General features: G+C 41.8%; 1 protein-coding gene and 3 long non-coding RNA genes across 5 annotated transcripts; 2 read left to right on the top strand and 2 right to left on the bottom strand.

Moving 5' to 3' along the window:
- The first annotated feature begins 5,222 nt into the window (after positions 1-5,222).
- LOC311254111 lies at positions 5,223-11,139 on the top strand. Its single transcript, XR_014622202.1, has 6 exons — positions 5,223-5,320; positions 5,437-5,510; positions 6,201-6,404; positions 9,100-9,292; positions 9,485-9,692; positions 9,816-11,139. It is a non-coding gene; the product is annotated as an uncharacterized lncRNA (long non-coding RNA).
- A 5,429-nt stretch (positions 11,140-16,568) lies between these two features.
- On the top strand, positions 16,569-17,395 carry LOC311254112. Its single transcript, XR_014622203.1, has 3 exons — positions 16,569-16,734; positions 16,834-16,922; positions 17,190-17,395. It is a non-coding gene; the product is annotated as an uncharacterized lncRNA (long non-coding RNA).
- A 45-nt stretch (positions 17,396-17,440) lies between these two features.
- On the bottom strand, positions 17,441-37,633 carry LOC311254113 (uncharacterized protein). Of its 2 annotated transcripts, none has more exons than XM_084384517.1 (5): positions 37,412-37,633; positions 21,639-21,772; positions 21,295-21,442; positions 19,242-19,509; positions 17,441-18,753 (listed from the first exon to the last, which is right to left on the bottom strand). In XM_084384517.1, the coding sequence occupies exons 1-5, from the start codon at positions 37,447-37,449 to the stop codon at positions 18,556-18,558; spliced, it is 786 nt and encodes a 261-aa protein (XP_084240643.1). In that variant the 5' UTR covers positions 37,450-37,633; the 3' UTR covers positions 17,441-18,555. The 2 variants fall into 2 exon arrangements, with proteins under 2 accessions (XP_084240643.1, XP_084240642.1); XM_084384516.1 differs by lacking the exon at positions 37,412-37,633 and adding an exon at positions 23,484-23,921.
- A 1,612-nt stretch (positions 37,634-39,245) lies between these two features.
- LOC311254114 lies at positions 39,246-56,077 on the bottom strand. Its single transcript, XR_014622204.1, has 4 exons — positions 54,695-56,077; positions 51,869-52,073; positions 40,592-40,614; positions 39,246-39,903 (listed from the first exon to the last, which is right to left on the bottom strand). It is a non-coding gene; the product is annotated as an uncharacterized lncRNA (long non-coding RNA).
- Between the last annotated feature and the right edge of the window lie 720 nt (positions 56,078-56,797).

Raw genomic sequence — 56,797 nt, 5'->3', positions numbered from 1 at the left:
AAATGAACATGTGGAAGAAGGCAGAGGTGGTGGTCACCTCCACCTCCACCACGTCTGACAGAGGCAGAGGAGCTGGTCCTGAGTCAGGTCGACTGGGTGGCCAGAGGCTGAGGGCGTCACTCACCCCCAGGACCCAAGAGGCAGACACTCACTTTTATCTACAGATAGCACTTGAAGTTATTTAATATTATCCTAAATGCGGCAGAAAATTAGAAACATGTACTTTGAAATTGCGTTGTTGGAGGCAATGCAGGCTGATGGGTTTTGTAGCTATCTGTGGGAAAAAAAGAAGCCAAATGAAATGTGAATGATTCCTCTTTTTCTGACTGCTGGAAGGTGATTGATTAACCTGCAAAGTGATAAAAATGAAGAGGTCAAGATCTGAGAGCACGTCAGCTAGACGTCTGAGAGCACGTCAGCTAGAATATCAGACGTGTAGTCTGATATTCCATGTGCAGCCAGACTGAGAATATTGTTCAGATAAATGACGGACTGATGAGGAGTGGTACCGTTCGGCTCAGGGAATGGGAGCTAATCTAAACGAATCTAAATAATCCCCCTGTTGTAAAACTATGTGAATTATTTCTGCTTCAACATGATGCTGTTGAGAAGAAAAGAAAAGGGCCCTGTCAGACAGCTCCGTAAGACTCAGGGTTTCTTTAAGTAAACCTGCTAGAGAGCACATTAGGTTCCCAGAGTCAGTTACCATGGTGACTGACACAGAGTTTAAGATACCTCTCATTTACGTAAAAAAAACAAAACCCCAGAGTTTCAGGGTTCACTTACGTTTTGACCTGCTTTCTGGAAACTGAGAAATTTTATCAGTATGGTATACCAATACTGCTACCAGTAAATAGTCCAACATGTATTTAGTAATTACTGGTGGTCAGTTTCCGTGTGATCTAGCTGCTATAGAAATCACAGAAGCTTTTAAATAGACTACATGTAACTCAAAACAATGGTCATGAGTAATAGGTGGATATTTTGATGTACTTTACCTTCTGGTAGAGATCATGCCATTAGCGCTGCCTCGGGGCTGGTCTGTTGCGTTCTCCAGCAGGCCAAACCCCAGAGCTGGTAAATGTCCTCAGTCTCACCATCCACTCCCCCTCTCACATTGCCTTGTGGCTCTTTGGTTTAGTGCTCATCTGAGGACAACATAGAAATAATAACAGTGGTTATAACTATGAATCACAGCATAAACATAGTGTGCTGAACAAGTGTGTAAGTCCTTGAAATTACAGCCTCTGTCCAATTACCACATTTACAGGCAATTTGTTTTATTAATGCTACACAGCATTTTATCTTTATATTACAAAGATGTGCTCACGTGTACTGTGCAATTTTCCAACCATGGTCATATCTAGCAGTAAGAGGTGTATATCATGTATACATTTATTTATTTTGATTTTATTTATCAATCAATTAATCAATCTTTTCCTCTACTTTTACGATTCTTGAGCTGCTATTACAAGTTACTGGTGTAGGAACAATAGAGGTCACGTTATTTTGACGTTTTTGCATTCAGATACTGTACTGACATGACTATACTGTATCTGACTGCAGACATGAATAGCTGTCATACATAAGCTTCAGGTTGGCTGATAAGGTCCGTTATTTCTTGGAAGTAGTTTAAATTAAAGTCATAAACTAAGCAGCTAGACGACCGGTTATGTACAGTAGGCTAAGACCGTAGTGGCAGAGCGCAGGGGAGTACGTTTTCCTCCTGGGCTGAAGCCGGTTAGCTTCAGGGCTAACACGCTTCACTTCACTTTGCTGTCAGACAGTAGTTGGTAAAACAATAGGAGAGACATTACGTGGTCTGGAGAAGCTTGTGCGTTTATTTGGCCACATACTGAACTGTACATGCACGGCTAACCTCTTCCTCTGCTCTGCTAATGTCTGCTCCAACCTCACCTGCCGCTCGCTTCACTACACACACACAGACCCTACGCGCACACGCACTGCTCTACCCCTTAAAGAAATCACACCACGCTTCATCATGTAATATTACACTGTGTTACTGAAGCACATACACACAGGCGTAACGCTGCCGCTACCAAGAGCAGTAATAATAGGTTAACTTACAGTTACAGTAGCTGTAAGACTGACGTTAGCTAACATTAACGTTGGTTATCTGGCTACGATGACTGAAGTTGCTGAAACACATCATGACTCGCCAACGAAATCATAAAATTAGCCGGTGTGATGAATGGAAATATAGAATGTATGACCATTCAATCAGAAATTAAAAACATTGAATGTACTTACTGTGAATCAGAAGTAGGCTTGGGCTTGCTTCGCCTCGCGACGGAGACTTAGCTGGTCAATGTCATTCAACAGCAACGTTGACCAGAATGAAGCGCCGTGAATCGTGGAGCTCAAAGAGGCTGAGCTGAGCGCAATGCGCTGATTGGATGGCAAAGATGCAAACGTTGCTATTTGAATTAGGCGCCTTTCTTTCCAGGGCCTGTACTATAGACTGTATATCAAATGTGAAATAAATGCATATATATATATAAATTACAACCCGTTTCATTTTGCGACTTCCTACAAATTGCTGTATCATAACTGGGAATGAAATGAAAACAAATGTACTATCACATACATGTAATATAAGTGTATTGCTAAGTAATAACTCCTTTCATAAGTACACTAAATAACTACTGCTAGAACTTATTTAATATACTGAATAATGAAGAAAAACGGCTTAAAACAAACTCAACTTCATTTGCACTTTTTTAAGTGTACCTAAATTCACTTCCAATTAAGTTATTGTCTAATGATATAGCTAGTTTGGATGGCATTAACTTGGCCTCCAGCACCACCGTCAGGAATCTGGGAGTTATCTTTGATCAAGAGATGTCCTTCAACTTCCCACATAAAACAAATTTCAAGGTCTGCATTTTTTCATCTACGTAAAATTGCAAAAATCAGGCCCATCCTGTCTCAAAATGACGCAGAAAAGCTAGTCCATGCATTTGTTACTTCCAGGCTGGACTATTGTAATTCTCTATTATCAGGCTGCCCTCACAAGTCTCTAAAGAGTCTCCAGCTGGTCCAGAATGCTGCAGCACATGTACTGACAGGAACTAAGAAAAGAGATCATATTACTCCTGTATTGGCCTCTCTGCACTGGCTCCCTGTAAAATCAAGAATAGAGTTTAAAATCCTTCTCCTCACTTACAAAGCTGTTAATGGTCAGGCACCATCATATCTCCAGGAGCTCATACTACCCTATTACCCAACTAGAGCATTACGCTCCCAGAACGCAGGATTACTTGTAGTTCCTAAAGTCTCCAAAAGCAGAATGGGAGCCAGAGCCTTCAGTTATCAAGCTCCTCTTCTGTGGAACCATCTTCCTGTTTTGGTCCGGGAGGCGGACACCCTCTCTAGAGTAGACTTAAGACCTTCCTTTTTGATATAGCTTATAGTTAGGGCTTGCCCAGGCCTGTCTTGGACCAGCTCTTAGTTATGCTGCTATAGGCCCAGTCCGGGGGACAAATGATACACTGAGCTTCTCTCTCCTCCTCTCCTCTCCATCTGTATACATTATGCCTGTATACATGCCCCATCTCTGCATGTCACTGACTTCACTTCTTCTCCAGAGTTGTGCTTTCTAGTCCTACAGGCTCTCATGGATCCTGGCCGTGCCCGGGTCGTGGATTGTGGATGCGCCTACTGCCATGGCCCTGCCTGACACCCACCACTACTGTTGCTAATATTAGCCATATCTCTGTTACATACGCTTCACTACTATTATTGTAATGCATTACTACATTTTATCCTTACCGTTAACCACTACTACTGTTATTACTAGTGGTCACATTTCCATTATGTGCATTTCATTATTATTGCTGTAATACTTCTTTATGTACTTTCATTCCTGTCAACCATCTATTATAATTGTATACATTGTGGTCTCGTTGATCTGCTCTGTACATGCGACATCTATTGCACGTCTGTCCGTCCTGGGAGAGGGATCCCTCCCCTGTGGCTCTTCCTGAGGTTTCTTCCGCATATTTTTTCCCTGTTAAAAGGGTATTTTTTGGGGGCAAGTTTTTCCTCACTCGAATCGAGAGTTGAAGGACAGAGGGTGTCGTCTCTGTACAGAGTGAAACTAAGTGCACTTTAATGAAGTATCCTAACAGTATATTACAAATGACTCAAATAAGCATACTTATCTTATGAATACTATTCGACTAATGTAAGTACTTTGAAATAAAGTATACTTTGTAAAAGTATATTTTAGAACAATTTAAAACAGACTTACAGTCTTTTCATAAGTGTACCTAAATTCACTTCCAAAGAAGTGCAAATTAAGTGCACTTTAATAAAGTATATTAACCGTATATTACAAATGACTCAAAAATAAGTCCACTTTTAATAAGAATATTAATCTTCTACTATAAGTGCTTTGAAACAAAGTATACTTTTTAAAAGTACACCTTAGAACAATTTACAATAGACTTACAATAAAGTACACTTCAAATAAGTAAAATAAAGTACAACTTTAATTACTAAGGCACCTGCCCCTTTGCTCCTTGATGCCCAAAGTGCCCTTTTGTCTCGGTACTATTTTTTTTTTTTTTTTGCGTGTGTGTGTTTTTGTGAAGGCCTGTCAGTAGCCCTTAAAGAATAATAAATAGCAAATAATAATAATAATTTATGCAGCCTAAATGAAATGACCTGGCTCCCCTGGGTAACATCATCCACCAAGACGTGCCCCGACGTGCCCCCCGCTGCAGCGAGAGACGGGCTCGGCCCAAAATCCGACAGATCGCACGTTACAGCAACAATATTGCATTTGCGCTATGAAACAGGAGTAGTGACGGTCTGGCCATAGGGGGATGAGGGCAAATGCCAAAACGACCGAGGTGACTGCGACTGCTGCGTGAAGATGCAGTCCTGCTGATTATGGAGGACTAAACATGACTTAAGTATAAATAAATGAATGCATAAATAAATAAATGTGTAAATAAATTAATTAATAAATAAATGCTGAACTAAATGAATAAATAAATAAATGCTGAAATAAAAGAATAAATCAAAGAATAAATAAATGCTTTATATTTATTTATACATTTCTGTTCACCTACATTTATTTATTTCTGTATTTCTGTGTCCATATGTTAACGAGGTAGGAGGTCCTAACCTCAGTCAACAGCATGATTGGTCAAATTGGAGAGCCAGACAAAAGCAAACGATTCCCGATCCCAAGCCTTCCTCCCTGTGAAGTTGTAAACCAGCTCGAAAATGGCCTCGACCAGGAGGCCACTGGCAGACCTGCTTTGGGATGTGGCTGACCAGCTTGAAAATTGTGAGTTTCTTCTGTTTAGGCCTGTAACAAGTATAGGTAAACAGCAGTTGTTGAGTTTAATAATAATTGAGCTTGGTACCCATATGATTTTCACTGCTTTGTTATTTTCTGTACAGCACCGAGGACCCCAACGAGCCAAGTTCACCACCTCCGCCGTCACATAGCATGACACCCAGACACCCAGTGGACGGTAGGTGTCTACAGGGAACAGTTTTTGATTCTAACTCCCATCTGTGGACAAAACTACTATCGCCCGTGATGTGTGATTTTTTTTCAGTGGCGCTGTGCATTAGCTTTAACAGATCACATTGCTATAGTGTGCGATGCTAACATCAACATTAGCCAACAGTAATGGGCGATACAAACGATATGCAATATAAACGATACAAAATTGGCCTACAATAGAGATTTTAATTCTATTGCACTATCGCAATAATGCATGTTGATGACGCAATCCACCCGCGAAATGTAGAGCCGCGGCTGCAACGCATCATCGTCATCTTGAGTAAACATGGCTGAAAGGGAAACGGAGGAGCTGGTGAAAAAGACCGTTGCGACATCCATTATTTGGACGTGGTTCGGATTTAAGCTGTCCGACAAGCAGCAGCAAACTATACTCTGTAGAGTGTGTGGAGCAATTCAGCCGAATTCAGCACAGAGCAGACAGGAAGTCAGACACGAAAGAACAACATGACATCCGGTTAATTTTCAAATAAAACACTCAGTGTTGATGCCAGCACAAAAATCTAAAAAGAGAGTCAAATACAAGCTTTTCTTCTAAGGTGATAGGCCATATCGCCCATCCCTACCAACATATTTCCCCTGCAATCTCTTTATATTATTTTCTAACATTGAGCATGTCCTCTTCACTTGATCCTAGCCGAGGTTTCAAGACTGTTTGGGCCATACATGGGAGGGACAAGGACAGCAAGACGGCGATCCGTTGCTGGGCCCACCCAACTTTATTCCTACACACATTCATTCTGCTGTCTTGTGGACAAAAACGCGGACTTGGTCCCCAACCGAAACGCCAAAGACAGACTTGCTGCAGCAGGTTTAGGGGAAAAACGTCTTACATTTCAAGGTATGTCATACATCTAAAGTCTATGATTGACACACATTTGTCCTGTCAGTGTATTTCTAATACCCAGCAAACATTTTGACGTCTATTTGACGTCTAATCAACGTCGGTCAGGCAGGCAGTTTTTCTGACGTCGGTCTCATGACCGACATCATTTCGATGGCTCTTAGACGGCATCAATTCACGTCGTTTCAACGTCGTTTCGACAGCATATCAACCTTTGTCAAAATACACATGTAATGTATTGCATTTAAAAATATGTTTACCTAAATCGAGTTTCAACTAGTGCCTACATAACTGGCATTACCACATCCATACATTCTATGACAAGCACAGCTCTTGTGCTGTATACATGTGCAATTCTCAATGCTCTAATCTGCAACTATTTAAATTAACTTATCCATTTCAGCAAAAAAAATCCTTAAAATGCAAAGAGGTCAAAAAGTCCAATAGACAACACCAGCAAATTTCACATTTGCCAACTTAAAATATCACAGGAATGGTGAACCTGGTTAAAACTTTCATAGTAAATAAACTCACCTGTGATAAAGTTAAAAATACTCGAATAATGTTCACCCATACTGTAAAATACAAGTAGTACATGGACAAATCTCAGGTAAAAAAAAACAAAAAACGAACATGTTTATTGGAACAAATGTTTTATTGACTTCCTTTTTATTGCAGTCCTGTGGGGGTCTGCCCCTTGCCCCCGCTTCTTGCTTGGGCATGTTTAAGTTGGTTCTGAATCACACTCTATTTATGCATCTGTGGCCTTTGGACTCCATCTCTTCACAGCAGCTGGAGAGAGGGCATAAGAAAAAAATAAAAAAATTTACAGAGCGCCTATTCAGATGTTAAATGCACTTTATAGATGGCAAGAACAAATTGTTTTGGGAGTTGAAAGAGTAATGAAAGAACCACTTCTTAGAGCCACTCAGTAGCCTGAATCTGATGGTTCCTAATAAAGCCAGTAGGCATTAACAATCTGTGCTATGGTAGCCCAGCTTAGCCCAGGATAGCCACATGCACATGAAGCCCATTCAGTAATTTCAATTATGTCAATCTTAGTTTCTTACACTTGATGACATGGAACATCTTTGTGGCTTTAAAAGGCACAACACAGAGAGGCAACACTAAGCATAATTTCTCTTTCATGCAGGTGCCTGGCTGTTCACACAGGGAGCACAATAGCACATTAGAGGTTTTCTTTTAAAGGACAATTCCATTTCGGAATACATTTACTCTAAAAGAATGAATTTGAAGATATTCCTCACTGTTGCTGCTGTTATGCATTAGCTCCTCTGTCCAAGCATCATCACAACAGCGTAAAACAGTGGCGGACGGCTCTGAGGCTGTATCCAAATATTCATATTCATTCAAGCCCCCCCATTCAAGTGTGTGTGTGTGTGTGTGTGTGTGTATCTCACCTGGTGTGCGTCTCACAATAAACCTGTGAAGTGAGGTAAATTGGACAAATAGTTATCAAAACAGGCCTATGCGAGGGACAGAGACACACAAATAGATTACTTTTATATGTAGAGAGATAGTGATTCATCTGAGCATGTCAATGGCATTATGGGGCTGTAGCCACACTATCAGTGAACACTTGTTTCAAATTTGAAGAAGATGGCACAAAGTATGACCATTCTACACCTACGCTGTGATTGACAGATAACCAGCCACAGTATCTGTCACGTCTCTACAATAAGCTGGCGCCCTCTGCCGTTGCGGTCGTGTAGCGACACCAGACAACTATCAGCATGTGTCTACCATAGACATATATAAATAGACGCCGCATCGACTGTGGAGCGACGTGCCTACAGGGCGGCCATCTTGGCCCAGGGGTGTGCCCAGGTCGAAGGCCAGGGCACACCCCTGAATGAGACGCCAGTTCATCCAGGGCCCTCTGATGGCAGAGGCTGCCTTGCATCTTGCAAGGTGCCAACTGCACATCAGGAGCGGTTCAGCATCTTGCTCAAGGATGCTTCAGCATGTAGCTCAGTTCCGCCCAGGGGAGCCGGGGTTCGAACCAGCAACCTTCTGGTGGCTGGTCACCTGCTCTACCCACTGAGCTACAGTCGCCCCCAGTGAAATAACTAATCTGAGACAAAATTTTGGTCTAAATGCGGTGTTATGAATCTATAAACTATCTCTGTAAAAAAAAAAAAAAACTACCAGAAACCGTTAAAGAAGCAGCGTCCCTAGCAACTCCCCTTTACACAGAAAAAACAGACTGCAGTGATCGGTCTAATATAGCTAATACAGTATATTGATCATCATTAGCTCTATGTGCAAGGCAATTTTATTTGTATAGCCCGTCTTTACAAACAGTTTGTCTCAAAGGGCTTTACATGGCATCATAACAACATCCTCTGCCCTTAGACCCTCACATCCACTGAGGAAAAACTCCATGGAAAAAAAATCAAGCAACAGAGGAGGGATCCCTCACCGAGGACGGGCAGACGTGCAATAGATGTTGTTACAGACAAGAAAACAGTTTATAACACAGAATGTTGGATACATGGAAATGTTAACAAGAACTGATGAAGGCAGCTTCTGGTGGGAGGAAAGGCAGGGAGAGCTGGCCAGCTTAATGGGAGGACTGGGTGGCAGACTGGTTCATGGGAAGGGATTACATGGAATTATTTTTTGTTGTAGACAATTCTTCATCTCTCGCTACTTTTCTCATATTTTTAAGGTTTCCCAAAGACAGTAGTTTAAAGAGACAATGGGAACTGGCAGTGAAACGGGAAGGTTTTGTGGCAACTGAGAGGTCCTTGCTCTGCAGTGAGCGCTTCCAGCCAGATGACTTTGACAGAACAGGACAAATTGTTCGGCTGAGACATGGAGTCAAACCATCTGTGTTTAACTTCCCATCTCATTTACAAAAGGTATATGTGCCATTTGGCTAATGAATTCATTAATTTCTATGATTCATATGTCCATGTAAGCATTCCATAGCTACTTAATACCACACTTTTCTAAACTTTTTTTCTGGCTGCATGTTTAGGAATAAAGTACAGTCCACTTTCCGATGCTAAAAACTTTTTAAAAAATGTTGTATTATGTTTCTTAAATTTTAGCAAGTACCATCAAGGACAACAAAAGCTTCAAGGAAAGCAGAAGAAATCCTGCCAGTGGAGTTGCCTCAGCATTTCCATGAGCGCGAGAAGAGAAATAGCAAGCTCCGGGAGCTAAGGGCGAAGAAAAATGTACACACTCTTCTCGAGGATCTGAGGGAGAAAAACCTCATACATGAAGAGCTGAAAGACAAGCTTGAATGCTACTCAGGTAAAATGGAAATACTAATTTGAATATTTTATATAGGTATTTTTTGTTTATAGTCTGTGTTAAACTCTCTTCCTTTTTATTTAAAGGGGTCTTACTAATAAGTTTATGCTTACTGAATTTCAGATCTTCGGGTAGACCTCTTGGCAAAGAAGGGCCATGAGTACACCAGAGAGCAGAGGGAGTTTGCCCTGACGCTACAACTTCATGGTCCAAAGGCATATAGTTTCCTGAGAGAGTCTCAACATCTTCCTCTCCCACATCCCCATACATTGCAAAGGTTTTCTCCATGTTGCCTGATTGTTAAATATATTGTGAGGGACCGAGCTGGCAGGAAAATTCTGAAAAATGGGTGTTCTATACCCAAAATAAGTACATTTGAAAATATTTTATTTCAAAAAACATATAACAACCAATACAAACAACCCATACAAAGAAATTAAGAATTGACTGTACAAAAGTAACTAAATGTGAGCGCTACAAATAGAACTTAGTTACTGCCAAAATGTTAAATAAAGTGTGTACATTGTATAAAACAAGACTAGTGTGTGGTATTTATTCATAATGTGCTCAAAAAATGTAAATGTAATCTAAACAAGACAGTAAAAATTACTGATTTAAAAAGCTCACATCACATCACACACTGTGTTCTGATACATTTTGAGCTTTCAGATATTGATTGATTGATTGAGATTGAGAAACATACATCGACACAAATGCTGCCAAAGGGATAAAAACACAAAAAAGCTGACAGCTTATTTCCATTGTGGTCCCTTTAGTGTGTGTGTGAGTGTGTGTGTCCGTGCGTGTCTGTGAGTGCATATGCATGATGTCTATGAGGGGAATGTGTGGGGAGAATGCTAGTTTCTGTTTATTTTGTTTTTTTCTGAATGGGTTAGGGTGGTCAAATTACTACATTTTATTTTTCAAAGGTGGCTGACTTTCAGTGGATGCAAAGCCTGGCCTCAACAAAATGATGTTGGAGATGCTAGGAGGAAGGTGCACAGAAGACCAAGCTAAATATGGATTGGTGACACTGATTTTGGATGCCATGGCTATTAAAAAGCATGTGCACTACAATCCACAAACTCAAAAAATGTCAGGGTTTGTGGATTTGGGGGATGGATTAAACGAGACCGATGTTGCCTCTGAGGCTCTCGTTCTTATGGTGGTAGGCATTCTAGGGCACTGGAAAGCTCCAGTTGGCTACTATTTTACCAAGACTCTCTCACCAGAAACACAGAAGGTCTTGGTTGTCCATGCCATAGAGGAACTTCATGCTCATGGTTTGAGAGTGATCTGCGTGACGATGGACGGGCATGCAACCAACCTCAGCATGTGCAACCAACTTGGTTGTGACCTTAAAGCAAACCCTCTTGAGCCCCTGAAGACCTTTTCCCCCCATCCAGTGACTGGTGAGAGAGTGTTTGTTACAATGGATGCCTGTCACATGCTGAAACTGGCACGTAACATGCTACAGGTAAGTGCTATCTATCTATCTATCTATCTATCTATCTATCTATCTCTAACATGCTACAGGTAAGTGCTGATTGTTGTTCTAGGCTTATTTGCTTTTTTATTCTATTTTATTGTTGTGTGTTTTATTTACATAGTTATGACTGCATGTGATGATGCATTACATTTTCCTGTCTGTACTTTGGTGAGCTCAGCTGTGACTAATAAAGATTCTAATTCTGATTTTGATTTTGAAGGCTTACAGCCCAGTTAAGAACACCACAGGCCTGATCAGCTGGAGATACATCATCCATCTCAACGATGTTCAAACCAAAGACGGACTGCATGCTGCAAATAAAGTCACTCAAAAGCATGTCCACTTTGAAAACCAAAAAATGAAGGTGTCCCTGGCTGCCCAGACATTGAGTCTGTCTGTTGCAGTGGCTCTCCGCACGCTGAGGGACCTGGGCTACTCGCAGTTCAGAGACTGTGAAGCGACAGCGGAATTCATTGAGGTAAAATGATTAGGGATGTGCATAGGGCCATAGATGGAGTAGAGTCAAGTTCCAAATACTTGCATGTTTACATACTGAAATGAATTGTTTTTTTGTTTTTTTTAATATATAAGTATTCATTTGATATGATACGTGTTGAAACACTGTTATGGAGATGGTTTTAGATGCTTAAAGTTAATGCAGATATTTGTTTTTAGATGATTGACATGCTCTTTGATGTCATGAACAGCCACAATCCCCGCGCGAAAGGATTTAAAGCTCCCCTTGGGGCTTTGAATTGGGAGGAGAGAGTGGTGTTCTTGATGAGAGCAAGGGAGTTTCTGATCAAATTGTCAATTAAAGATGGCACATCGCTTCACAAATCTAAGAGGTCTTTTAAAAATAGTGACTATACAATGGTATGTATGATACATGTTAACATCATGCAGGTGTCAGGTATTGCAAGTTCTTGTTTCAAGCTGTCCCTGTTCTGGTTTAATAATGTTCCTATTGTTGGTTCAGCTTCCTAAAAGAAGATAAGATATCTATCTATCTATCTATCTATCTATCTATCTATCTGTCTGTCTGTCTGTCTGTCTGTCTGTCTATCTATCCCTGTCACCCTTTGCTGTTTCACATCTGATGGATTTGCTGGCAAAATCAATTTACCTCTTTACAAAATTCCTAGGTGCTTCTTCAAGGTGTCTTTGTCTCAATACAATTAGGGAAATAAAACATTTTCTTTTGAAGATACTTGTCTGTCATCGGGTTTGTGATCAACATTGACACCCTCATGCTCATGATTCCTGAGCTGCTCCAAGTCCAGCGGTATGTCTGCACCTACCGGTTCAGCCAAGATCACTTGGAGCTTCTCTTTAATTCGATCAGAGCATCAGGTAAAGTTCACATTTTAAAGCCTTTAAAAAACAAACAGAAAATATCTTTGGTGTAATTGTAGTGTGTGTGTGTTGTTGTTTTTTCCTTTAGGGGGCTGGAACAACAATCCCTCTGCCGGCCAGTTCCAGGGCATCTTCCGGCGTCTGATGGTCTGGTGTGGTGTCTCACCAAGTGGGCTAGGCCACGTGGCAGCACAGGATGACACAGTGTCACTGCAGAAGAACTCCCTCCCCCGTTTGTTAACTTTGCAGCCCTTGTGTGTGACCACAGCTACCTGCCCACGCGCTTTGGTGGGCTTGTAGACAATGCTCTAGTCTACATTGCAGGGTTTGTTGTTCGGCAGGTTCTAAAAAGGCTCTCTTGCCATGTGTGCCGTGCCAGCCTGGTGGCAGATGCCGTACCCTCTTCACATGATGAGAGCTACCACCTACTTGTGCTCAAAAATAATGGCGGGCTCATGATTCCCTAAGAGGGCACAGTCAAAGTAGTGAGAGCAGCAGAGCGGGTGATTCGCCAGGTCCACTCAGAGCAAGCTCCCAAGGTGTCAGTGGTCATGCATGTGGTCCGTGAGGAGATTGGTACGGATGATGTATTTTTGCTCGGGGAACACACTGAAGACACACAATTTGGCATTGACAACCACCATTCTGACCTACTGAAACTAGTGGTGTCTGTGTTCCTCAAAATTAGGCTGCACCACATTGCAAAACTTACATCACTCAAATACCAGAGTGGCAGCACAAGAAAGAAACTGTGCAAAACAGTTCTCTTTCAGGGGTTTTAGCTCCAATTCATGACAGGTTGTAAATACTCTTATAAATAGTTTGTTTGGAGGGGTGTGTTAATGTTCTTGTTCTTTCCTTGAATATTTTCTAAGTTTTACTACTTAACCCTCTGATAATTCAAAGTGCCTGTTTAGTTTGAATATTTGGAATCAATCAAATCACTTTATTCATAGAGATGATAAAACTGATCAGGGGGTGGTGGTAGTTTAGGAGCTGGACAGCCACGAGGAACAAAGTTTTCCTCTGTGTCCTGCAGCATGCAACAAAGTCTGAATCCTCAGGGGAGCCACTCAAAAAAATGGAACAGAACGTGATGAGTCCTGTAAGCTCCTGCAAGCTGTTCTGACGGTCTGCTTTTCACAAAGGGTAGACAGCAGATCCTATGTCTTCAATAATAATAATAATGATGATGATAGTGATGTAATTATAATAATAACAACAATAATATAATATTAATATTAAATAATAACAATAACAACAATAATAATAATAATAATAATAATAGCAATAATATAATAATATAATGATTGGAATAACAATAATAAAAATAACAGTAGTAATATTAATATAAAATAATAATAATAATAATAATAATAAGAATAAGAAGAAGAAGAAGAAGAAGAAGAAGAAGAAGAAGAAGAAGAAGAAGAAGAAGATACTCAAATGTAATAGCCTTCAAGCAATAAAGACCTGAACACACCTGAACGTTTTTTGGGTTATTTTTGTTCTATTTATGTGTGTCTGTCTGTCTGTCTATCTGGTCTGATGTTTGACAAACAAACCCCGTGAAAATAGCTTGACAAATGAGCGATTTATGATCATTTTTATTGTGTAGACACATCATTTCTCCATAGACGTAATGCACTGTAGGAGCGAGTGGTCCTGTTCCAAGATGGCCACCCTGTAGGCACGTCGCTCTAGTGGGCGGCAGCAGTCAATGCGGCGTCTATGTATATATGTCTATGGTGTCAACGGTTAGACCCCGGTTATAAGACGATTTCTGGCCACATATCAATGTCCGTGGACCAGATGGTGGTCCGTCCCGTTTTTGGTGCATGTCAAGCGACACCTATAGGCCTGGCATATGAACTACAAACATTTCAGCCCACATTGCCAATATGATACTACAATATTTTCTTAAATTCACGAACATATTTCCATTATTTCGAATAGTTTTTAACATTCGTGCGTTGATATGTAGTTGAAACAACGTCTAAATGACGTTGGTCATTTCAGCCCCTCAGATAGACGTCAAATCAACCTGCCTGCCCGACGTTAATCAGACGTCCCGACATGATTGGATATCTGCATCTAGACACAGCAGTAGGCTAGATAGAGGAAATCATTCTTGACAGTGTTTTTTCAGTTAAATATGTTTTCTTTGAGATCGTATTCCCCCTAATGTTATCATGTCGAAAAAAAGTCGAATTAAAGTCACGTCGTGACGCGACGTCGATTGGACGTCTTTATCTAGACGCAGGTCGAGAAAACATTTTCTGGCAGTGTTTATTCAGTTAAACCGCTCTAAAATGCATATTTAAATTAGGTCATATTTGCCATGATATTATTTTTTGATGTTGAAAAACAGTCGAATTAAAGTCACGACGTGACGCGACGTTGACTGGACGTCTTCATCTAGACGCAGGTCGAGAAAATGTTTGCTGGGTAGTGTAGCCTATATGAATTTGGGATTCAAATTGAATTAATTCGAATTGAGATTGCCTGCCTCTTCCTCGTCCGGCATTTTGTCTTTCAGAGGCTGTAGAGGGCTCAATTTTAAAGCTAGCATGAGGATATTGTTATGTCATGAAATTAGAAAATCTAAGGAATCCGTTGGTATCAGCCATGACATGCTTGTCAAAAACTTGTCTTAATAATGCTCCAAATGCTAAAGGTTTTTTTTTTAAAAATAAGTAATTTCTAGACCTGTTATTTTATTATTATCTTCTCTTTTCAGGTAGCCATACAGATGCAAACGAATTTAAAGAATTTCTGTATAAAGCCTATCCAAAACTCAGACTAGGGGGTGGATTTGAGTTGCTCAAAATCTCTGGAACAACACGCAGTCGCCACCTGATCCGCATCCCCTGTCCCAATGAGGGTTATCATGTAAGACACCTGAAAGATCCCCAAACCCAGATTGGTCATGTCACTCTTTTCATACGACCACTCCAAAGGAACCTGAATCTGGACCCTGTAAGTTCCTCACTTTTTGACTGGTGTTCCCATTTTAAAAATGCAGACTGTGAATGACAGTCACATAGTTATTGCTTTTGATGATTTTTAAAATGATCTTGTTTATAGGACAGTCGACCAGACTGCAGTAATGAGCTAATTGGACCACCTCAGAAATGTGTCGGGTGTGGAGAGGAATTCCCTTTTTCACGCATAAAAGCTCATAGTGATGAATGCATGAGGTATGCTCTACAGAACTAAAATATCACATTTGTAAATCATGCTGCATGTGTAGTCAGCCATAAGGTGTAAAGCATTTTGAGTGAGTGTGTGTGTGTGTGTGTGTGTGTGTGTGTGTGTGTGTGTGTGTTAAACAATTGTAACTATACATGTCTAAGTGCAGGGCAGACATGACAGATCCGCACATCTAATGTTTCATTATTGTGGGCCCAAATATTAGTTATTTTGATGCCAACAATCCCTCTGAAAAGCCATATTGTTCATACATTGTTGTGCATCCAAATGTGGAGGATATAGATCCTGGATATTGGTCTTGAGGGAAAGTCTTAGAGTTTGAATGGAATTGATTGATTATATATATATGGCCATCCTTTTCTACTTTTAAACTTTAGTTTTACTAGATTGCAGTGTTTTTGTGAGTGTGTTATGCAATATAAAATATACTAGCCAAACTAACAAAAATTACCTCTTTTTACTCAAGACCATCACAGAGCAGTGGTGAGGTAGAGGTTGAGGTTTCCACAGAAAGTGCCAACTCCTCCTGAAGTGAAGGTAGATTTGTCAGCATGTTGACGAGGCCACAGGTGAGGGAGACATCAAGGGCCAACAACTCAAACTACTCGGTGCCACCTCAGGGTTGTGTGCCTGCTCCTGAGATGGTTGATCTAGATCCCACTGAAGAGAGAGGCTTCCCTGGTTTGTTACGTTATTAAATATTACATAATTTATTTCAATAACTTGTTGCACTCTGTATATTAATTGATCCAGTATTAATTTGAGCATTTGAACAACTACTTTTAGATTGGCAAATTGCACCAAATCCTACAGAGTCAGCAAAGAGATTCAAAGAAGCCATTTTAAGTCAGCACGCAACTGGAAAATTTTTAAGTCTTACCATGGATCTTCGAGACAGTGCAGTGGACAGGGAAAGGGCACTCCTTTCTTTTTATAAGATGGCTTATGTTGAGTGGGCTTGCCCCTTGACATGCACACTTAAGGGTAAATTGCTTACACATACAAAACTAAAGATAAAAAATATATATATTTTTTACAGTTTTCATTTAACTGATGTCTGTACCGTGTGTTCTGCTTTTTCAGGAGATCCAGCAATTGGTGATGGTGTGACTCGCCATTTCTTTGCAACCATCATGTCAAAAATGTTCAGTATGGGTTTGAGATAAATTTTGGTAAGTAAATATTCACTTTGGTGTTTGGTTGGTACCAGTTCCAGACTGAAAACAGATCTGTCTTCCCAGACCTTTACGTATACCCAGAGAATACTAACCTTTTTCGTAAATGTGAATGTCGCAACTGTGTACCTTTAGGTTTCTACAGGATCAACCAGAATATTCAGTGGCTGATTGATATTTCCTTAACTAATTCTGTATGATAGTTAAATATCTATGTCCTTTACATTACTGTCTATATGCTTTGCTTTTCTCTTTGTATTCAAGTGCCAGGGGGAACTCTTCTTTTTGAGGGGAACAAGATCATCGGATTCACTCCACTTCCCATCTGCTTTTGGAGAGTGACTTCTTTGTTGTTGCTGGTCGAATGATCGGTCATTCATTTCTACATGATGGGCCATGCTTTGGTGGACTGAGCCCAGCTATCCTGCATGTGCTCTTTGGTGGATCCCCAGAAGAAGCCACAATCGATATTAAGGACTGTGCTGACCTTGATATTCGTGAGAAAATCAAGTTGGTACGATTTTTCAAGTATGATTTTATTGATACAAATTGGGGCTAGGACGATAGAAATGTGGGACAGTGGCTTAAAAGGACACCCCCTATATATTTGTTTATTTGTTTTGACATGGACTGTTTGGTAATTGTTGTGGCTCAAAGGACAAGAGTAAGGCATTGTAATTCCAGAGTTTCACCACAAGAGGGAGTTTGTGGTTTAGGGTCGCTCTTTGTCAGGGCAGGTCAATACATGCATTGTGTTGTTCAGATGAAGCTCAGAGAGCAGTGCACGATTTACAATGCTGCATCACGTTTATGTTTGCAGGAGGAAATAAAAAAAACATACAACTCCAAACACACTGTGGATCATTCAAGTGTGCTACAAAAATAATAGATGATGTCAGGGAAAAAAATAAATATATTTTTGTAATTAATTCATTCAATTTAAATACTGATAATTCAACTTGATCAACTTTATAGATACTCCCACTGTACAAAAGTGAAGCCTAAATATTACAGATATGAGCGCCGCCATCTTGTCAATTTGGAGCCAGTCTGTGCACACAAAAACGTTGTAATATTCCTCCATACTGCTCGTCCGCTGCAATCCAAGTGTCCTGAAGTGGCGACATCCAGAGTTTACTCGAAACGACGGCATAGGCTATAAAAGTGTACTAACGTGTACGACGTTGTTGTGTAGTTTTATGGACCTTTTCTCTCGGGCGCCTTTTGCAGCCGTTACATCCATGTTTACTGCCGGAGGGTACCAGCGCCGTGCTCCAACTGGACTTTGAGGAATAAAAAACTACACCGGATTTGTAATCAGCATGTGGGTGAGTCGATAATGACTGAATTTCGTTTTAAGGGTGAACTATTCCTTTAAACTTAATGGTTAAAAAAAATTGCTTATTGCAAAAAGTGTTTGTTTGCAGTCATATTGTACAATGTAAGTTTTGACATCTGGTATAAAATAAAAATGCTGTCATTACCATTCTTTTTACTTAAAAAAAAACCAAAACATTTTAGACACTTGAAACAAAGATGTTTTTGGCAAATAAGAATGCGATTCAACACAAATATCAGAACTGCTAAACCACAATACCGGCTTCTTTATCAGAACTTGAGCAATATGGATTTACTGGAGCATTTCTGACAATAAGCTCACACTTTGTACATACGCATCCATCACATTGGACAGAGGGACATCAGGGTCTGGTAGACTTGCAACTTCCTGGTCAGTCAGTGAGCGCTGCAGCTGAACTTCAGGGACCACAACACCAGGCTGACGGTGACCACTCGGTCCAGTCCAGTCAACTCCAAACTCCATGTCAACCTGCAATTGCAAGAGCTGAGGTTAAGGGTCAATCAAAATCAAAGTCTTAAAGATTTTTATGGTAAATATGTCTACAGGACTGTAAGCCATATTCATTCATTTTACAGAACCTAGTTTAAAATATCACTTGTTTATCATCTGGGATTCTGTATATGCCCCAAAAACAGCTATGGCATCAGAAAGAGCTTGACTACGATTTCCAAGAGCCAATACATTAATTTTGAGAGCTAATATGTATTATTTTCTCTCTAAATCACTGCTCCTTGTTTGACCACAACATTGTAGCAATACCTTATTGTGTTGAAAGTGCCAATGATAGGCAATATAAATCCATCACATTTAGTTCCTGAACAACAAGCCACGATTAGTTACATTTTGCTACTGATACATGCACTTTATAATGGACATAAAGTGGAGATAATGTTGACAATATCCCATGTAGGAAATTAAAAGTTAAAGTAAAACAGAATTACTGAATAAATTCAAACCTGTATGGGGCCCTGCTGCGCCTCATGCTCATGGCGAGTCCACAGTTGCAGCGGTGAGTGGTTGCCCTCAGTGCGTAGTCTGTGGCAGTTCCAGCCACGCTGGAAAAACTGAAGGTGCTTCTGTATGTGGGGCAGGAAGCACCAGTGCAGAGCATAGAGATGCATTTCATTGTCAGGAATGAGATGGCCTTCTCTCTCAAGGTTGGTAAAGATGGTGTAGAAGAGATCAAGAACTCCCACATAAACGTCTCTCCAGAGCCTTTCAATTCTGATGGGTATAAAGGAAAAACTGTTTATTCTACCTACAATGAACAAAGACACAACATACAGGAAAATACCTTTACCCAATACTTTTACCTACTGTTGGTGTATGACAACACTCCCATCAATGATAAGCACAGTAAATTAGAACTGAATTAAATAGGTAATAAGTGATGTATTCAATATTCAGTCTAAATAACAGTTAATGACAAAGTTTAATTTTAATCTCTTAAAAGGACAAGTTGATTTTTTTTTTAAGTTTGTCTTCAAACAATGCTCACATGCCCACATGTATGATGAAAGAGTTTTTGGTCGCTGTAGTTGTTCCTCTGTCCATCTATACTGGCTGTGGAAAATCTAATGCTAACCATTCTATTGTAAGTGATGGGTCGCCTTGTTCTGTGACTGCTGAAGCCTCATATTAGCTTCAGAATGAAGTTCAGCTGAACTACAGAATGAGGACTGTAGATTTGTCATCACTTACATTGGAATCACACTAGAATAGTAATCTTCTCCTGGTCAGTATAGATTACAGAGAGACAATAGGAGAACAACTCTTTCAATATTTACACTAACGTTAATGTTGAAAAGCTCATAATCTGCTGCCACAAAGCTTGATTGTATTAAGATAGACTTGAGGAGACAGGTTAAGTCAGTTTATATGGCCATCTTTTACAAAGTGTTATTTTGATAAATGTCTGAATGGAAGATTATGTTACCTTTGGTTATGGACACTCCTGCCAGCAATGTGTGAATTCCTGTTCAGTCCTCTATTAATCACCATGTAGCGTGCAACATCAACATTTTCCCCGCCTTTATCTGACCTCACATGTGATGGCACACCATAGACACCGACAGCTTCCAGAAAGCTTTATTGGACCGTTGCTGCACGATTGTTGGTGGCGGCACTCAAGTATACAATCAAACGACTAAAGCCGTCAATACCACCATGCACAACAATATGCCATCTGAAATAGATACGTATGAGAACAGACTAAGATCAATACCACTACCTGTATCATGCATCTCTTTATGTGCAAGTTTAGGCCAGATTTACACAGAGCATACTGTATAAGCCTATTTGAACAGAACTTCTCTATCTGAAATCTTTAACACACAAGCATAAATAAAAATCCTGATATACTTCTAGGTCAACATTTCTTTGTATTTATTTCCAGCTCACAAAATTTACACCCACACATGGCAAAGTGAATTTATACAAGGTTCTGGTGAGTATTTAGATTAAAAATAGCCTTTGAGGCCAGCTGCATGTTGTAGAGCTTTTAGTCTTTGGTCACTGACATTTTCTGTTTTTAGCACTGTACTCCATCATATTAGATTTCAAAGAAGACAATGGCTGAGGTTAAACTGTTGAGTGCAACTTTAATTTGGGAATATTGACATCAATACTGGGTGCACAGTGTGGGAGTCGTAGCCATTTTAGCCCCTGTCAGATTACAATTTCTACATTGTACAATCTACAATGGAGTACTGTGAAAAGTTAAAAGAACCAACCAGCGTAACTCTTAATTTTGGTGCTGGCAGAAGTCAGTAAAACTGATTTGCATGCACAAGAACATTGATGAATTAAATAATTTGATCCATCCACCATTGATAAATCCTAGTCTGGCTTTCAGTGACACTGGTAGGTTAATTAAAATAGATAGATGGACTTTTGTAACTGCTCTGGATATACACTAAACTGGGTAGTAAGTATCTTACATTAGTACAATCTACAATAAAGTGGATGCTTGAGATGTTTTTTTTTTGAGATGGAATGTTTTTTTGATACCTTATCAGTTTGTGATTTCCATCGATGTGCCATAAACTGTTCGGTGCTCTAACAGAATACTTCCTATGCCTTCTTGGGTTCAGCTGAAGGGTGCGCATCAAAACTCCACCAGGATCCACTCGCCGCATGGATTCCTGGACACGCTGTCCTATAATAGGCAAAACAATGCACAGATATGGTGTACTGAAAAAAAAAAAAGCATTCCCCAATCTGGCAGTGAATTCACAAAGACTAGCACTAAATAAAGCAGTTTCCTCACATTGTGAGTAAATCAGCAAGTAGGCCAAATCCCAACATAAAATAACCCCCGAACAAATGAATGGGTAATAAATACAATTCCTTACTTTGTATGCGTATGCCTTGTGCATTCAGGTGCCCAACCATCATTTTGTATCCAGACATGGGATGCTGCTGCAGAATTTGGGTCACAGTTTCATCCAGACTGTTGTCCTCTATTGGAGTTAATAGATTGTGGACTCTGATCATCAAAAATGAAATGAAATGAAAGAAAAAAGTCACAAGAGGCAAAAAAGTAATGTCACCTATCTCACAGAGCAACAGACTCCTTGTGATCATTGTTTTGTTTGTACTGTCGTTAGCTGCAGTGAAAGGTTTAGATTATTTTAAATCGATGTCACCTAAAACAAACCTCATTCCTGTTTAGTCTAAACTCAGCTGCTGTGTCCTGTAGAAATAACCTAAATACCTATCAGTTTATTAATTTTATTTATAATTTAAGTTAAAATCTTTCATATTGTATGAGTTTATAAATGCAACACTATCATGTATCAAACTAATGCAATTGTGCTGAAATGTCACATCTGACTCTGTTCACTTTTCCTCCAGAAATAGGGTTACAGATTATCCGACAAACTGAAGATGTTAATTAATGGCACCCATGTACAGTATCAACAAATGCAGCAGCACAAATCCACTACCTGTAAGGAGTACATATGATAAACTAAGTGTAGCGACTAATTGTCCAATTTAAAAGGCCGCTAAGAAACTCAGTGGGGTCTTGTCTGCGACACGCTCGAATAAATCCATTCTTGACTCAAAGTGACTTTTTTAAAGTGTTTATTGACACAAAAAATGATATAAGTATATGGAAACAAAACGATACGTTATGGAAATAAAACGAAACGGTCAACAGAAAATATCGAGCCCCACTCACCCTCTTTGTCTAACCAGAACCGCCGTGCAACTGAAACAGGTAAAATGCCGTGAATCTACACCCAGGTGTTAATTGCCGGAAATAATAGTAACCAAAGAGCATGTGCAGGATAAACAATTAATAATACAGGCCAAACCCATTTTGGCTCCTACACTAAGTTTGTCAGTAATATAAGCATGTTAGTCACCAGTCCATCTGTCATTGAAAACCAAAGCATATAGGCCTATATCATCAAGTATTGTTAGACCGACTCCCAGTGCATATTAATGTAAATTAATATCAGTAACGTTAGTTAATTTTTAGTTAACTTAAACTCAGATTACAGAGCAGTGCAAGGAGACATTATTGTAGGGATAAATGTTCTATAATACTGTAACGGACTGGGTTGATAAAGTGATGTGTAGGTCACTGTGTGATACTGTGTGTTAAACCAAGGTTTGTTGAGGCAGTTACTGAGTTTTCCTTAATGTCAGTGAACGTGTTCCACGTTTAGAAACTGTGAAGCCTGTCAGTCATTTTCAGCTACCTATGACAGGGAGTGTGTGAGATAGCTTGTCTGTGATTGGCTGAGAGTGAGAGAGGTCAGGGTTGTTTGAGAGGTCTGCGGGTGAATGCAGGAAGGAGCGATGTTAGCGTGTATGTGCACTTTTGAGGCAGCGAGTTTTATTGTTTTGGCGTTGGCTACGGCCCACAGTAGCCTGTGTTCAAGTGATAAATAAAGGAAAAGAAAACCCATCTGAACGTGTCGTAGCTTCTCATTTAGGGACGCTACAATATCATGAACAATTTATACTAAAAGCTTAGACTAACACGCATTTTATGCTCAACTGGCACCTAATGTTAGACTATATAAGATAAACACAGTATATTTCCCAGTGGTATTTGGAGATAAGGTGAGCAACTTTACCATCAATAAACACTAGCTAGTTAAATATCTCTGTGAATTTGCACACATATATTGCCACCTTTAAAAGAAGCTAAACGGGAAACCAGACAAAAAGACAATCCGGAGTACCTTATTCCGTACTGTGCCATCCTCCGACGAATTGTTCTCTCGCACACTCCGAACACCTGTGCTATTTCCTTAGCGGTGTGCCCCCAGAGAAGGTGTGCTTCGATTAAAGTGGGGGGTATATTGTACGACGGACGTCCAAGGGTCCCTTCCTCTGTCTCTGACAGGATGTAAAGTTGGCGGGCGACTTCTTCCAGACCGTCTAACACTGATAGCTCAGTTTGCACATCCATACCGGCGTTGAGCTGAGCCAAGTCATCCATCAATCTATCCAGACGAAACTGAACATAGTCGTTGGTTGCATGGTTCGCTAATGATCGCAATTCATTCGCAATTGCTCGTACAAAAACTGCCATAACTAAATCAGAACTGCAGCTAAGGGTTAGCTGAGCGGGCGGGCTGGTAGCCAACAACATCAGCGCTGCTAGTAAGGCAGAAGTAGTCGACCCGCATCGAGCACACTCCTGTAACCAATCATGCTGCTGACTGAGGTTAGGACCTCCTACCTCATTAACATATGGACACAGAAATACAGAAATAAATAAATGTAGGTGTACAGATATGTAGAAATAAATATAAAGCATTTATTTATTTATTCTTTTATTTATTTATTTATTGATACATTTATTTCAGCATTTATTTATTTATTTATTCATTTATTTCAGCATTTATTTATTTATTTATTCATTTATTTATTTATGCATATATTTATTTATTCCTGCATTTATTTATTTATGTATTTATTTCAACATTTATGTATACATTTCTTCATGCATTTATTTATTTATTTATACTTAAGTCACGTTTAGTCCTCCACAGCTGATGTGATAAAGCTAAAAGTCGGTTGGGGCCAGCTTTTTTACCGCAGACAACTCTTAAAACGGTAGACACGACGCAGCATTATGGCTGATGTAGGCCTATAGCTCACCTGATAGAGTAGCTCCCTCAGCAAGTAAATTCATCCTCAGCATAGGTAGTACCTTACTGTAAGTTAATGTCTTTTCTTTTCTCATCATCATGATGATTACTGCTAATATGTATATATATATATATATATATATAGTTTTTATGCCTTTTTTTTTCTTGAGCATCTGCCCCTCCAAAGGTCTCTGCACGGGCCTGACATGGACCATACAGGGACCGTTTTCAAGGATTTTTCTTTGTCAGGAATAGTTGAATTTGGATAAATATCATGGCAATTATGGTGAAAACTCACTTCTGTCAACTTTGAGCATTTCAGAGCGAGAGACGTGTGTTTTTGAACTGTGAAGTAGACTATGTTGTATTTCAATGAATAAAGGTTTTTCAAACAAGTTTCCTAGCCTGGACATGCTAAATTTGGATCTATTTTAAGGCAAGGATGGTTTCACGTGTCCTTTAATTCATTTATGGTGGAAACTTACTCATGTCAATTTAGAGCGTTTCAGAGTGAGAGAAGCGTCTTTTTGCACTGTGCAGTATTTCTTTTGTGTATATCTACTGTGATGTGTATTTCTACTGTGTATTTCTATTGTATGCTTTGAATTTACTATCTTTTTCTACTGTGTGCTGGGTTTTCTACTGTGTATTTCCACAGTGTTGTGTGTATTTCTACTGTTTTATGTGTATTTCTACTTTGTGCTCTGTATTTCTGTGTATTTCTACTTTGTGCTCTGTATTGCTACTGTGTATTTCTACTGTGTATTCCGACTGTGTGCTGTGTATTTCTACTGTATATTTCCACTGTGTGATGTTTATTTCCACTGTGTATTTCTACTGTGTTTTTCTGCTGTGTGCTATGCACAGCTATTGTGTATTTCTACTGTGTAATGTGTATTTCTACAATGTATTTCTACTGTGATGTGTATTTCCATTTTGATGTGTATTTCTACTGTGTATTTCGATTGTGTGCTATGTATTTCTAGTGTATTTGCACTGTGTGCTGTTTATTTCTACTGTGTATTTCTATTGTGATGTGTATTTCTACTGTGTATTTCTATTGTTGGCTCTGTATTTCTACTGTGTATTTCTCTTGTCTGCTCTGTATTTCTACTGTGTATTTCGACTGTGTGCTATGTATTTCTAGTGTATTTGTACTGTGTGCGGTGTATTTCTGCTGTGTATTTCTATTGTGATGTGTTTTTCTACTGTGTATTTCGACTGTTTGCTATGTATTTCTTGTGTATCTGTATTGTGTGCCGTGTATTTCTAATGTGTGTTTCTATTGTGATGTGTATTTCTACTGTGTATTTCTACTGTATATTTCTACTGTGTATTTCTATTGTTGTGTATTTCTACTGTGATGTGTATTTATACTGTGTATTTCGACTGTGTGCTATGTGTTTCTAGTGTATTTGTACTGTGTGCTGTGTATTTCTACTGTGTATTTCTATTGTGATATGTATTTCTACTGTATATTTCCACTGTGTGATGTTTATTCCTACTGTGTATTTCTACTGTTTTTTTCTGCTGTGTGCTATGCACAGCTATTGTGTATTTCTACAATGTATTTCTACTGTGATGTGTATTTCCATTGTGATGTGTATTTCTACTGTGTATTTCAACTGTGTGCTATGTATTTCTAGTGTATTTGCACTGTGTGCTATTTATTTCTACTGTGTATTTCTATTGTGATGTGTATTTCTACTGCGTATTTCTATTGTTGGCTCTGTATTTCTATTGTGATGTGTATTTCTACTGTGTAGTTCTATTGTTGGCTCTGTATTTCCACTGTGTATTTCTCTTGTCTGCTCTGTATTTCTACTGTGTATTTCTCTTGTCTGCTCTGTATTTCTACTGTGCATTTCGACTGTGTGCTATGTATTTCTAGTGTATTTGTACTGTGTGCAGTGTATTTCTACTGTGTATTTCTATTGTGATGTGTTTTTCTACAGTGTATTTCGACTGTTTGCTATGTATTTATTGTGTACCTGTACTGTTTGCCGTGTATTTCTAATGTGTGTTTCTATTGTGATGTGTATTTCTATTGTGATGTCTATTTCTACTGTGTGCTATGTATTTCTAGTGTATTTGTACTGTGTGCTGTGTATTTTGACTGTGTATTTCTATTGTGATGTGTATTTCTACTGTATATTTCCACTGTGTGCTATGCACAGCTAGTGTGTATTTCTACTGTGTAATGTGTATTTCTACACTGTATTTCTACTGTGATGTGTATTTCCATTGTGCTGTTTATTTCTACTGTGTATTTCTATTGTGATGTGTATTTCTACTGTGTATTTCTATTGTTGGCTCTGTATTTCTATTGTGATGTGTATTTCTACTGTGTATTTCTATTGTGATGTGTATTACTACTGTGTATTTCTATTGTGATGTGTTTTTTTACAGTGTATTTCGACTCTTTGCTATGTATTTATTGTGTATCTGTACTGTTTGCCGTGTATTTCTAATGTGTGTTTCTATTGTGATGTGTATTTCTATTGTGATGTCTATTTCTACTGTGATGTGTATTTCTACTGTATATTTCTACTGTGTATTTCTATTGTGATGTGTATTTCTATTGTGATGTGTGTTTCTACTGTGATGTGTATTTCTACTGTGTATTTCGACTGTGTGCTATGTATTTCTACTGTGTATTTCTATTGTGATGTGTATTTCTACTGTATATTTCCACTGTGTGATGTTTATTTCCACTGTGTATTTCTACAATGGATTTCTACTGTGATGTGTATTTCTACTGTGTATTTCGACTGTGTGCTATGTATTTCTAGTGTATTTGTACTGTGTGCTGTGTATTTCTACTGCGTATTTCTATTGTTGGCTCTGTATTTCTATTGTGATGTGTATTTCTACTGTGTAGTTCTATTGTTGGCTCTGTATTTCTACTGTGTATTTCTCTTGTCTGCTCTGTATTTCTACTGTGTATTTCTCTTGTCTGCTCTGTATTTCTACTGTGCATTTCGACTGTGTGCTATGTATTTCTAGTGTATTTGTACTGTGTGCAGTGTATTTCTACTGTGTATTTCTATTGTGATGTGTTTTTCTACAGTGTATTTCGACTGTTTGCTATGTATTTATTGTGTACCTGTACTGTTTGCCGTGTATTTCTAATGTGTGTTTCTATTGTGATGTGTATTTCTATTGTGATGTCTATTTCTACTGTGTGCTATGTATTTCTAGTGTATTTGTACTGTGTGCTGTGTATTTTGACTGTGTATTTCTATTGTGATGTGTATTTCTACTGTATATTTCCACTGTGTGCTATGCACAGCTAGTGTGTATTTCTACTGTGTAATGTGTATTTCTACAATGTATTTCTACTGTGATGTGTATTTCCATTGTGCTGTTTATTTCTACTGTGTATTTCTATTGTGATGTGTATTTCTACTGTGTATTTCTATTGTTGGCTCTGTATTTCTATTGTGATGTGTATTTCTACTGTGTATTTCTATTGTGATGTGTATTACTACTGTGTATTTCTATTGTGATGTGTTTTTTTACAGTGTATTTCGACTCTTTGCTATGTATTTATTGTGTATCTGTACTGTTTGCCGTGTATTTCTAATGTGTGTTTCTATTGTGATGTGTATTTCTATTGTGATGTCTATTTCTACTGTGTATTTCTATTGTGATGTGTATTTCTATTGTGATGTGTGTTTCTACTGTGATGTGTATTTCTACTGTGTATTTCGACTGTGTGCTATGTATTTCTACTGTGTATTTCTATTGTGATGTGTATTTCTACTGTATATTTCCACTGTGTGATGTTTATTTCTACTGTGTATTTCTACAATGGATTTCTACTGTGATGTGTATTTCTACTGTGTATTTCGACTGTGTGCTATGTATTTCTAGTGTATTTGTACTGTGTGCTGTGTATTTCTACTGTGTATTTCTATTGTCTGCTCTGTATTTATACTGTGATGTGTATTTCCACTGTGTATATCTGTTGTCTGCTCTGTATTTATACTGTAATGTGTATTTCCACTGTGTATATCTGTTGTCTGCTCTGTATTTCTAAAGTGTATTTTGACTCTGTGCTGTGTATTTCTACTGTGCATTTATATTGTTGGCTCTGTATTTCTACTGTGTATTTCGACTGTGTGCTATGTATTTCTAGTGTATTTGTACTGTGTGCTGTGTATTTCTACTGTGTATTTCTACTGTGATGTGTATTTCTACTGTGTATGTCTATTGTGCACAGTAGAAATAAAGAGCAGACAATAGAAATACACAGTAGAAATACACATCTCAGTAGAAATACACATCACAATAGGAATACACAGTAGAAATACAAATCACAGTAGAAATACACATCACAATAGAAATACACAGTAGAAATACACTTCACAATAGAAATAAACATCACAATAGAAATACACAGTAGAAATACACAACACACAGTACAAATACACTAGAAATACATAGAACAGTCAAAATACACTAGACATACATAGCACACAGTCGAAATACAGAGTAGAAATACACATCACAATCGAAATACACAGTAGAAATACACAGTAGAAATACACAGCACACAGTATGAATACACTAGAAATGCATAGCACACAGTCGAAATACACAGTAGAAATACAGAGAAGTAAAGAGAAATACACAGTAGAAATACAGAGCCAACAATAGAAATACACAGTAGAAATACACATGACAATAGAAATACACAGTAGAAATACAGAGCCAACAATAGGAATACACAGTAGAAATACAGAGCCAACAATATAAATACACAGTAGAAATACACATCACAATAGAAATACACAGTAGAAATACACAGAGTCAAAATACACTTTAGAAATACAGAGCAGACAATAGAAATACACAGTGGAAATACACTTCACAGTATAAATACAGAGCAGACAATAGAAATAAACAGTAGAATTACACAACACACAGCGCAAATACACTAGAAATACACATCACAATGGAAATACACATCACAGTAGAAATACACAGTAGAAATACACAGCACACAGTGCAAATACACTAGAAATACATAGCACACAGTGGAAATACACAGTAGAAATACAGAGCACACAGTAGAAATACACTAGAAATACACATCACAGTAGAAATATACAGTAGATATAGATCACAGTAGAAATACACAGTAGAAATACACAGCACAAAGTCAAAATACACTTTAGAAATACAGAGCAGACAATAGAAATACACAGTAGAAATACACATCACAATAGAAATACACATCACAGTAGATATACACAGTAGAAATACACAGCACACAGTACAAATACACTAGAAATACATAGCACACAGTGGAAATACACAGTAGAAATACAGAGCAGACAAGATAAATACACAGTAGCAATACACATCACAATAGAAATACACAGTAGAAATACACATCACAGTTCAAATACACATCACAGTAGAAATACACAGCACACAGTGCAAAAACAAAAGAAACACATAGCACACAGTCAAAATACACAGTAGAAATAAAGAGCAGACGATAGAAATACACAGTAGAAATACACATCTCAGTAGAAATACACATTACAATAGAAATACACAGTAGAAATACAAATCACAGTAGAAATCAGAATCAGAATACTTTATTAATCCCTGGGGGGAAATTGTTGTAGTTCCAGATGCTCCATGCAAAGCAGAGATAAAATACAGCATGAATGGAACAAGAGATAGATATAAATGCAATAGTAAAGTAGACAACAAATAAAATAAAATAAAATAGAAAAATATAGTAGACAATCTCAATCTCAAGTGTACAATGACCACTCCAAGTATGTACATATATACAGTGCAATAAAAAATATGGCATATGTGAAATATACATAGATACACATATATATACATATATAAATATATTTATATATATATATATATATATATATATATATACATAGCCATTTGAGTCTGATCAGAGGGAGGAGTTGTAAAGTTTAATGGCCACAGGTAGGAATGACTTCCTGTGGCGCTCAGTGGTGCACTTTGGAGCAATTAGTCTCTCGCTGAAGATGCTCCCACAACGTCACTGGCCTTCCTGATCAGCTTGTTGAGTCTGCTGGCGTCTGTTATTCTCAGCCTGCTGCCCCAGCACACAACAGCAAACAGAATAGCACTGGCCACCACAGACTCATAGAACATCCTCAGCATAGTCCGGCAGATGTTAAAGGAGCGAGCCTCCTCAGAAAATATAGGCGGCTCTGTCCCTTCTTGAAAAGGGCATCAGTGTTCTTAGTCCAGTCCAGTTTATTGTCTATGAACACCCCCAGATATTTGTAGTGTTCAACAATGTCCACAATAATGTGGCATAAGCCCCAGGATGGAAACTGGGGTCACTGGTTTCCTGGTTCTCCTCAGATCCACCACCAGCTCTTTAGTCTTTGTTGTGTTGAGCTGCAGGTGGTTCAGCTCACACCATGTGACAAAGTTGTCCACCACAGTCCTGTATTCAGCCTTGCTGGTACATCCAACAACAGCAGAGTCATCAGAAAACTTCTGAAGATGGCACGACTCTGTCTGGTAGCTGAAGTCCGTGGTGTAAAGGGTGAAGAGGAAAGGAGAGAGGACAGTCCCTTGTGGGGCCCCGGTGTTGGTGACCACAGCATCTGACACACAGTGCCGCAAGCGCACGTACTGTGGTCGGCCAGTGAGGTAATCCACAATCCAGGACACGGGGGGGATCCACCAGCATCGCCGTCAGCTTGTCACCCAGTAGAGCAGGCCTGATGGTATTGAAAGCACTGGAGAAGTCAAAGAACGTGACCCTCACAGTGCTCCCCGGCTTGTCCAGGTGGGCGTAGACACGGTTCAGCAGGAAGATAATGGCATCCTCGACTCCAATCCGGGGCTGGTAGGCGAACTGGAGGGGATCCAGGTGCGGCCTGACCATAGGCCTGAGCTGCTCCAGGACGAGTCTCTCAAGGGTCTTCATGATATGTGACGTCAGTACCACCGGTCGGTAGTCCGAGAAACCACTGGGCTGCGGCGTCTTTGGCACTGGAACGAGGCAGGACGTCTTCCATATCACAGGGACCTTCTAGAGGCTAAGGCTCATGTTGAAGACACGATAAAGCACTCCACAGAGCTGTTCGGCGCAGGCTCTGAGAACCCGTGGGCTGACACCGTCAGGGCCTGCAGCCTTACCGGTGGGGAGTTTGCTCAGCTGTCTCCTGACATGAAGCGGTGTAAACAGTGCAGGTCGAGGAGGGGGAGAGTTGGAGTCCATAATGAGAGGAGGCCAGGTAGCATGGGAGCCAGAGGAGGTGTGAGGAGTGGGGGGATGGGTGTGAGGTGCTCAAGAAGTTGGGGGGGGTCTGAAGCCACGACAATAGCATGTGAGAATTCACCGGGTAGCCTACATAGTAGGGACGGAGACCCACAGCTAACAGTTCAATATCCGGGCTGCAGATGGGGTCTTTGATAGTGATGTGACCAGGATTGCACCACCTGTTGTTCACATAAACAGCAAGCCCCCCATCCATTTGCGCTTACCGCTCATAGTGCAGTCCCTGTCAGCCCAGACAGTGTGGAAACCCTCCATGGAAACATTGTGGTCATGAACATCCGTGTATAGCCATGACTCCGAGAAAATCATCAGACTACATTCCCGGTATTCCTGATGATTCCGGGTTAGCGCTGAGAGTTCGTCCATCTTATTCCCCCATTGTTCAACAGAACAAGTAAGATAAAGAAAAAAGGAGAAAGTTGAACACAAAGTTAAAGTTAGCAGGAGCGACTGGAACAGGCTGCATACACTGCGGCGCATGCGCATAAAGACACATCACAATAGAAATACACAAATACACATCACAATAGAAATACACAATAGAAATACACAGTAGAAATACAAATCACAGTAGAAATACACATCACAATAGAAATACACAATCAAAATACACAGCACACAGTACAAATACACTAGAAATACATAACACACAGTCGAAATACACTAGAAATACACATCACAGTAGAAATACACAGTAGAGATATAGATCACAGTAGAAATATATGACAGGCCGTTTAGGAAATTATTCATATTTGCTCTCACACACACCACTATACTCATACACACGCGCACACACCACTATACTCTCTTACACACACCAGTATACTCATACGCACACACTAGTATACTCTCTTACGCACACTAGTATACTCAAGCACACACACCACTATACTGTGTATGAGTATACTAGTGTGTGCATGAGTATAGTAGTGTGTATGAGTATACTAGTGTGTGCATATGAGTATAGTAGTGTGTGTAAGAGTATAATAGTGTGTGCGTATGACTATAATAGTGTGCGTATGAGTATAATAGTGTGTGTGTATGACTATAATAGTGTGTGTAAGACAGTATAGTAGTGTGTGTGTGTGTGTGTATGAGTATAGTGATATGATGAGGATTCAGGTGAAAGCAAATGACCGACAGAGAGGGTCTCAACCATGGTCTCAACCATGGTCTCAAGCAAACAGTTGACCTCCTAAATAACATATTAAATGACAGACAACTGCTAACAACAATGTCGGAGACACAGAGAGTTTCATCAGCAACATCCCAACCACCAGCCGTTGACGAGGAATTAAAGCGTCTTTTTCGGCCAGGATCTAGTAGCAGCAGTGGAGCCTTTCGGGCTGGTTCAAGTAGGCCTAGTGGCAGTGGAGCTGCTAACGGACCCCGCTACCAAACACAAAGGTGTTTTGGTGGATGGGCATCAAAGTCCAGGAGGAGGTAAGTTGAATGAATAACATTTATTTATCCTAAGTTTCATAGGCTATCGGTATCTGTTTTTATTTAGGCTGACTGTTGAAAGACGTGACAGGCTATGTATAAAAAATGAATGCTGTTGTAGTACTCTGTCTGAGTGGTGAAACGGAGTCCAACGTCGCTAGCGGCTACATTTGATTGGTGAAACGCAGTCATGTGAACGAGCATCTGTAGGAAGTACCTTCGTCAAAACAGAAACAAACACATCGTGCATTGTTGTTTGATAAATGACTTATAACCTTGTTGCAAGGAGAGTGGAGGCTCCTTCCACACTGTGGCTGAAAACCAAACCTGCAATCAGAGCCTCTGACCCGGTGTCACAGCTCTCCTCTCGGTGGCACAGAGTCCGCGACACAAACGCGCCCCCGTAAACCTGCAATCTCTTGGTTATGACAAAAGACAAATACACACATCGTAACATGTTAATCAATCGATCCACTGATTGATATTCAAAGGCTTCGTTAAAAGCAAAGAAGAGAAGAGACTGGACTTGCAGGTGCACTAACGTTAAATGGTGCAATTTATAAATCGATAAAATTTTTTAAAAATTTTTTTTTTATTTTGATGAACATTATGTTTCAAATTAATTATTTCACTCCTATGCCGTGTAATGAGCGGGTAATGTAGAGTTAGTCTGTTGTTATGGAGAAATAAACCCTTTCAGGATGTATGAAGTCCTGTCATTTCCATCCTGCGGTCTGCATGCTGTTAGCACAAAACAGAAAAATGATGGGTTAAAAATAACCCAATTTGGGTTGTTTTATAACCCAACCGCTGGGTCAATATTGCACCAGCCCAGCAGTAGTTAATTTGACCCTGCAAGATGGGTTGGTCCATTTTAACCCAACAGATGAGTTAAATATTCTACCCAAATGCTGGGTCAAATTAACTGCAAATCTGGGTAAATTCAACCACACATATTTGTATATACTCTACCCAAATGCTGGGTCAAATTAATTACAATTCTGGGTTGTTTCAACTACATATATGTGTCATATACTCTACCCAAATGCTGGGTCAAATTAACTACAATTCTGGGTTCATTCAACTACACATTTGTTCAGTAATCTATCCAAATGCTGGGTCAAATTAACCAATATGCCAGATTAATTCTAACACATTACAGTACAATCTATAAGAAAATAAATTGCGATAGACTACCCATAGCTAGATTTGGTCATGCAAAGCTTATATTATGCAATAAACACTTAAAACAATATTGGAATCTTTGAAAAAATGTATTAATAGAAAATATCCACAATAGTTAAATTGTTCTCACATTGACAGTCAACAGTCAACATGCCTATAGTACATTTTTCAAGTAAAAGCTAGAAAAAAGCTGCCCTTGATGCCATTAGCTCTACTTGCATGCAAGTATTCTAGTTTCAAGAAACTTTACTAGTTTGGACTCCCCTCCTGGAATTTCATAGACTATGCTCTGTTTGAATTCCACACATGTTCACACTGCTTCGGGTATTTAATATCGAAGGAAAAAAATGCCTTGAAGCTGACATCGATGGCCTGAAACACTTAAAACAATATTGGAATCTTTGAAAAAATGTATTAATAGAAAATATCCACAATAGTTAAATTGTTCTCACATTGACTAACAGTCAACAGGCCTATAGTACATTCTTCAAATAAAAGCTAGAAAAAAGCTGTCCTTGACGCCATTAGCTCTACTTGCAAGCAAGTATTCTAGTTTCAAGAAACTTTACTAGTTTGGACTCCCCTCCTGGCATTTCATAGACTACGTTCTGTATGAATTCCCACACATGTTCACACTGCTTCGGGTATTTAATATCGAAGATAAAGAATGCCTTGAAGCTGACATCGATGGCCTGAAGCAGTGCGTCGTATTCCAAAGCCTGTCCAGCAACAATGACAAAGGCCTGAGATGTATTATGATTGTTATTTCCCAGTGTTAGGATGTAGGGGTATGGTCTGGATGCCTTGGCATCATGGAGGTACTCCACCATGTTTGTTCCAGGCTAAAAAAGAAACAAAGAAAGAATGCAAGAGAGCAAGTGAGAGAGTGTGAGTGAGTAAGGAACAAATGTCTACCAACTTGTATAGTAGAATTAAAAAATAGGCATTGTGAGGACCTTTTTCCTGGTCCTCACTAGAGAAATGATTGTTTTATGATAAAGTCTAGTTAGGTTTACAATTTGGAAAAGATTCAGTGCATCTCTAATTCAAAAAGTTGAACTTTAATAGTCTACCTTTCATTGCACATCACGAAATATTCCAAACCTTTTTTGTTTAAGTCTGGATGGTTATGGCATATAGCTCACATTACAGAAAACAATTTAAAAAAGGATTCAGACCTGAACTGACCTAAGAAGCCACAAATCGATTGATGATTTATCATTATAATAAACATGCTCTGAAAATGCGTGCGGCCCACCTATCTGACCATCCTATCTGGCCGATAGGCAGCCAGGTTAGGTCAGGCCAGGTTAGGTGGTCAGATAGGTGGGCCGCAAATGCTTTGTAGATTTAGAAGACTTCTTTAGAGTCAACCTCATAGAATCAGGTCCAAATGGGTTAAAATACAAAAGTGTCAACCTTCTGATAAATATGTTCATTTTTGCACTCAATACTTTGTTGAGGCCTGTTTTAGAAAAAATTACTGCATCACTGGGTGTGGTACGGAACTGATCAGCCTGTGGTACTGCTGAGGTGTTCTAGAAGCCCATTATGCTTTGATAGTGACCAACGCGTTGTAAACTTGTAGATCGGCTATTTTCCGACTATTGTCAAGCTATTTTTGATGCCTGTAGGGGCGGCTGTAGCTCAGGAGGTAGAGCGAGTCGTCTAGTGATCGGAAGGTCACTGGTTCAAATCCCAGCTCCCCCGAGTTACATGTCAAAGTATCCTTGAGCAAGATACTAAACCCCAAATTGCTCCTGATGAGCAGCTGGTGCCTTGCATAGCAGCCTCCGGCATCATTGTATGAATGTGTGTGTGAATGTGGCATGTGTTGTAAAGCACTTTGAGCTGTCCAAGAGGACTGGAAAAGCGCTATACAGGGTTCCCACACATTTTCATGGACAACATTTCAAAACTTTTCAAGGACCCATAATAACATTTCCATGACCATTCACAACCTATATAAGTACACGAACAGAACTGTATAGTATACTTTACTCCAACTGTTAATTATTGTATGAAAACTAAACAGTAAACCTTTCTCAATCTCTAATAGTTGGTTATGTTCGTATTCACTTAAAATACTTTTTGACATTTAACATGATAAATATTGTACATAAAATATAAAAAGCAGAGGCTAATTATGTTTATGTTGATATGGTTTCAAGTAACTACTCCTGCCCTCCACATGTGCGCTGAGATTGCTTGCATAGTTAAAACACATAGCCTCATCTCTTCAAAAGATCTTCAGGTTTACAGTACAATCAGACACATAAGCTTCTTGTGTCATGAAATACATTTTCCATATTAAATTCAGATGTTTGTACTGAACTACTGTTACACTATTCAAAGGTCAATTAAGTATGAAAAGCATGGATTAAAGCAAAGAAAAAATCTTTTGACTGAAATGTTTTTTTTCGAGCTGCAGCCAAGTCATATTCCCAATTTGTAATTTGTGAAACATGTAACAGGGCACGTTACTTGACACGTGCTAAAAAAATAAGATAAGATTTACAGCCTCACCCCACACCATATTCTCTAATGCAGACATCAAGTTTAAATATTTGACCAACAGTGTTTTACAGGAGGATGATCTGAACAGCTGTTCTATTCACACTTAAAATGTTTTTTGTCTTTTCAATGTAATTTTCAATCTATGAAATCAATCTGTGCCCTTTGTTTTGCCAAGCTTCTCTCAAGTTTTACTCTTTCAAATAATCAACCATCTACAGAACTTTTCAGTACGCTATTTTTCTACTGCTTCTTCTCATCATCATCATTAATTATTATTAATAATATTGTTTAAAGTGAGCCTCTTATCGTTTAAATACATCATACAAGCAGCAACTTTTGCAGCCTTGTCAGTCTGATGGCGAGTTATCTTTCTGTCATCACTAGCATACTGTTAATAATCAAAGAAGCTCTGAGGCTTTGTTCTATATGTTATAATACAAGATTTAAGCATTGAGCTACAATCAGGCAACATTCATGATTCTGTACAGTCAAACTAACCAAAAACTTCTTATTGATCATCATTATAAAGTTTCAGGGTGTTCCTGTAACCATGGTAACTCACGGTGCCAGAGGGGAGGGAGAGACGCTGAATGAAGCCATTTACACAGATACACTGCAGACAAAGTCCAGACTATAGTTGTTATTTCACACATGTAGCACACAACAGGAGACTCTCTGTGTCAGACGAGTTCTCACGTGCTGACTAAACTCAGCTGATAACGTAGCAGCGCGACGAGTCCTTGCTAGCTAAGCAGCTAAACTTTAGCGCCGCTCCGTGTTCAGATCCCGCCCTGTGTGGGTCACTGCACTGTCATTGGTCAGGCGCGCACACGCCATTAACGATACAATTGGCTGTAGAGTGTGACAACCTGTCAATAAACATCAGCCAACAGTTCCTCCGATCTACATTGATCTCACAAGTCACCTCTGTGAAGTCTGAATGATGGAAATCCGTCATAGCGACGGAGAACTTTAATCCATGGAAAAGTGTATTTTTTGATAAAGACAGGAAGAGAGGCTTTAGGCTTCAGGCTTCAACTGTCCAATCAACAAGCTTAATGTTTTTCTATGAACTGACGGCGCTAAGCTACATGGACGGAGTTATGCCCTATTGACAGAATTAATGTAACGTTGATGGCAGACGTATTGCATCGATATGTTGCTACACTGATATAGATTGGCCTACCGATGTTACATGCTACGTAGACAGAATTGGCAAGATCAACATATATGCCACATTTAACTCTCTTGTGGGAATCTGCAGCCTCTGGGTCTGCAGAGATATACTATTGTTACAAACCGCTAATGGCAAATCCTACCGTTCCTGCCGTAATGTTACATTACATGGGAAGTTATCCACTGTAACAATTAATTTAATTTCACACAACAAAATTCCATAACTTTTCCAAAACTTTAAGGAATTTTACTAATTCCATGACTTTTCCAGGCCTGGAAAATTAGTTTTTAAAATTCCATGACTTTTCCAGGTTTTCCATGACCGTGGGAACCCTGGCTATAGAAATGCAGACCATTTACCATTTGCCTGTCCCCACAAGTATAGTAAAACAAACCTGGATATGCATGTGTGCGTGCACACGTTCTTGAGCCCAGATATGTTAATGAAATGAATAAAGTTTCCCTTTAGATGTGCTGGAGGACTTACAGGCTTATGGTTGATGAAGGCCAAGCTGCATTCCTCAATGCTGTGGCGAACCACTTTTACACCACGGCCACGGCCAACTTTGTAAGCCGTTGGTGGAAGCAAGGCTGGCAGCTGCCTCAAGGCGAGTTCCCCAACGCCATCTGTAGAAAGACATTATAGGCATCAATACGATGTGGAATGGCATACCTGTGATTTTGTCATTCAGTATCCAACTAAAATAGAAACTATGCTAACAGTTACATGCAGCCAAAGGGTCCTCTGACTGGCTAATGTGCTTCCTTGCCCTGTGCTTTTCAAAATAAAAGTTCTTCCGTTTGATAATGTCCACAAAAATATTGCTGTATTATAGACACTACCCAGCAAACATTTTGACGTCTATTTGACGTCTAATCAACATCGGTCAGGCAGGTCGATTCGACGTCTAGCAGAGGTGCTGAAATTAAAGTTTTTCTGACGTCGGTCATTTTGACGGCATCAATTCACGTCGTTTCGACGACATAAAAACGGCTCACAGAGCAGGCTACTTCAATTATTACGTCGTATAGACGACTTTTCAACGTCTCTACGTGGCGTCTATTTGACGTCTAATCAACGTCGGTCAAGCAGGTCGATTCGACGTCTAGCAGAGGTGCTGAAATTAAAGTTTTTCTGACGTCGTTTTCATGACCGACGTCATTTCGACGGCTCTTAGGCGGCATCAATTCACGTCGTTTCAATGGCATATCAACCTTTGTCAAAATACACATGTAATGTATTGCATTTAAAAATATGTTTACCTAAATCGAGTTTCAACTAGTGCCTACATAACTGGCATTACCACATCCATACATTCTATTACAAGCACAGCTCTTGTGCTGTAGCCTATAGTCTACATGTGCAATTCTCAATGCTCTAATCTGCAACTATTTAAATTAACTTATCAATTTCAGCAAAAAAAATCCTTAAAATGCAAAGAGGTCAAAAAGTCCAATAGACAACACCAGCAAATTTCACATTTGCCAACTTAAAATATCACAGGAATGGTGAACCTGGTTAAAACTTTCATAGTAAATAAACTCAGCTGTGATAAAGTTAAAAATACTCGAATAATGTTCACCCATACTGTAAAATACAAGTAGTACATGGACAAATCTCAGGTAAAAAAAAAAAGAAAGAAAAAAAAGACAGCATTCAGGACCAGATATATGTAACGAGTTATCTATATATTGAATAATTGAATAAAAAACGAACATGTTTATTGGAACAAATGTTTTATTGACTTTCTTTTTATTGCAGTCCTGTGGGGGTCTGCCCCTTGCCCCCGCTTCTTGGTGGGGCATGTTTAAGTTGGTTCTGAATCACACTCTCTATTTCTGCATCTGTGGCCTTTGGACTCCATCTCTTCACAGCAGCTGGAGAGAGGGCATAAGAAAAAAATAAAAAATTTTACAGAGCGCCTATTCAGAAGTTAAATGCACTTATAGATGGCAAGAACAAATTGTTTTGGGAGTTGAAAGAGTAATGAAAGAACCACTTCTTAGAGCCACTCAGTAGCCTGAATCTGATGGTTCCTAATAAAGCCAGTAGGCATTAACAGTCTGTGCTATGGTAGCCCAGCTTAGCCCAGGATAGCCACATGCACATGAAGCCCATTCAGTAATTTCAATTATATCAATCTTAGTTTCTTACACTTGATGACATGGAACATCTTTGTGGCTTTAAAAGGCACAACACAGAGATGCAACACTAAGCATAACTTCTCTTTCATGCAGGTGCCTGGCTGTTCACACAGGGAGCACAATAGAGCATTAGAGGTTTTCTTTTAAAGGACAATTCCATTTCATTTCAAACATGTGCTACAGTTTCGGAATACATTTACTCTAAAAGAATGAATTTGAAGATATTCCTCACTGTTGCTGCTGTTATGCATTAGCACCTCTGTCCAAGCATCATCACAACAGCATAAAACAGTGGCGGACGGCTCTGAGGCTGTATCCAAATATTCATATTCATTCAAGCCCCCCCATTCAAGTGTGTGTGTGTGTGTGTGTGTGTGTGTGTGTGTGTGTGTGTGCGTGTGTGTGTGTGTGTGTATCTCACCTGGTGTGCGTCTCACAATAAACCTGTGAAGTGAGGTAAATTGGACAAATAGTTATCAAAACAGGTCTATGCGAGGGACAGAGACACACAAATAGATTACTTTTATATGAAGAGAGATAGTGACATTGATTAACCTCTGAAGTCAATAAAAATGTAAAAATTTTAGTACGCCTAAAATAAAAAAAAACTGTAAGGATGAATAACTGCTTGTGGCTTCATCTGAGCATGTCAATGGCATTATGGGGCTGTAGCCACACTATCAGTGAACACTTGTTTCAAATTTGAAGAAGATGGCACAAAGTATGACCATTCTACACCTACGCTGTGATTGACAGATAACCAGCCACACTGTCAGTCACGTCTCTACAATAAGCTGGCGCCCTCTGCCGTGGCGGTCGTGTAGCGACACCAGACAACTATCAGCATGTATCAACGGTTAGACCCCGGTTATAAGACGATTTCTGGCCACATATCAATGTCCGTGGACCAGATAGTTTTCGGGAGCTGTTATGGACCGTATGGTCCGTCCCGTTTTTGGTGTATGTCAAGCGACACCTATAGGCCTGGCATATGAACTACAGCGTTTTTGGTTGATCCGTCTAGATGCAAATATTCTTGAAACAATGCCGAGGAGAAAAAATAACGTTTTCGCCCGTCTGGACGGCCCCTTAAAGTGTTTTGGTTCTGTAACGATGCTAAACCGATAGTTGCACAGATGTTCGGCTCGGTATAGCATCGAGCACCTCACGTAGCCTGTGAGCTAACTCAGGGCTACCCAGCAAACATTTTCTCGACCTGCGTCTAGATGAAGACGTCCAGTCAACGTCGCGTCACGTCGTGACTTTAATTCGACTGTTTTTCAACATCATAAAATAATATCATGGCAAATATGACCTAATTAAATATGCATTTTAGAGCGGTTTAACTGAATAAACACTGCCAGAAAACGCTTTCTCGACCTACGTCTAGATGAAGACGTCCAATCGACGTCGCGTCACGACGTGACTTTAATTCGACTTTTTTTCGACATGTGAACATTAGGGGGAATACGATCTCAAAGAAAACATATTTAACTGAAAAAACACTGTCAAGAATGATTGAGTTACTAAAAGTACTGTAATTTAAAATGAAACCGTGTTTGGTAAGACATTATACGTTTATCAGTTGCATGTTAGAGTTTTGATTTTGTTGCTGCATCGTGTATTGTTACAGATAGCTGGTTTTTTTTTGCTTTTATTCGTAACCGAGCGGCGGCTAGCAGCCGAGTTAGCTGCCGTGTGAAACTAGCCCTGAGTTAGCTCACAGGCTACGTGAGGTGCTCGATGCTAAACCGAGCCGAACATCTGTGCAACTATCGGTTTAGCATCGTTACAGAACCAAAACACTTTAAGGGGCCGTCCAGACGGGCGAAAACGTTATTTTTTCTCCGTCTTCCTCGGCATTGTTTCAAGAATATTTGCATCTAGACGGATCAACCGAAAACGTTGTAGTTCATATGCCAGGCCTATAGGTGTCGCTTGACATACACCAAAAACGGGACGGACCATACGGTCCATACCAGCTCCCGAAAACTATCTGGTCCACGGACATTGATATGTGGCCAGAAATCGTTTTATAACCGGGGTCTAACCGTTGACACATGCTGATAGTTGTCTGGTGTCGCTACACGACCGCAACGGCAGAGGGCGCCAGCTTATTGTGGAGACGTGACTGACAGTGTGGCTGGTTATCTGTCAATCACAGCTTAGGTGTAGAATGGTCATACTTTGTGCCATCTTCTTCAAATCTGAAACAAGTGTTCACTGATAGTGTGGCTACAGCCCCATAATGCCATTGACATGCTCAGATGAAGCCACAAGCAGTTATTCATCCTTACAGTTTTTTTTTATTTTAGGCGTACTAAAATTTTTACATTTTTATTGACTTCAGAGGTTAATCAATGTCACTATCTCTCTACATATAAAAGTAATCTATTTGTGTGTCTCTGTCCCTCGCATAGGCCTGTTTTGATAACTATTTGTCCAATTTACCTCACTTCACAGGTTTATTGTGAGACGCACACCAGGTGAGATACACACACACACACACACACACACACACACACACACACACACACACACACACACTTGAATGGAGGGGCTTGAATGAATATGAATATTTGGATACAGCCTCAGAGCCGTCCGCCACTGTTTTATGCTGTTGTGATGATGCTTGGACAGAGGTGCTAATGCATAACAGCAGCAACAGTGAGGAATATCTTCAAATTCATTCTTTTAGAGTAAATGTATTCCGAAACTGTAGCACATGTTTGAAATGAAATGGAATTGTCCTTTAAAAGAAAACCTCTAATGTGCTATTGTGCTCCCTGTGTGTACAGCCAGGCACCTGCATGAAAGAGAAGTTATGCTTAGTGTTGCATCTCTGTGTTGTGCCTTTTAAAGCCACAAAGATGTTCCATGTCATCAAGTGTAAGAAACTAAGATTGATATAATTGAAATTACTGAATGGGCTTCATGTGCATGTGGCTATCCTGGGCTAAGCTGGGCTACCATAGCACAGACTGTTAATGCCTACTGGCTTTATTAGGAACCATCAGATTCAGGCTACTGAGTGGCTCTAAGAAGTGGTCCTTTCATTACTCTTTCAACTCCCAAAACAATTTGTTCTTGCCATCTATAAAGTGCATTTAACATCTGAATAGGCGCTCTGTAAAAATGTTTATTTTTTTCTTATGCCCTCTCTCCAGCTGCTGTGAAGAGATGGAGTCCAAAGGCCACAGATGCAGAAATAGAGAGTGTGATTCAGAACCAACTTAAACATGCCCCACCAAGAAGCGGGGGCAAGGGGCAGACCCCCAAAGGACTGCAATAAAAAGAAAGTCAATAAAACATTTGTTCCCATAAACATGTTCGTTTTTTATTCAATTATTCAATATATAGATAACTCGTTACATACATCTGGTCCTGAATGCTGTCTTTTTTTTCTTTCTTTTTTTTTTTACCTGAGATTTGTCCATGTACCACTTGTATTTTACAGTATGGGTGAACATTATTCGAGTATTTTTAACTTTATCACAGCTGAGTTTATTTACTATGAAAGTTTTAACCAGGTTCACCATTCCTGTGATATTTTAAGTTGGCAAATGTGAAATTTGCTGGTGTTGTCTATTGGACTTTTTGACCTCTTTGCATTTTAAGGATTTTTTTGCTGAAATTGATAAGTTAATTTAAATAGTTGCAGATTAGAGCATTGAGAATTGCACATGTAGACTATAGGCTACAGCACAAGAGCTGTGCTTGTAATAGAATGTATGGATGTGGTAATGCCAGTTATGTAGGCACTAGTTGAAACTCGATTTAGGTAAACATATTTTTAAATGCAATACATTACACGTGTATTTTGACAAAGGTTGATATGCCGTCGAAACGACGTTGAAACGACGTGAATTGATGCCGCCTAAGAGCCGTCGAAATGACGTCGGTCATGAAAACGACGTCAGAAAAACTTTCATTTCAGCACCTCTGGTAGACGTCGAATCGACCTGCCTGACCGACGTTGATTAGACGTCAAAAAGACGCCACGTAGAGACGTTGAAAAGTCGTCTATACGACGTAATAATTGAAGTAGCCTGCTCTGTGAGCCGTTTTTATGTTGTCGAAACGACGTGAATTGATGCCGTCAAAATGACCGACGTCAGAAAAACTTTCATTTCAGCACCTCTGCTAGACGTCGAATCGACCTTCCTGACCGACATCGATTAGACGTCAGATAGACGTCACGTAGAGACGTTGAAAAGTCGTCTATACGACGTAATAATGACATTGATTGAAGTAGCCTGCTCTGTGAGCCGTTGATATGTCGTTGAAACGACGTGAATTGATGCGGTCTAATAACGGTCGAAATGTGGTCGGTCATAAGACCGACGTCAGAAAAACTTTCTGTAGCGGACTGGGTGCTTGTGTACCACTCATGTTATGTGTAGATCACTGGGTGATACTGTTGTTATCAAGGTGAAATGTTAACGTTAAGGCAGTTACTGAGTTTCCTGAATGTCAGTGAACATATCCCAAGTTTAGAAACTGTCAGTCAATTGCAGCTACCTATGACAGGGAGTGTGTGAGACTACTTGTCTGTGATTGGATGAGACAGAGAGGTCAGGGGTTGTTTTTGGGAGAGAGATCAGGAAGTAGAGAGGAGCGTGTGTGGGGACTTTGAGAGTGTTTTGATTATTTTGGCGTTGGCTACGGCCCACAGTAGCCTGTGTTAAAAGGAAATAAAAGAAGAGAGAAAACCCAGCTGAACGTCTCAAGCTCCTCATTTTAGGGACGTTACATTTGGTGTCAGAAGTGACGAACAGAATTCGCCTGCACCGGGTGACATCGGGCTAGCTGCTGCGGTGACTTTGACTGCATCTGGGAAGCATGTTGCCGCGGGACCTTTCCGGGATCAAGCGGGAGGAGGACGCCGATGGACGGGGACATTACAGCCCGACCGTGGGTTGGAGGGCGGCCGAGCACAGAGACCGGGTGAGAGAAATGACGGTGAGGATGGCTGCCGAGGCCGGCTTGGGCTCGTCTGGCCGCTCCAACGACAGACACGCCGCCCGTGGGGACACGGCCGCGGCCGAAATTACGGACATGAACAGACACAGTGAGCCGCGTGGCGGAGCCCTCCCACCCTCAATGAAAACCCCCAGGTATGATGGCAAAGCTAGCTGGGAAGCATTTCATGCCCAATTTGAACTGTTAGCCCAGGCCGGCGAGTGGTCTACTAAAGAGAAAGCCCTCCAGCTGGCAATGTGCCTTACTGGTGACGCTCTGTCCAGCCTGCTGCTGCTAAGCCCTGACGATAGGAGAGACTATGATGCTTTAGTGGGGGCTCTGAAGAGGCGGTTTGGGCTCTGCTCAGCAGCTAGCCTGCTGCGCTCTGAACTGTGTAGCCGTCAGCGACGCCCTGGGGAGCCGCTAAGGGATCTTGCTAACGACATTGAGGGGCTAGTTCACCGCACCTATGCTCACATGCCACCTGCCATCCAGAGTGAACTGGCCCGAGACCATTATCTTCAAGCTCTGCTACCAGCTGACCTGCGTGTCCAGACACTACTAGCTCACCCAAGGTCTCTACAGGAGGCTTTGGAGTTAGCAACAGAGAGAGAAATGCTGGACGCTGACTCCTCATTCAACAGACCACCACAGTTGAGTGCTGCTAGTGGGACTGAATTGAACGCAACAGAACCTGCCTGGGTGGGGGAGCTGACCCAGCTAGTGCGAGCTGCCACTCTGAAGGAGGAGCGACAGCCCAGGCAACAGTCAAGGGTCTGCTGGGGATGTGGTCAGCCCGGCCATCTGGTCCGGCATTGCCCACGCAACCGTGAGAACCAGGGAAACGAGAAGGGGACCGCGTGATCGGGACGGCGCGGGCCCCCTGTACTGTGTCCCAACCTTCTCCAGAGGAGGATGTAGCGCAGCGCACCGGCCAGGTGGGGGTGTTACAACCATCAAGTGACTTAGACGGTAAGCTTGAACGCCTAGTAGTCCTGGGCCGGACCTGGGTAGGAGATTGCTGGTACACTCCTGTGACTATTGGGGGTACGTGCTGCCCTGCGCTGGTGGACACAGGTTCGTCAGCAACCCTGGTGAAACCTAGTTTGATAGGAAATAAAACAACCATTTTCCCCACCATGGTGAAACTACAGACAGTAACAGGAGAGCGTGCTCCCATGGTGGGGGAAGCATTAGTGACTCTGGCCGTGGGGAAGAAGTCAATTCGCTGCCCGGTGTGGGTGGCGGCTCTAGATGATTGTATTCTGGGGCTGGATGTTCTCGGGGCATTGGACTGTGTCATTAACACAGGGAGAGGAACGCTCACTTTTCCTGATGGACATGTCATCCAGATGTCGAGAAGGCCACCCCATCCTGGCTGCTCTGCCACCCACACCATTACAGTTCTGGCAGGTGAGGCAACGGCTGCCGCGGAAAACTGCTGCACCTCCTGACTCCCACCACGTCTGCCACTGGTTTACACCCACAACCAGTCCCTGCCTCTCTACCTGACAACAGAGAGAGAGTCTTGGCTGTGAAAGAGGTTTGGCAGAAAAATTGTGATGGACTGACTTCTAGTGAACAAGGTCTGCTGTGGCAACTCTTGCTGGAGTTTAAAGACTGTTTCTCACTTTCAGAGGATGATGTGGGCCAGACAGATCTCATACGACACAACATTGACACTGGAGATGAGCAGCCCATCAGGATGAGACCTCGGCGCCTCCCCCTGGCCAAGCAGGCGGCGGCAGATAAAGCCCTGTGTGAGATGCAATGGGCTGGACTCATTGAACCCTCCACCAGCTCCTGGGCCTCTCCAGTTGTCATGGTCCCCAAAAAGCTGAAGGGGGATTGGTGGTTCTGTGTGGATTTCAGACCCATCAACAAGGTGACAAAAAAGGACCCTTACCCCCTCCCACGCATTGATGAGGCCCTCGATACAGTGTCAGGGTCCTCCTGGTTCTCCTCTCTGGACCTGCGCAGCGGGTACTGGCAGGTCCCCCTCGCTCCTGAGGCCAGACCTAAAACTGCCTTCATCACCAGTGGGGGCTTGTGGCAATTCAAGGTCCTCCCTTTCGGGCTCTGTAATGCCCCCGCCACATTTGAGAGACTAATGGATGAGGTCCTTGCTGACATTCCCCGCCAGGAGTGTGTGGTGTACTTGGACGACATCCTGGTTCACGGGGAGACCTTCGAGTCAGCTCTCATGGCCCTCAGACGGGTGCTGGAGAGGGTGGCGGCAGCGGGCTTGAAACTGCACCCCCAGAAATGCTGTTTCATGAGGCGTGAGGTCACATTCCTGGGCCACAGACTTGGGGGAGGGGGTGTCAGCACCGTGGAGGATAAGGTACGAGCTGTGAAGGACTGGCCCACCCCCAGCTCTGTGCAGGACCTAAAGAGCTTCCTGGGCCTGGCCTCCTACTACAGAAGGTTCGTTAGGGGGTTCTCCTGCATAGCTGCACCACTATTTCGCCTGCTGCAAAAAGGGGAAGTTTTTCTGTGGACAGAAGGGTGCCATGCAGCGTTCACTTCACTACAGAGAGCCCTAGTGGACGCCCCAATTCTTTCCCCACCTGACCCCTCCCTGCCCTTCATCCTCGACACAGACGCCAGCAGTGTTGGCTCCGGTGCTGTGCTGGCCCAGGTGACACCAGAAGGTGAGAGAGTAGTGGCGTATCACAGCAGGACATTCAACAAGGCAGAACGTCGCTACTGTGTTACCAGGCGGGAGCTTCTTGCTGTGGTCAGTGCCATACGGCATTTCAAGTATTACCTTGGGGGCCTCCATTTCACAGTCAGGACTGACCGATCAGCCTTGCAGTGGCTCATGTCTTTCAGAGAACCAGAAGGTCAACTGGCACGCTGGATTGAAGAGCTACAGGCATATGACTTCACTGTGATCCACAGACCAGGGGCACGACATGGAAATGCTGACGCACTGTCCCGCCGCCCCTGTGACACTGATGGCTGCCAACACTGTGAGAAACGGGAGGCTCATGAGGCAAAGTTACAACAACCTGATGTGCAATGTGCAGCTGTGGGTCCCGAGCAGGCGTCAGCCAGTATTGGGCTGGCAGCTGTGGATGTGGCAGAGTGGGAAAGTAAGCAAGAAGAGGATGTTGACATCAGACCAGTGCTCACATGGGTGGCGATGCAACACAGACCAGCATGGGAAGAGGTTGCGATGTTGTCGCGAGCCACAAAAGGACTCTGGTCGATGTTTGTAAACCTGCGTGTGTGTGATGGGGTGCTGCAGAGGGGATGGAAAGAACCAGCTACAGGAGAGACGCGGTGGCAGGTGGTGGTACCATGGGCCCTGAGGGAGATGGTGCTCCGGGCAGTACACGGAGCCCCAGGATCTGGCCACTTTGGGATCACCAAGACACTACGCCGCCTCCGACAGGGGTTCTACTGGGGCCAACTTAGGCGGGATGTGGAAGACTACTGCCGACGCTGTGACAGCTGCACTGCCCGGAAGGGCCCCACAGACAGATCTCATGCCCAGCTCCAACAGTTTCCGGCAGGGTGCCCCATGGAGAGAGTGGGGATTGATGTCCTTGGGCCGTTTCCTCTCACAGAGAGGGGTAACCGCTACATCCTCACTGCCATGGACTATTTCACGAAGTGGCCTGAGGCGTACAGCCTGCCAAACCAGGAGGCAGAGACCGTAGTGGACGCACTGGTGGAGGGAATGTTCAGCAGGTTTGGGGCCCCTGAAGAAATTCACACTGACCAGGGCAGGAATTTCGAGTCCCGTGTGTTTGCAGCCATGTGTGAGAAGCTGGGCTCCCACAAGACCCGCACCACACCCCTCCACCCTCAGAGTGATGGCCTGGTTGAGAGATTTAACCGCACACTGGCACAACAGCTTGCCATAGTGACGGCTAAACACCAAAAGGACTGGGATACTCACATCCCCCTTGTGCTGATGGCATACCGGTCTGCTGTCCAGGACTCCACTTCCTGCTCCCCTGCCCTCCTCATGCTGGGAAGGGAGATCCGGACCCCAGCAGAGATGATGGTGGGCAAACCCCCTGACGCCTTTGTAGACCCTCCAGGCCCCGACTATGCCAGGAGGCTCCAGGACCGTTTGGAGTCTGCTCACGAGTTTGCCAGAGGTCAGCTGCTTGGTGCGGGGGTGAGACAGAAGAGGAACTACGGCGTGCGGGCCAGAGGCCGTCATTTTGAAGTGGGAGAGTTGGTTTGGGTGCATAGCCCCCAGAGGAAGAAGGGCAGGTGCCCAAAACTGGACAGTGAGTGGGTGGGGCCTTGCCAGATCCTGGAGAGGCTGGGTGAGGTTGTGTACAGGGTCCGGTTGCCACTCAGAGGACGGAAAGTGGCCCTGCATCGTGATAGGCTGGCTCCCTACCGGGGCGTGGCCTCCCCAGAGAGACAGGAGGTTGGGACACAAGGGACGCAGGACATGGCTCTGACTCGCCAGCAAAACCCCTCTGATGTGCAGAGTGTTCTGCACCGGCCGCCACAGACTGAACTTTTTTCCCTTTTCCCCAATTCCCCCACCCAGCCCCAGTTACCTGCCCCTGCGCTGGCACGCGCTCCGGGCCTTTCCCCTGGTGAGACACGGCCTCGGAGGAACCGCAGGCCTCCTGTCCACCTGAGAGACTTTGTTTGCCCCCTCGGGGGCGAGGGACTTTGAGGAGGGGGGGTAGTGTAGCGGACTGGGTGCTTGTGTACCACTCATGTTATGTGTAGATCACTGGGTGATACTGTTGTTATCAAGGTGAAATGTTAACGTTAAGGCAGTTACTGAGTTTCCTGAATGTCAGTGAACATATCCCAAGTTTAGAAACTGTCAGTCAATTGCAGCTACCTATGACAGGGAGTGTGTGAGACTACTTGTCTGTGATTGGATGAGACAGAGAGGTCAGGGGTTGTTTTTGGGAGAGAGATCAGGAAGTAGAGAGGAGCGTGTGTGGGGACTTTGAGAGTGTTTTGATTATTTTGGCGTTGGCTACGGCCCACAGTAGCCTGTGTTAAAAGGAAATAAAAGAAGAGAGAAAACCCAGCTGAACGTCTCAAGCTCCTCATTTTAGGGACGTTACATTTCATTTCAGCACCTCTGCTAGACGTCGAATCGACCTGCCTGACCGACGTTGATTAGACGTCAAATAGACGTCAAAATGTTTGCTGGGCTATGTCTGCGATGGAGTCGAGCCTTCACAACATGTCTAAAAAGGAAAGGATGAAGAGTAGCCTAATTTGAATACTGCCGAAGCCCTGAAGATGTTTCATAACTTGGACAGTCGTGATTCTGATGGAGGGGCTCAGAAATGAAAGCGATCTTTCCTGGGTACACGAAAACATCTCCTCAGAGAGTGACTCAGAGTCTGTACCGAGGAAAATGAGACGGCTTTCCCCGGCGGCTACGGCATACAACGCTCAAGGTGAGCTCCGCTGCCCTGCGCTAAGTTACAGCCTGGACTATTCACTTATTCTGCTGCTCATATGGAGGAATGGGGGCTTACCATTTTTCAGACAAACGATGGCAATAAATCGCTTCAGGGACATAATGAGGTTCCTGCGCTTTGACAGGAAGGAGACCCGACATGTGCGTCTGCAGGACGACAAGTTTGCCCTGGTGCGGGCCACTTGGGACCGGTTCATCCAGACTAGTGTAGCCTGCTACAAATCCGACGCTAACATCACGATTGATGAGCAGCTGTTCCCCACAAAGGCCCCCTGCAAGTTCACCCAATATATGAGGAATAAGCCCGATTAATTCGGAGTCAAATTTTGGTTGGCTGTAGATGTCAACTCTAAATACATGTTGAACGGGTCTCCGTGTCTGGGGAAGGAGGAGACACGGAGCGCAGGTCGGCTCGTGGGAGAGAGTGTGGGGCTGAGACTGGCGGAGCCATTCCTGGGGAAGGGAAGAAACATTACCACAGACAATTTCTTCACGTCCCTAAAACTGGCCACCGCCTTACAGGCAAAGAAGACCAGCCTGGTTGGCACCATGGGCAAACAAAAACGGGAGTTGCCGCCCACCGTGAAACAGCAAGCGGAGCTGTTCAACACGAAGGTGCTGAAGTGTGGTGATGTGACTCTGACTTTGTACCAGGGAAATTAAGTTTGTTAAAATGTACATTTCGGTGTTATTTTGTTTTTTTTTTAAAAACATCATGGCACAATGAATGCATTCATCACTCAATTGGGTATTTACATGAGAGATTGTAGAGTTTAAAATGTAGCGGTCAAAATGACGCTTATGGCCCTTCTAGTGTTATCTGCCTTGTTTAGTTTTTATATCTGTCTGCTATCCCATATACTTAATTGTACTTACATTAATGTGATTAATATCTTTTTTATGATGCCTTGTTGTTGAAATGTACTATACAAATAAACGTGTCTTGCCTAGTGAGCTTTACCATAATTTATTCACTCAAATATTTTCTTTAAAAATGGCTGATATTGAAGTAAATACAAAATTAGGCTTCAGACTTGTTATGCCGAGAAGTGCCTGCCTGCTAAGAACTGCATGCCCGTCATGGGAACGTGCACAACTAACAAAAAGAAAAACAGTATCAAGGTCACTAAGTTTCTGCCCGTGTTTTCCCAATTAGGCTACATCTAATAATATATAACTACAATTAGACTCTCATCGGCCGGTAGTGTGTTGCAGCTGTTCAGAATATAGCCTATTCACAATGACAAACATACAATGCCTATAAAGGTACATAACGGGGTTAAAGGGAAATTTAAAAAGTGGTATGCTAACCTTGGATCCTGTGTGCATTCCAGGACTGCACCATTCGCTCAAGTCCAATCTGAGCCACCTGACAGGTAAGTGTGGACACACAATACTGTGTCAAGTTGTCCTCCATGTTGAGTTCCTCCTGGTCTACAAGGTGGATGAGAGCCCTTTTCAGTGGGTAGGTTACCCTGTTATTAACGTCTGGCCACATCCTTTCAACGATATGATTCTGTCATTTCAAAAGAGTAAAAACAAAATGTTAAATTTAACTTCAATAAAGACAATTACTATCTGCATCTAATCGTAATCACTGAATAAAAATCAATTTCCTATGACAACAAAGATCAAGAACCCAATTAGTTTGGTGATTTTTCATGCATGGGAAGTAGGATTTTCCGCAGAAGAAGAAGAAGAAGAAGAAGAAAAAAACTGGAGATAACAATAAGGCCGGGACCCCTAATGTGTATGCTGCCTGGCCCCTAATAACCATTAACCATTACAAATGAGAAATTTTCTTCCTGAAATTTGGCTTTGTATTTGTACATCTATTGTGGCATCAGCTTGACAAATTATGCATGTCTTTGACTGGTGAGAAAATAGAATAGAATAGAATCCTTTATTGTCACTGTCAACATTGTCACTAACATTTACTGTGAAAATACGTTTAGCAGCTCCACATGGCAGTAGGACAGTAGAAAAATAAAAACAGTATATATAAAAGATACACAGATAAACAGTATAAAAACAAGTCCCCATAAATATGGACGTGTGCATTAAAGTGCAAGGTGGTGCAAAAGTGCAAACAATAGTGGGCTCATAGTGCAATGGAGGAGGAAGGAGGATGTATTGCACTTGGCAGTGTGTGTATGTATGTATTCAATGTCAGTCCTTGCGTGAGCTGGATAGGGGTGTGTTAGGTTTAACACTAACAAAATACACACAAACAGACACGGACTCAGAGTTTGTCTTTTTTTGCAAAGGGGAAGTACAGGTGTCACCACTGTGAGTCTGATCAGCAGTCTTCCAACGAGCTCTCCCCCATGCATAACTTTTATTCACAGACAACTGGGCGTGATTGTATATCATTGGTGTAACACAGAGCACAGAGAACAACTTGTTGAGTAACTTGTTGCTAGAGGTGAAAGTGGCAGATATGTAAATGTCCTGTGGTCAAGCTCTCCACAGATTTCAGCATGACAGAATAGCATAAGATTTAGCTAATCAAAAACTGATAATATATTTATTCACACATAATTCCAACATTTCCCTCCTGTTTATCAGTTTTGAACATGCTGTTTCATCAGAGACTTACTTGTCATGTATCATGCTTTAAGTAAGACCGTCATTATGCTTGTTCAGAGTGATACTTTCTTACTCCCACATGTCACACATCAGTGCAATCATCCTCATACTCACATCCATTCGTCTCAGCTAGATTAAGTAGCTCATATTGGGCCTCACGTCCTTGTGCTAGTAGCTGCATCTGTACAAAACTTCTAGCAATCATCTTCTCAAACATGGAACGCAGGCAGGGAATAACACATGAAGCAAATAGACAGAACAATACCAGGATCACCAAAACAGGAGCCAGTGCTTTAAGCAGTATTTGCCACCAATTCCCAGAGAAAAATCCTGAGAACCAGTCCATAGAAGGGGTCGCTCCTGGGGTATTGTTCAACACATATCGCTGGAGGTCGGTCAGATTTTGCAAAGCTTGGTGAATGTCTCCTCCATCACTGAGTCCATCAGGGATGTAAGTGCAGCATGTCTCTCCCACAATTGCACACACTCCTCCCTGTGAGGCTGTCAATAGGTCCAGCACGATCCGATGTTGCATCACCATGTCACGTATGCTCCTTTGTTCCTTGGCCAGTGAGCGGCCCAGGCTTAGAGTGGTGTTGATGTGTCTCAGCAGGGCATATCTGTTGATTTCAACGTGGTCACGTACGTATCCTAGTCCCACCATTGGGACCAGGCTCTGGCCGAATTTGGCTCCTCCTGACCAGATGCGATATGCCCGGGGGACGTCCTCAAGACCGAGGTTCATACTGCGCCTGCTGCGGTGACGGTGATGGGGGTGACTGGTGATGTTTCCAGGAAGATAGAACACGTGGTCTGATAATGATACGAGTGCGCATGTGCCTCCCCATCCTCGTGGTAGAGACGGATAGGCTCTGTGTCCGCAGAGCCAATACCAATCAGCTAACACTCGTGTACCATTTGGTGTAGGGACCACGCGGGAACAAAAGGTGATGTTCTGGTATCCAGGTGTGGGTATTGACTGTCTCCAGCTCATGTCAGACTTACATTGTTTCAGTCTTTCAGTTCCGTTAGCAGCACAGTTGGCTTTGGTGAGACAGCCCATGCATGCAATTGGATTCAGTGGCGGACAAAAAGAGTATGTGTGGTTACACAGATGGACTGGAAGAGTCCCCACTTTCACAGTTCCATTTCCTTGCACACACTTGTTCAGCTGTCGTGGTTGGAGTCTGTTTAGATAAACTAACCCTGGCAAGGGTTCGCTTATCTGTGGCCATGCTAGTAAGTCTGTGCTCCCTGAGCAGTTTTCAGGTCACTCCAGGTCACTCCAGGTGATGTTCAGCGGCTCAGAGTAGTTGGCGTTGATCCATGATGCTCTATTTCCGGGATGTGTGGCCAGGCTCATGAGGCAGTGAGTTTTTCTAGCTGTGGTGTTGTACGGCCACAGCCCAGGAGCAGCAGTGGATACTGGCATGTGTGTGCAGACATAGCAGTTCGTCTTGTTGTTTAGGTGAGCGGTGGTGTTCATGAAGCTCCACCATTCATTGGTGGCAAATCCATGTGGGTAGTGGGTGTGGCGTGCGTGCTCACCTGACAGCTCCCGTCGTCCGACTGGAGGCTTTTCTTTTTCTTTTCGCAGGAGCCACCACACCAAGAATCCTAATAAGAGTAGTGCAAGAAACATCACACTACACCATAACTCTCTGCACCACATGCGGCATCGTCGTCCTCTCCCTCTCCCTCTCTGTCCATGTCGGCGGCGTCGGGTTGGATCCTCTGGATTGTCCATCTCCATGTTCTGCATCGTACACTCTGGTGACTCCTATTAGAGTAGGGATCAGTTGATTTCTTCACTGGGTTTGAGACACTCGTGTTTCTATACAACAGAGCCCCTTTGTAGCCCAGACTTCCCCACTACTCCGGTGAGTCAGGGAACGGCTGCAGTTTACAATGGCTGAGGTGGATCCACCTAGTTCTCTCTGCAATCTTGACTGCCGTTGGCGTGGTCAATAACACTTGATATGGTCCGTCCCAGCGTGGACTGGACCAGCACTTCCTCTTTATGACTTTCACGAACACCCAGTCGCCTGGTTTCACCTTCTGGGCATTCTGTGAGAGGGGAAGAGAATCAGAAGGCAGTAAATTTGCATTTGATACTTGTTGCTCTTCAAACAGTTTCCTCATGTGTTCAGCTAACGTTGTTTCTTCAACAGCTTTCTGTATGTCTGGAGAGAAGGATGGCAGTTTAAAGGCTCTGCCATTCACTATTTCAAATGGTGTTAATCCTCTCTCTGTAGGTGTTATTCGCATGTACAGCTTAACTAAGTCCAGGCATTCTGGCCAGGGACGCTTAGTTTCTTCCATACACTTTCTCAGTCTTGACTTAACTGTACCGTTCGTTCTTTCCACTAGGCCTGCGCTTTGTGGGTGATAAGCACAGTGATTTTTCAGATGTATTTGTAGGTGTTTAGCCATCTGTTGCACTATTTTGTTCACGAAATGGGGACCATTGTCACTGTATAGTGTTTCTGGGATGCCATGTTGTGGCACTATGCTTTTGCATAGAGCTTTTGCTACTGTTAGCGCATCTGCATGTTTGGATGGGAATATTTCTACCCATCTGGAAAACGCATCCACTATCATTAGACAGTACTTGTAAGGCCCACTCTGATTTAGTTCGATGAAATCCATGTGCAGGGTTTGGAACGGGTATTTTGGTGCGGGAAATTGTCCTCGCTTTGGTCTTAGATTGCCCTGTGGGTTGTGTTTTATGCATATCACACATGATCTGCAGAAATTTTTTGAGAAGGTGTTAAAGCCATAAGTAGTAAAGTGTTGATGTACTAGGTCTATCATCCCTCCTGTTGAGACATGGCAAGGCCCATGGCTCAATATTACTGCAGCTTTAAATAAGCTTCGTGGAAGGACGGGTTTGTTATCAACAGTATATAGACCTGTGTCATCAACTGTGGCTCCTTGTTTTACCCATATTTGCTTCTCAGTGTCTGGCGCCACCAGTTGCATATCTCTTGTGACTTCCTGTGTTATAAGTGAGGAGTCGGGTGAGACAACATAGATGTCTGATTTACCAAAACTGCCTGCTGCTGCTGCTTTTGCAGTTTCGTCTGCCAACCTGTTACCGCAAGTGACACTATCAGTGCCTTTTTGGTGTGCTGCACACTTACATATAGCTATTTTGCGTGGCAACTGAACTGCATCTAAAAGAGACATTAGCAGTTGTGCATGTGTAACTGGTTTTCCTGTAGACGTTATCATGCCTCTACGTTTCCACTGTGCAGCGAAGAAAAAGATAGTTGAAAATGCATACTTGGCTGTCTGTGTGGATCGTAATGTCTTTTCCAGTGGCCAAAATGCTCGTGTCAGAGCTATTAGTTCTGCAGCCTGTGCTGAGTGTTTTGGCTCTATTTGTTTAGCTTCCACTACAGTGTTAGGTAGTTGAGTAACAGCGTAGCCTGAACTGGTTTGACCTTTGTCGTCTTTAGAACATGAGCCATCTACAAACCAAACATCTCCATAGGAGAGGGGCTTATCAGTTAAGTCTTGTCTCGGCAGATGTAAAGCTTCAGTTTTTTCAACACAGTTATGTGGCTCGCCCTCCTCTGCTGTCGGCAGTAGAGTGGCTGGGTTCAAGGTTGTGCATCTTTTGACTGTCAAATGAGGCTGTGATAGCAG

This window comes from Pagrus pagrus (genome assembly GCF_965226575.1).
Source record: "Pagrus pagrus genome assembly, contig: HAP1_SCAFFOLD_343, whole genome shotgun sequence".
NCBI classification, from domain to species: Eukaryota; Metazoa; Chordata; class Actinopteri; order Spariformes; family Sparidae; genus Pagrus; species Pagrus pagrus.
The sequence above is the reverse complement of the archived record's forward strand: the minus strand, read 5'-3'. Positions and strand labels throughout refer to the sequence as shown.

Bases quoted from the DNA above. Each gene is read 5' to 3' on its own strand.
- LOC311254113 (XM_084384516.1), bottom strand. From the start codon at position 23,896: ATGTTGTTGGCTACCAGCCCGCCCGCTCAGCTAACCCTTAGCTGCAGT. The intron at 21,443-21,638 runs GTAAGGAATTGT...TGCCTATTATAG, and splicing joins ACAAGGCATACGCATACAAA to GACAGCGTGTCCAGGAATCC. The intron at 18,754-19,241 runs GTTTGAATTTAT...TTGCAATTGCAG, and splicing joins CGCAGCAGGGCCCCATACAG to GTTGACATGGAGTTTGGAGT.